At 39.7% G+C, this 72,089-nt stretch overlaps 2 protein-coding genes across 2 annotated transcripts in view; one reads left to right on the forward strand and one right to left on the reverse strand.

Annotated features, from left to right (window-relative positions):
- Positions 1-1,090: 1,090 nt before the first annotated feature.
- WDR12 (WD repeat domain 12) lies at positions 1,091-25,999 on the forward strand. The gene is made up of 14 exons (XM_070731997.1): positions 1,091-1,738; positions 6,989-7,083; positions 7,883-7,977; positions 9,321-9,427; positions 10,656-10,771; positions 11,900-12,054; positions 13,764-13,809; positions 14,517-14,608; positions 15,111-15,251; positions 15,358-15,463; positions 17,766-17,898; positions 18,605-18,677; positions 25,236-25,315; positions 25,593-25,999. Exons 1-13 carry the CDS (start codon positions 1,698-1,700, stop codon positions 25,311-25,313), a joined length of 1,278 nt encoding a protein of 425 aa, XP_070588098.1. The 5' UTR covers positions 1,091-1,697; the 3' UTR covers positions 25,314-25,315; positions 25,593-25,999.
- Positions 26,000-38,971: 12,972 nt separating this feature from the next.
- Positions 38,972-72,089, reverse strand: part of FAM117B (family with sequence similarity 117 member B) — a 51,871-nt gene continuing 18,753 nt past the window's right edge. Inside the window, exons 2-8 of the mRNA XM_070731999.1 lie at positions 64,724-64,872; positions 61,455-61,547; positions 56,407-56,520; positions 50,104-50,247; positions 49,250-49,475; positions 48,285-48,405; positions 38,972-44,866 (exon numbers count right to left, since the gene is read on the reverse strand). Coding sequence (XP_070588100.1) covers positions 44,548-44,866; positions 48,285-48,405; positions 49,250-49,475; positions 50,104-50,247; positions 56,407-56,520; positions 61,455-61,547; positions 64,724-64,872 — 1,166 coding nt within the window. The 3' untranslated portion in view covers positions 38,972-44,547. The remainder of the gene's footprint in view (positions 44,867-48,284; positions 48,406-49,249; positions 49,476-50,103; positions 50,248-56,406; positions 56,521-61,454; positions 61,548-64,723; positions 64,873-72,089) is intronic.

The following is a 72,089-nucleotide window of genomic DNA, read 5'->3' on the forward strand; positions in this document are numbered from 1 at the left end:
TATAGAGACCCAGTTTTTGTCTCAGATTAAAAATAGTACGTAAGGCAGGCGCTGAAGTCGCTGCTCGAGCGTATGATATGGTCGCGAGATGCATCATGGGAATTGTAGTGTAAGGTTGGCTGCGCATTTCATTCATCTTACTCGGTCCTAAACAGACGCCTTCTCCATTCCTTTCGTATTTATTTAGCGGAAGAAGGAGGGTGTTGCCTGGCTTAAACTTCCACGTGATTGATGCCCTGACGAGAGGGATTGACTTCTGGTAAACACGCCTAAATTGTGCGGTAAACGTACTGTGGTTCTCCAGATGGGAATTTTCGCACTCCCCGAAAGTGCTGTTTTAAGTCTAATTCTGCAGAGTTGAAGTGATAATCATCTTAACGAAATAATAAAAAGGAGTTGGGAAACTCCTCGGGTTTGTTTTTGTTGTGAGTCCCTAGGCCTAAGGAGTTAGGCGGCATAGAAATATATATATAGAAATAGAAATATATATTTTCCTCACCAAAAAATTAAGGCAGCTTTATCAAGCCTGTGCACTTCTGAGTGGGTGGATTTCAGTTCTTCTAATTCCTAGGCATTTGAGAAAATAACTTGGGAACGGCTAATTCCATTTCACTACCCGACTTAAGTTAACCGAGTACAGTATCTCCAGAATTTGGAGGGGCGGGGGCAGTAAGGCAAATGTTTGCAGAAACCAAACATGCACGCAATATGTATACTGTACTGTATATGTATGTATGTATGAATATGTATATACATTGCTCAAAAAAATAAAGGGAACACTTAAAACAACAGAGTATTCAATGAGAATATTTCATTCATTCAGATCTAGGATGTATTTGAGTGTTCCCTTTATTTTTTTGAACAATACGTATGTTTTTTCTGTCGATGTTGCATGTGTGTGTGTGTATGCCTATATGTATGTGTGTAAATATGTGTGTGTGTGTACAGTATATACTGCTCAAAAAAATCAAGGGAACACTCAAATAACACATCCTAGATCTGAATGAATGAAATATTCTCATTCATTACTTTGTTCTATACAAAGTTGAATGTGCACAACAGCATGTGAAATTGATTGTCAATCAGTGTTGTAGTAGAAAGAGAGATCTCCCCGAACATTAAAACAGTCACCATTCTGCTACTGTAGTTTTTTGCTTTTTAGGACACATTTAGTTATTCTTCGCTCCATTGGGCTACTATATTATCAGTGCTACGAGAGAATAAAATATAAAATACTGACATCGACAGAATCGCGCGCTCTCTGGAATTGTACGAGCAGGGCTTTAGTAAACTACTACCAACACAGCTGCAGAATGTCAAGAGCATTGTTCGCGTTTCTCAAAAAATAAACGCGGTGGGAGCTCAGGGTTGCAAGAATGTGAACCACCTCCACGATAACGCGGGTTTTAGAAGAGAGGAAAAAAGAAAAAGGGCACCGGGGAAGAAAACGCTCCCCAACCCAAGGATCTCTCCTTCCTCCTTGTGGAAAGAAGAAATACTGTATTAAAACGCCAAGGGTGGAGATTGACCCTTTAAGAGCAGACCTTACTAATCATTCCCGGAACTATCCATGAGCCTTGCAGGACTGGGCGCAGGGGGAACTCTCAGCCACGTGGGATCTTCGGATTTTGGAGAGGCCGGGCGTCCGTTCGCGTGTTGCGTGACCGCTGTGGAGCTCGCCAGCCGGAATCTTTGCTATGGCGCAGCTTCAGGCTCGCTTCTTCACCGGCAATACGAAGTAAGTGGGAACGGGAACGACTCCGCCGCGAAGGAGAATCGGAGCGGTAACTTTTCAAGGGTCTCGTTGCGTGGGACCAGTTTTAGTTTTGGCTCCCTCTCAGCTTTTTGCCCGAAAGTGAAGCAAAAGTTTTGCACTCTTCGACTTAGCCTTCGAATCAGAGCCGAGACGGAGAGGCAGAGGGGCATTGCCCACCCAAGCAATCCCGAGGTGACAACGGGCTGCTCTTCTTAGCCGGAGCGCATCTCGGCTTTGCAAATGGGTCGTTTTCTAACCAAGTTTTTAGTGGTAACTATGGCAGTTGGATAACTTGGCCAATTTGTTTTGGAATGGCCGTGTAGCCTCTGTTGGGGGAGCTCAGATGTACTGTAATTGGAATGATTAAAAAACCCATCATCCACGGTTTCAGGGACCGACACTATGTACAATAAACTCTCTTGGTTGCTGCTTCTTGGAATGGCAGGCAGCTTATTTGTTAACCACTGATTGCAATAGAAATATAATTGAAACAAAAACGAGATTTTGATGTCTGTTGCAGTTAGCACCCACTTGATAGTACATAACTAACTACATCAATCTGTGTGGAAAGGAGTTCCGCTGGGCAAGAATTCTTGTTTCCTGATCAAACCAAGGAAGGGAGGATAAGACTGGGGAAGTGTGCCTACACAGTTCCATACTAAATGGAATCACACCTGCCTTCTATCTTGTAGGAAACCTGTTGTATGTAGATGGTGGTGCCTGTATTGTAAAAATACTCATGGGAAATTGTATAATGGAAATTAAAAATGGTAAAAAATATTAACTCATTTTTGGATTCTGCAGGTGAGTTATGTGAATGTAACTATAAGCCCAATGAAATATAGTAAAAGTTGTATAGTTTGGTGTCCTTGTATTTTCTGTCCCTACCAAATTCAGCTTGCATGGCTAATGACAAGGAATTGTAGAAGCTTTAGTCCAAAACTAATTTGCTTGGAGAACATGATAGAGCTGTTTAGTTTTGCATGCATGCATGAAAGCTTTCTACCACTTGGATGCTCATGTCTATTGTACTTGGTTTCCCAGAATTGGTTGTGGTGTTGTAGTGCCATTATGGCGCCCTGTGAGGTAGACTAGCGTTATACAGATTGGGATTTATGTCCGGAAGTTATGGTTTTAATATAAACACTAGGGCATAAAAACGAATGTGAAGCCTGTATCATTATAAGCATTACAGTTGTACGTATTGTGTTTATCATACTGGTTCTCTTAGAGTCATATTACTGCAGTGTCAATTTTAGCCCACCGAATCTAACCACCAACTTAGTAGAAGAATTTAACTTAAAATATCTAGACAGACAGTTGTCAAGACTCTTGAACACATCTAATAAAGATGTGCTTGAACACATCTAATAAATGAATATTTCCTAACATTGCCTTTTTCTTTTCAGCCACATCAAACTCCTGACTTTGATTTGCAATCCATGCTATTTCAACATTTTATTTCAAACTAAGCACCATTACCAAGACAAATATTCATCCTTACATTGGATTATTCTGTTAAATGTTGTTCTATTGTTTCATTTCCCTCACCTGATATTGTTTTGAATTTTATTTCTTTTGTAGAATAATTAGCAAAATTTTGTGTGGTCTACAAAATTAATATTTCCAGCATTTATTCTCATCCAGCATTAAGAAAACAGATAAATAATCCCAACCTAATTGTTGTGGCACCTATTTCCAATTTGGTGAGGAATAGTTGATGAGCATTTATAGAGTAGTACTACTTTCCTGAAATTGAGACATAATTCAGAATTTCCACACTGATCAAACTGTGAGATAAGAACTAATCTTGTTTAGATTATTATTAATGCCGACTTCTGGAAATTCCCACACTTATGTTGTTTCTAAAATCAATATCTTTATAATCTCTGGAATCTTTCTAGGTATCAATTCCAGACTGATTGATTTATAGTTCCCTAAATCCTTGTTCCTAAATTTAGAAACATTTACTTTTCCCAGGCATCTAGCATTTCATTAGTATGTTAGAATTTCATACTAATATATCACCTAAGTAATAGCATCTAAGGATTTAGCTGTGAGATACTGTAGTTCTTTCATTAATATTAGCAATCTGGAGATACAAACTCATTCCAAGGTAAGAGGAATTCTATGACCAATCTCAAACTTTATTTTGGTTCTTATTCTACCTCCTAGCTTTGTTTTTGGTTGACTGCCAGTTTCTGCTTTAGAACCGTATTGTTGTTTTTTTTAAATCAAATAAATGTTTCACTAACATCCCAGAGAGGCATTCTCAGTGCAACCATTCAGAAGTGGAGATTGTTTTGTAGGATTTCTACTAGTGTTCAGCCAACTATTATAGCAAACTTTTAAAATGTTTTTAGTAGAAATTTAGATTTGTTATAAATTGTTTTTCACTTTGTTGTGAGCCGCCCCGAGTCTGCGGAGAGGGGCGGCATACAAATCTAAATAAATAAATAAACAAACTAACTAACTAACTAACTAACTAACTAACTTATGGTACTCATTCTTGCTCATCAACTAAAGCCTGGCCATTAATTGCTCATGAAGGATACCTACAAGCTTGCATTGGCTATAAATATATGCTTCATTCGGGCAGGAAGATAAATATGCTACAAAAATTGCAAATCACAAACACAGATTGTATCTGTTAACCTTTGCTTTGGCTATTTAGGGCACCACCAGTAAAAGGGCTTTCATATCTTCTGTGTTTTCTCCTCTGATCGTTTCACTTAACCCTGCTGTTCTGTTTAAGAAAAGTAACAAATCTTATGTTCCCGGGTCACCCTGACCCGGACCGAAAACTCTTCATTTGCAGTGCTTATGTTTGGTCTTTTTGAAAGCTTTTTTCACTTGGAAAGTAGTCTGAACATTTCTGCACACAATGATATGAAAATTGAAATGAAAAAAGTAAATCTTATTGGTTTATTTTGCGGATATAATGCACGCCCCCCCTGTTTTTGTGAAATTTTTTTCAATTTATGGATAGTTTTGCTAGCAAAATACATTCTATTTTACTAAAGTTGGTGTGGGATTGGTAGCTTGAACATTTCTGAACATAATGATATGAAAATTGAACTGGAAAAATTGATGCATATTGGTTTATTTTGCACATAAAGTATGCCTCAATTATTTCAATTTATATAAAAATTATGCTGTTAATTTCAAACTTACATACTTTTTTTTAGTAAAATGGATTTGTTTCATAAAATTAGTTCTCTGGCTACAATGTGGTTGATTTTCAAAAGGATATTCCAAATATTTCTAGACAAATATGTATAAACAGTGACAATAATGGCACACAGCAAGACCGAGGGGGGGTGGCCCTTTTGTGGCAAAAATAAACCAATAAGAACCATTTTTTTCAGTTCATTTATATTTTTCTTATATTCAGAAATGTTCAATTTAGTATATCAAACCTTTTGGGGGAAAATTCCTTAGGGATTTGTAGCCTTAAAAAATAGAAATTGACACGAAATTAAAAAAGGATGGGGGGAGGGGCTTTTTGATCAAAATAAAAATATAAGTCTCAATTTTTCCAGTTCAATTTTCATATCATTATGTTCATAAATGTTCAAACTAGTTTTCCAGTTGAAAAAGTTTTCAAAAAGATCAAATTCAAGTACCTAAAAAAAATATTTTTGGTCCGGTCACATACGAACAGAAACAGATTCAAAGTTATGATTTTTTTTTGCCCAGAAAACAATTAGCCACCACCCCAAAAATATTTTTTGATGATCAGCATTGTTAAATTGAGTAAATGAATGCCTAAGATTTTAAAGAATTATTTCGGATTTGGAGCATAAAAAAATAAAAAGTGAAAATGGTTGCAAGCAGCCAAGGGGGGGGGGGGGGAGGCCTTATTTCTGATGTTAAAAAACCAATAAGAATCATTTTTTTCAGTTCCTTTATATTTTTCTTATATTCAGAAATGTTCAAGCTACCAATCCCACACCAACTTTAGTAAAATAGAATGCATTTTGCAAGCAAAACTATCCATAAATTGAAAAAAATTTCACAAAAACGGGGGGGGGCGTGCATTATATCCGCAAAATAAACCAATAAGATTTACTTTTTTCATTTCAATTTTCATATCATTGTGTGCAGAAATGTTCAGACTACTTTCCAAGTGAAAAAAGCTTTCAAAAAGACCAAACATAAGCACTGCAAATGAAGAGTTTTCGGTCCGGGTCAGGGTGACCCAGGAACATAAGATTTGTAACTTTTTTTGCCCAGCAAAAACTAAGCCCCCCACCCCCCCCCCCAAAAAAATTCTCATAGAGAGAACCCCTGAAATGATGAAACTACATGAAATTTCAAGTTTCAGATATGCAGGGGAAATTTTTTACAGGGACTCAAACTTGGCTTCGGGTCACATACGACCCGAACAGAACAGGAAAAAATGGTACAGATTTTCTTGGTAAATATCCCTGTTCTCCTTGGAACCAGGTTATATTATATTCTTCTCAAGAGTTGCTGGTTACTCTAGGACAGTGATGGCAAACTTTTTTCCCCTCAGGTGCCGAAAGAGTGTGGGCGCGTACTATCGCGCATACGTAAGTGCCCACACTCATAATTTAATACCTGGGGAGGGTGAAAACAGCTTCCCCCACCTCCAGAGGCTCTCTGGAGGCTGGAAATGGCCTGTTTCCCAACTTCTGGTGTGTCCAGTGGCTCATGTTTCGCCCTCCCCAAGCTCTAAAGGCTTCCCTGAAGCCAGGAGAGTGTAAAAATGCCCAACTCCATCCCCCCCGGAGGCTCTCAGGAAGCCAAAAACACCCTCTCAGAGCCTCTGTGAGCCAAAAATCGCTGGCCGGCACAAATATGTACTTGGAGCTGAGCCAGGGCAATGGCTCGTGTGCCAGCAGATACGGCTTCGCGTGCCACCTGTGGAACCCATGCCATAGGTTTGCCATCACTGCTCTAGGAAGTAGTTGGTCAGTCACCCATCCTGGCAATGAGATAACTCAGTAGCTCTTGTAAACCGAAGCCATTCTGGAGAGCACTATTTTCATTGCTCACAGCTAAACCCACCATCATGCAGAATACAAGACTTTGAAGTTATTTTCTTCCTCCTCCTGTGGAATTCTTACAAAAATGTCTGTGAGTCCTGTTAGTTTCCTCTCTGAGCAGAGTTTTGAAAATCCAAATTATTAACCATATTTTTCCCTGAAACAACTGAAGGTCTGAGATGCCATGTTTTGTTAAAATATGATTCTTTTCTCTCTATAGATATACAGTAGATGATGTTCCCTTTTCTATCCAAGCTACCTCTGAAGTTGCTGACCTCAGTAACATTATCAACAAATTGTTGGAAGCCAAAAATGGTATGTTTATATTTGAGATATGGTGCCATTAATATTGAGTCTAACCCTTTGGGTTATTGTAAAATCAGGTATCAAAACATACAAACAGTCACATTTATTTTGGATTTATAATTATGCAGATTTAACTTATTTTGATAACTAATTGCTTACTATAGAGTTTTCAGATTCAGTATTATTTAATTAAAAAATTAGAAATAATTATAATATCTATATCTAATTTCTATATCATTCATGCATTAGATTATAATGGATTGTTTAACAGTTGATCTTTCTATGCTTTCTTTCACCAATCCAGGATATGGATATGGAATCTCCCACAGTATAGAAAAATAGATTAGACAGAGATAATGATGTCAGGCTGGGTACTCTATTCAAAATATAGTACTATTTATCCATGGTTGAATGTTCATTTGCTTGAAATAAGAGCAAACATTTTAAAAAATTCTCTCTTTCACTGGATGCTTCTCGCCACAAACAAATTTTTATCTCTGCAGCTTTGAAATAGCAACTCAGTTTTGTTCTCATGATTGTTTTTACAAAGCAATCCAGAGCAAGTAATATATTTTGTAAAGGAGTCTAGCAAAATATGTGATTGGGGGGAAAAACCCCAAGATTCTGCATTCCATTTTATGTATATTAATAATATTACTAGTGGTCTGGAAAGCAATCTTGTTAATTAAAATATGGCTATTCAAGAACAACAAAAGAAATATTATATCTTAGAGACTATCCATTTTCCAAATCTATTCTTAATATAAGTTGTAACTTATGTAACTTGATACCTGTGATTTGTTTCTAGACGACCACAAATATGTGGAATTTGACTTCCTTGTCAAAGGACAGTTCTTGCGTATGTCTCTGGTCAAACACATGGAAATGGAAAATATTTCAACAGTAAGCCATTTTAATGTTTTTTGAGGAAAGAGATGAATGTTATGAATTTTTAACATTTCTCAGTAATGCATTTTTAAAAATGCCATGCAATTTTCTTCCTAGAAGTTATACGGGAGGCTTGAATGGGTTTGCTGCCTATTTATTTATTTTTAATCTCTGCTTCATGCATTGCAGGGTTTTGTAGGGTCAACCAGGATTCACTACATTAATAACTACGTTGGTAGCCCTTTGTAATTATGACTTTAAGCTGTCAGACTTTCAAACATAAGATATAAGACTAAAACACTACAGATGGTCCTCAATTATTGACATCTCCTGACTGCTTGAGATTGTGATGGCATTCAATTAGTGGCACTTATGATTGCTCCCCAAAGTTACAGTTGTCCACAGTATCCCCACAATCATGTGGTGATGTTCCAGCCACTTGGCAACCAGCCCATATTTCAGAGTATTTCCTGGTTATGTGATTGTGACTTTCAATCTTCCCTGTTGGTTTTCCAAAACAAAGTCAATGGGGAAACCAATAGGAAGTCTAAAATTAGTTTTTGCTTTAGTAACTGGGTACTGTTCCAGTGCCTATTACCATTTTTAAGTAGACTACATGTATTTTATTTTGAAAATGGAAGATTCAGTCTCATGTGAATAGATTGAACATGCCCAGCAGCAGAGTTCCTATCTGCCCATACTTAACACCAACCGGACCTATAGAAAAGTGTCCCCCCAAATATCTGGAACATATTTGGAAGGAAGAAAAAAATAAGATCTATTCCCTTCAAAAATGGGATCCACCCAGTTCGGACCAATTCACCGGAACCAGTAGCAACCTGCTGGTGATGTCACAATGATATCACAGAACCGGTTCGGTCAGTGCTGGTCTGTGAGTGCTGCCTTTTTTTAAAAAATAATTTTCTAATTTTTTAAAAAAATATATTTTTCTGAGCATGTGTAGAAGCTGAGTTTCTGGCACTGTGCATGTAGTCGTCATATGGTTTTCGCTTTTTAAAAATTATGTTTTTTTTTTTTTTAAAAATTCCTGAGCATGTGCAGAAGCCGATTTTCCGGCACTGTGCATGCGTTCACCATCTTGTTTTTGGATTTTTTTCCCCCCTCTGGATTTTTGGGCACTGTGTCATTCTGATTCTAACTCAGTAATGTCTACTATGGAATTGACAGGTTCTAGAATTCAAATGCAATGGATGAGTGAATGGCAGTGGCATGTTGATTTGGAAATATGGTCCCTTGATTCCATTGAACTGACGAAGTGGGATTGTAGGCTTAATCTCTTACCTAGATTTTGCTTTATAGTACAGCAGTTGATTTTTCTTCCTTTCTTCTGCAAACAGGAAGATGTAGTAGAAATTGAGTATGTAGAGAAGTATACAGCACCCCAGCCTGAAGAATGCATGCTACATGATGACTGGATCAGTTCCATTGAAGCTACAGAAGAATGGCAAGAGATTTTTAAATTTGTTTTTGGCTCTTTTTGATTTCTGATTACCCATATTTCCTTGCCCCTTTCTCTCTTCTGTGTAACAATAGTTTAGGAGTGAGTAGTTTTTCCTTTGCCAAAAGTTTTAAAATAGTTTTAACACTAATTTATCTGAGGGATTGTTGCTTTTTTCAGAAATTCTTATAATCCATCTTCCTTCCCTACATTCGGGGGTTTAGGTGAGTGATGCATTCAATGAGGATTTATCCTACACTAATATAGCAAAATAAGAAAATTTATATTATTTAGAAATTTCACCACTATTTAGAAATAGTGAAATTGAGCAATGTGGTGGCCTAGTGGTAGAATTCTTGCTGCACAATCAGGAGGCTGTGAGTTTGATCCTAGATAGAAGCAGATATTTCTCTCTGGACATAGCAAATAATTGTCTGCTGCAAACTCCACGTTGGCATTAAGAAGGGCATCAGTAAATGCTTGAACTCTGTTTAGTTGCCCTGATTCCACATTGATGCAAGAGGTTACCAGGTCATTAAAAGAAAAAAAAAGCAGTGAAATTAAATGGCATCACCAATAAGGTTAAAATAGTTTTTCCATTCATAGAAGAAGTTGAGACTTTAAAAGATAGAAAGCTTACAATAAGGTCCTTCCATTCTTTTCACACAAATCCCCAAAATGACTGTACTGTTGCTTTAAATTGAATGGGTACCTCATGGCCTTTTTTGTCTCAGAACCATTGGCAAAATAAAACATAAATTCCTCCCCACCCCGATGATTTTCTTTTTTCTTAATAAATTAATGGGAGAATGAATGGGTATGGAGTGGAGTTGGTAGTAAATTTTCAGATCTGTAATAGCCAAGTTCTGGTCTGTCTTAAATTGTTTTTGGTAACAAATCACAAATATGGAATTTCTAAACAGTGCAAAAGGTGTTTGAACCTCATAAATACCTTCTCATGACATTCACATAGTAAACTGTAATGTTGCTATATGACTATAAGAATTATTCGGGACTAGCTATATTTTTCTAGTAAAAATGGGGGACTGCTGGTTGCTTTGAACTAGGCACAGTGTTTATAACTCATTACCAGTCACATTTTGGCCTTACATTTACAAAAATATGGCTTTGCATAGAATCTGAAAATTCTGTTCAGTCGGTATAATTGAAATTTTTAGAGGCAAACCTGCTGTGCAGCCCCTTCACAAATGTTCTTTACTTCTGACTTCCATAGGATCTTGACTGGTTCCTATGATCAGACTTCCCGGATTTGGTCAGTAGAAGGCAAACCTATCATGACAATAGCTGGGCATGTAGACGTGGTAAAAGATGTAGCGTGGGTTAAAAAAGGTAAGTAAAATTTATTGTAGAGCAAAATAGATTTCTTACAAAATTTTGTTATAGACTGTTCTGATGGTCACCTTGGGGGGCGGGTGTATGTGTGTGGTTGTTGTTGTTGGTTTGTTTGTTTGTTTTGGTTGCTATTTTGTTTTTCACTAAGTGATGGCTGTCTCTTTTTAACAGTTGTTAGATCGTCAGTTTTCTTTAAAATTATTTCTTTCACATATATTAAGGATTTGGGGGGGGGGTTAGGATGGAGATCAGCAGCCTCTACATCTTTCAGATATTTGATTGGGCTGTGTTACTTTTATCCTGATGTTGTTTACATGCAAGAACAATAGTGCAAAAGGCTTCAGACCTGTGCTTCCTTAAAGTCATGACGTGTCTCCTGTCCTCTCCTGTTTTGAGAGACAATTCATGAAACGGGAAAGGAGGGGAATGTTTACATTATTTAAGGCTGCTCTACATGTTATTTTAAAATGCATTAAAATGTGGCTTAATTTCCACAGCCCTAGTATAAAAGAGGATGTTTGACTGGCTTTTATCCTTCAGGTGTGCTTCTTATGTAGATGTGGATATGGCAATGTGGCTGTATCTCTAATTTACAGTGCCAGGAAGTGTTGTGTTCTTAAGTTTATGCAACATTGATCCATGTTGGCATTTCAGCAAGATGCAAAGGAATATAGTAGTTGGATTCTGTATGTTTACTGAAAAGTAAAATAAAAAACAACAGATTTTAAAGCAACATCTAGACTTCACCTTTAGCAACATAGGCAATTTTTGCCTTAAGTGGTTGTCCTTCAATTGCTAAGAGGAACTGTAAGACCTAACAGGCCGGTTAAATATTTCTCAGAATCCCATAAATTCCTATTACTTTTTCAGACAGATATATAGGATTATTGGTTCATAGAATAGTGATCAGTACTTATGGATTACCTCTGATCTTCATATTCCTTAAAATGTATGTATTATATTTCCTTTAGGTAATAGTGGAGTGTCCCATTTTAAATACCCTACACCTAATTATGGTTTTGCTGTACAGTTTTTGCTTTTATTATCTTATTACCTAATTCTTGGGGTAATTGGTTTAGGAAATACTCCATATGCAGTATTTCTCTCCTTGCCTGTATTTTTCAGACAGCTTGTCATGTTTGCTGCTCAGTGCCTCTATGGACCAGACTATCTTGCTCTGGGAATGGAACGTGGAAAGGAACAAAGTGAGGGCTCTTCATTGCTGCAGGGGACATGCAGGAAGCGTAGAATCTGTAGCTGTGGATAGTTCAAGGACCAAAGTAAGTTATATGCCTTCCTCCTCTGCTCTCGGGTTCTAAAAAGTAGATAGGTGTGTTGTACTAGCGCAGTCTTGGAACGTCCTGGAATTTCTAGCATGTGTACACTATGGAAACAGCAACGTCTTGGCTGGTTTGGGCACATTGTGAGAATGGATGATGTGCAGATTCCGAAAGATCTCCTGCATGGTGATCTAATGCAGGGAAAGCACCCCAGAGGGAGACCACAGCTGCTATATAAGGATATTATTATTATTATTATTATTATTATTATTATTATTATTATTATTATTACTATTACTATTACTATTATTAATTAGATTTGTATGCCACACCTCTCCGTAGACTCGGGGCGGCTCACAACAGTGATAAAAACAATACATAATGACAAATCTAATAATTAGAATCTAAAATAACAATAATACATTTAAAAAGTCTAAAAAGCAAGGAACCCCAATATAAAAAACATACATACAGTCATATAATGCACAAAAACTACATAGGCAGGGGGAGATGTCTCAATTCCCCCACGCTTGATGACAGAGGTGGGTTTTAAGGAGCTTACGAAAGGCAAGGAGGGTGGGGGCAATTCTAATCTCTGGAGGGAGCTGATTCCAGAGGGTTGGAGCCGCCACAGAGAAGGCTCTTCCCCTGGGTCCCACCAGACGACATTGTTTAGTCGACGGGACCCGGAGAAGACCAACTCTGTGGGACCTAACCGGCCGCTGGGATTTGTGCGGCAGAAGGCGGTCTCGCAGATATCTCTAAGAGGGGTTTAAAGGCCATGGGAATGGGCATTAACAGCTCAGAAACCTTAACCTCTGATCATTCAGGTTGGAGGCTAAAGACGCAGCATGGCCTTCTTTATTTTGAGGAAACACAGAGTTGGCCTTCTCCGGGTCCCATCGACTAAACAATGTCGTCTGGCAGGACCCAGGGGAAAAGCCTTCTCTGTGGCGGCTCCGACCATCTGGAATCAGCTCCCTCCAGAGATTAGAACTGCCCCCACCCTCCTTGCCTTTTGTAAACTCCTTAAAACCCACCTCTGTCGTCAAGCGTGGGGGAACTGAAACATCTCCCCCAGCCTATGTAGTTTTTTGTGTATGATATGACTGTATGTATGTTTTCATATATTGGGGTTTCTTGTTTTTTAGACTTTTTAAATGTATTATTGTTATTTTAGATTCTAACTATTAGATTTGTCATTATATATTATTTTTATCATTGCTGTAAGCCATCCCGAGTCTACAGAGAGGGGCTGCATACAAATCTAATAAATAATAATAATAATATTAATATGTCTTCCCTTTCTTTCATCCTTGGATTTCGAGATTCATGTGTGAATTGCATTGTTATTTATTGATAACATTAAAGTGTCTTAATCTGAGTTGGAGTTAGATTGGTGAAATAATGGGACAGCTGGGTTGGGGAAGATTGTGGCTGCAGAGATTTTACATTTTAAGACCATAAGGATCGTGGAGATGTCCACACATTCAGTGTTATTGGGATCACTGAGAGTATTTTTCTGCAACTGATGACAATTTCTGGAAGTAATTGGAGCATTAGCTTCTCTGCTGCTGCAGTATCTCACCAGGGCAGGTTGGACAAGTGGGGAGAGCTGATGAGGGGAAAACTTTCCTGGATTTAGTGCAAATCTGACTTAATCACAAGTATGTTGGTTTTTTACTCAAATATTGTGCTTTTTTTATTAGTTTTGCAGTGGTTCCTGGGATAAAATGCTGAAGATATGGTCTGCTGGTAAGGGACATATTTTAGATATAAGAATTATTTTTTTCCCACAGGTCACCCCTTCAGCATACACATACAATTGTCTACAGACAATTGTAAATATAGCATTTTAGTGCAAAATTGTATATACGGTGCTTCTTTTGACTCTTTAGCCACAAAGTATGAAACAGTCATATATATAAAGTGGCACATCTTGTAAAGCACATGATAAACCAGTTTCATGCTGAGAAGCCTGAATAAATGGAATTCATCTTTAGCTCCATCCCATTTAATCTCATTTGTACAATAAAGAAATGAAGACTAGACTTTTCATTCCACGAGGGTTGTTAGCAACGTGAATTTCATGGCTAAATGTTTTTTTAAAAATCTGGTTAGACTGTAACCAGATAGAACATTTCTGGCAAAACAAGTTGGTCCTTTTCAAGATTTGAATTATCCTCCACATTCCATAAATTTGAGGACAGAGAATAAGAAAATAGTAATAGGTAGATTAGATAGATAGATAGATGGATGGACACAGAGAGATAGAGTGCCTGCTTCATAACATCCAAAAACACATCCAGATCATTTCTCTCCTTCCATTTCCTGCAATAAGCTTTGAAAATGTGTTGAAACCCAAGAGATTAAAAATGACTCATAGGTAATTTAGGCTACTTATGCTTATTTGAGATTATGAGTGTGTGATTATTGCCCTCCCTGTTTTTGTCTTATCTCAGTGCCTGCCGACGAAGAAGATGAAGCAGAGATGGAGGACATAGTGAACAGACCAAGGAAAAAGCAAAAAACTGAACAGTTGGGACTAACAAGAGTAAGAAAGGGATGAATGGAGTCAGACTTGGGCTGACAGTCTTTCATGTGGGCAGTTGTCAAGGTTGATGTCTGATCATGATCTACCCCCCACCCCCGAGTTTTACTTCAAAATGAAATTTGCTGTAGCTGTCTATTATCTTAAGACTTCCCAAAGAGCTTTATGTCAAAAGTTCAATTTTATTCCGTCAGTAATTCACATGGCATGCTCCATTCACAATTCACTTAACTGAATTCCCAAGGAATGTAACTTACGAGTAAGACATGGCAAGGTTCTTCTCAGCTGCCCCTATGCCCCTATGTTCTGCTAATGTAACATCTCTCAAACTCTTAGAAAATTCCATGTTACTTGGCAATATTATGGAAGTTGATTGCCATTGTCTTCTGCTGGGACATTCCAGTTCACCTCCCCAATCTAGTTTTTAATTGAAAACCAGATTTTTCCATTTTTAAGAAACCTAGTGTTACCCATTTTTTAATCGGTCTTTATTCCTCTTGTCTAGACTCCCATTGCAACCCTCTCTGGTCATACAGAATCCGTGTCTTCCGTACTTTGGTCGGATACAGATGAAATCTGCAGTGCTTCCTGGGATCACACCATTAAAATCTGGGATATTGAAACTGGAAGTTTTAAATCCACTTTGGTAAATGTCACTTTAATATGACTTATCTGCATTTAATTGGTTTATTCTTATCCCCAAAAGGGGATTTCTATAAAATGCTACTTACCACATTTTTTATTGTATCTAGACGGGAAACAAAGTGTTTAATTCAATAGCCTACTCGCCACTTTGTCAGCGTATAGCCTCCGGGAGCACCGACAGACACATTAGGTTATGGGATCCTCGGAGCAAAGGTGAGTAGAAGTGAATATGTGAATATATACACATACATATACACTGTGCACATACAGAAAAGAAGGAAGGAGGGAGGGAGGAAAGAGAGAGAGAGAGAGAGAGAAAGAAAGAAGCAGTGGCCATCACAATCTCTGGAACATTTAAAATTTATATACAGTGTTCCCTTGATTTTCGCGGGTTCAAACTTCATGGAAAGTCTATACCACGGTTTTTCAAAAATATTAATTAAAAAATACTTTGCAGTTTTTCCCTATACCATGTTTTTCCCGCCCGATGACGTCATATGTCATCGCCAAACTTTCGTCCACCTTTAATAAATATTTTTTTAAATAAACTTTAATAAATAAACATGGTGAGTAATAATCTAAATGGTTGCTAAGGGAATGGGAAATTGTAATTTAGGGGTTTAAAGTGTTAAGGGAAGGCTTGTGATACTGTTAATAGCCAAAAATAGTGTATTTACTTCCGCATCTCTACTTCGCGGAAATTCGACTTTTGCGGGCGGTCTCGGAACACATCCCCCGCGAAAATTGAGGGAGCACTGTATATATATATATGATAGTTTTTTTAGTGCCTTGATTTTTCAAGTTTAAGGTCACTGAAGTAATTGACTTAGCCTTGTACAGAGTTCATGCAATAATAATAATAATAATAATAATAATAATAATAATAATAATAATTTATTAGATTTGTGTGCTGCCCCTCTCCGAAGACTTGGGGCGGCTCACAACAACATAAACAGTGTACAAATCCAATTTTTAAAAATACAATTTAAACCCCTTATAATAAAATAATCACACAATCCAATCAAACCATACACCAACCTTGACAATTGAGATGTGTGTTAATTTCCCCATGTCTGGTGGCACGGTACTTGGAATGTGTTCTCTAATAAGGCTTCCAAACCATGAATGGCTACTCACATGTCAACTGTGGAATTGAGAAGCCCTGTAATGTCTGCCTACATTGGTTGTTATTGCTTGTATAATAATGTGTCATTCTTCATATGGCAGAAAAGTAATGGCCATGTCTTGCCTTTTCGGCCCCTTCTTGCGAATACAGTGATAAAGGGGCCTACTTTATATGCAGAAGATCCTAGCATCAACAGGGTTCGGGTTGAGGTGATGGGAAAATTCTCTAGCTGATTCTCTGCAACATTTCTGTGAGTCACACAATGTTAGTGAACCTGATATGGCAGCTTCCTCTGTCTCTTCTGAAAGCCAATAGGTTTTTTTTTTCCATAGTCGCATTAGTATCATGACACTTTAATTTAACAAGCTAGTTTACATTTTGAAGGAAGTTATTCAGCTCATGAGTGGCTGAGCTCTGTTGGTCACAAATAGCACAGGTAAGGCTCTGCTAGGATTATTGCCTTATCATACTTGGTCTAGCTGAGATGTCATCTGTCCTCAATCCTGTGTTAGTTACTTGGCGGTAAGAATAATTAGGAAATAGAAGAAAGAGCTGCAACTTAGACAGCCATCTGATAAGCTCTTGTTCCACCACTATCCAGCAGGAGGCTATTCCTTCTGTTATCTTGACGTTTGCTAGGGAGCATCTTTTCTCCTCTCCCAAGGTCCTTCCCACATATCATTTACAGGTTGTCATCCAACTGGCTGAGTGCCTAGGACAGTAATGGCGAACCTATGGAACAGGTGCCATAGGTGGTACGCGGTGCCATTTCTACTGGCACGCGAGCAGTTTCCCTAGCTTAGCTCCAACATGCATGTGTGTGTTAGCCAGCTGATTTGTGGCTTGCACAGAGGCTCTGGGAGGACACTTTTGGCTTCCAGAGAGCCTCCAGGGGGATGGGGGAGGGGTTTTTTCCCTCCCCCGGCACTAGGGAAGCCTTTGAAGCCTGGAGAGGGCGAAACACGAGCCTACTGGGTCCAACAGAAGTTGGGAAACAGTCTGTTTCTGGCCCCCAGAGGGGTGGGGGAAGCTGTTTTCGCCCTCTTCGGGCATTGAATTATGGGTGTGGGCATTCACACATGCGCGACAGCACTCATGCACGCTCTTTCAGCACCTGAGGGAAAAAAGGTTCATCATCACTGGCCTAGGACAAGACTAGAATTCAGTTTCCCGTGTCCATAGTCCAGCATCACTATACCAAATTGGCTGTCAATATCTTAGCAATCTAAAATCAGAATTCTACAAAAGAATAGGCTTTGGTATTTCTGGCATTTTTTAAAAGACCATTAGAAACTTCTGTGACATGTATGCATTTATATTGGCTTCTTTTTGGTAACCATAAACCGTGCCACATTGTACCTTGTGGCTATTGAATCTGTCTTGTTTCAGATGGCTCTTTGGTGTTACTGTCTCTCACCTCACATACTGGCTGGGTGACTTCAGTGAAATGGTCTCCTACTCATGAGCAGCAACTTATCTCTGGTTCCTTAGACAACATTGTCAAACTCTGGGATACAAGGAGGTAAGTTGAAATCTGAAGTTCTCATTTGTTGTGTTTTATATATGATTTCAGATTACTATATGGCATGCAAAATAAAGAACTGCAGTTTTAAGGTGTTGAAAGTTCTTGCTTTAAATATTTTTTTAAATCTTACTTTGTTGGAAAATCTTACTTCACAGATACTTTTGGGTGGGCCAATAGATCTGAATATGAAAGTGAATTTTGCAAATTGTGCTTCCAAATTCTCTACCAGAAAGTACTTGCAGTATATAATGTTGTCAGCCACTGAGACTCCAGTGAATGTGAGATGGGCAGCATATAAATTAAATAAATAAAGTGATATAATAACTTTAACTTGTGATTACTCTAGAGCCCAACATATTTTTCAATTTGAATTTAGTACTAAAGCACTTGCAAGACTATCATACCGTGTGTGACCTTGAAAAAGCTACATGGTACATTGGGAAATTGGGGAAAAAATAGAAAAGAAAATAGTGTATCTTTAAGGACATTATCAGGAGTCAAGATTTAAGTTTTGACTCCTGATAATGTAGGATTTTTGTTTCATCTCAGATGGATGGACAATATGTGTGTTCTGGTAGATTTACATTTAAAGAAAAAGAAAATAGAGAAAAAGGACTTTGTTCCAGCAAAGAACCATCAGAGTCATACCACTTAAGTAACAACACAAAACTAAAACTGGCTTTCATAATCTATATCTCATCAGTTGCAAAGCTCCTCTTTATGATTTGGCGGCTCATGAAGACAAAGTTTTCTGTGTGGAGTGGACCGAAGCTGGGGTAAGAATTGATATTTCAAGAAGGTATAGAATCGGGATGAATACTGAGAACAGAGCTAACTCTGCGTCACATAAAATTCAATTCAATTTATTGGATTTATATGCCGCCCCTCTCCGAAAACTCGGGGCGGCTAACAACAGTCATGAACAATATACATAAACAATATACAGTAAAAATCCAATACTAAAAACTAACTTAAAACCCCTTAATGTATAAAACCAGCATACGTACAAACATACCATACATACAGTTGTATCAGCCTAGGGGGAGAAGAAGTCTTAATTCCCCCATGCCTGGCGGCAGAGGTGGGCTTTGAGTAGCTTACGAAAGGCAAGGAGGGTAGGGGCAGTTCTAATCTCTGGGGGGAGTTGGTTCCAGAGGGCCGGGGCCGCCACAGAGAAGGCTCTTCTCCTGGGTCCCGCCAAGTGGCATTGTTTCGTTGACGGGACCCGGAGAAGACCCACTCTGTGGGACCTAACTGGCCGCTGGGATTCGTGCGGCAGAAGGCGGTCTCGGAGATATTCTGGTCCGATGCCATGAAGGGCTTTAAAGGTCATAACCAACACTTTGAATTGTGACCGGAAACTGATCGGCAACCAATGCAGACTGCGGAGTGTTGGTGTGACATGGGCATATTTAGGAAAGCCCATGATTGCTCTCGCAGCTGCATTCTGCACGATCTGAAGTTTCCGAACATTTTTCAAAGGTAGCCCCATGTAGAGAGCGTTACAGTAGTCGAACCTCGAGGTGATGAGGGCATGAGTGACTGTGAGCAGTGACTCCCTGTCCAAATAGGGTCGCAACTGGTGCACCAGGCGAACCTGGGCGAATGCTCCCCTCGCCACAGCTGAAAGATGTTTCTCTAATGTGAGCTGTGGATCGAGGAGGACGCCCAAGTTGCGAACCCTCTCTGAGGGGGTCAATGTTTCTCCCCCCAGGGTAATGGACGGACAGATGGAATTGTCCTTGGGAGGCAAGACCCACAGCCACTCCGTCTTGTCTGGATTGAGTTTGAGTTTGTTGACACCCATCCAGGCCCCAACAGCCTCCAGGCACCGGCACATCACTTCCACTGTTGTCAGTTATCTTCTGTTCATGTGAACATGTAAACTTATGTGTGTACAGAGACAGGTGACAGAACAAGTATGAGACAGGCAGGAATCAGATGTGGGCACTGAAAGTCTTTAATTATGGAAATAGGTACTTCTTACTTCTCAGGAGGTTATTATAGCCACTATCCAAACTCACAAAAGGACGCTTAAAATTGATTGAAATTACTGCTGACTGTTAAAAGGTACAGAAATTAGTATTGCATATGTAAAGTCGCATGAATCTCACATGAATGCATGTGTACATATAAATGCCACAAGAGGGGAAAATACCCCTTGCAGTAAAGGGGCAGAGTCAGTTTTCTTAGGGCTAGGATTCCACTTGTTTTTAAAGTCAAGTAACGTGATACCTCAGATGGCTGGATCAGACGTTGCAATCTGTTAGGAGTTGGTGGTTGGAGAATTTAAGTCTTCAGGAGACTTAAGGCATTCCTTTTTTTTCTTAATGCCTCCAAACTAGGGAGAATAAAGACAGTGTTGTGTTAGAACGAAAAAACGTCTTAAATTCTCCAAGATTACCTGAAAGGGCTAAGATAACCTGAACCCCAGGAATCTTCTATAAACATAAGAGGCAGTTACCATAACAGCAAACTTCCTGACTCCCATCATATGACAGTGTTAGGTTGTTGGGACATAGAACATACTTAATTTATAGCACTGGTGTTAAACTCACCCCATCACGTGATGTTTTGTGATGTTTTTTCCCTTTGCAGAGCTGGAGTGGGCAAAGCCTGCATCAGGCCTACGGGCCATCAGTTTGACACCCCTGGTTTATAGGATTGTAAAGGATGGGTCAGAGCAGTGGTGGGTTCCTACCAGTGTGGTTCCATGCGCCATTCCGGTAGCAGCCCTCCGATTGTGCAATTCTGGCACGACAGCTGCGGTCTGGCTTTGCTGGTCCCTGTGTACCGCTATCTTTTCCCCCCCACGATTTTCCCTTCTCTGAGCATGCACAGAAGGAAAATTGTCCCTCTGCACGTGCACAGAAGCAAAATCGCACTGGGCATGCAAGCATGTGCGAAACATTGCAATGAGCACACAGTGCACTGGTAGGAAACTGTAAGCAACCCGTCCCTGGGTCAGAGATCAGTAATTCCTCAAATAGCAAGGTCCTATGCCAGTGATGGTAAACCTATGGCACACAGGTGGCATGCGGAGCCATACCAGAGGGCATGCAAGATGTTATTTTATGTCAGCTCCAGCACACATGGGCCCGCTAGCTAGCTAATTTTCAGCCTTGGAGAAGGCCATTTCACCCTGGAGGCTTCAGGGAAGCTTCCCTGAAGCCCCAGAGTGTGAAAAAACGGCGAACAGGCAAACCAGAGGTTTGGACAAACGGACTTCCAATTTGCCCGTTGTGCTGTTTTTTTGCATTCCGGGGCTTCAGTAAGCTTCCCTGAAGCTGCCAGAGTACGAAAAACAACATCGCAGGCAAACTGGAAGTCCGTTTTTCCAAACCTCCGGTTTGCCTATTTGCCCATTTTTTTTCACCGTCCCAGGTTTCAGTGAGGCCTGTTCGCCATCAATGTCCTATGCCATGAAAGACTTTTTAAAAATAGCAATTTTATAAAAGATTGAAATTACAACGATACCATGAAAGTCTGCACAGGTAATCTTCCACTTACAACAGCGATCATTTAAAGTTACAGTGGCATTGAAAAAAGTGACTTAGGGCACTTACAACCATTGCAGCGTCCCTGTGGTCACATGACCAAAATTCAGATGCTTGGCAACTGACTCACATTTATGATGGTTGCAGTGGCTTGGGGTCCAGATTTATTTAACAACTGTGTTACAAACTTAACACCTGCAGTGATTCACACAACAACTGTGTCAAGAAAGATAAAATGGGACACAATTGTGGTCATAAAGGCGCTAGTATCTGAAAGCCAAGTAACGAAGCTTGTGGAGCAGCAGTGTTACATGGGCAGCATCCTCTTCATCATTCACATCCTCCATGTTGGACCAGCTGCAGCTTCCCAGAGGTTTCCTGGGGCAGCCCTGTCTACAGCACCTTGCAGTAGTCATCCCGTGCAGTGATCGGGGTTTAGCTGACCAGTGCAAAGGCCTCCCTGGCCACAGCTCTCATGTGTTCCTTGAGCATAAATTGGGAGTGTAGAAAAACTCAGATTGCCTACAAGACCCAAATGGGGATACCTAACGCCTTCCAGAAAATTTCTGGGATTGGAGACTCAAATACTGAATCTGCTCAGTCTTGTTAGGGTTGAGCCTGAGTCTGTCCCTCTCCATTCCAACTCTTACACCTACTAGACACTTAAACAAGATTTTGACACCATTGTTACCAACTCCAAACCAATGGATGACTCACACACATCTAATATTAGACAGAAGGAGTAAAAGTGTTAAGACTTGAAATTCCCCACAAGTTAGGGGCTTCAGTCTCAACCCCCCCTACCCCAGTTGATTCGAACAGTGTTTCCCAACCTTGGCCACTTGAAGATATCTGGACTTCAACTCCCAGAATTCCCTGGCTGGGGAATTCTGGGAGTTGAAGTCCAAAGATCTTCAAGTGGCCAAGGTTGGGAAACACTGGATTAGAACAGTACTGGCCACCAAGAGAGAGAGAGAAGAACTGCCACACCATGCTTCCCTCTCCTAATCCTTACAGATGGTCCAGAAGGACACCATGGTCAACTAAAATCCACCGAGGGATCAGGGAGAATGAGGATGGTAGCAGCACTCCATCCCAACTCTGGATAATCACAATACACAATGCTCACAGTTGCTCATGCCCTCATCACCTCGAGGTTCGATTACTGCAATGCTCTCTACATGGGGCTACCTTTGAAAAGTGTTCGGAAACTTCAGATCGTGCAAAACGCGGCCGCGAGAGCCATCGTGGGGCTTCCTAGATTCGCCCACATTTCTGCAACACTCCACAGCCTGCACTGGCTGCCAATTGGTTTCCGGTCACAATTCAAAGTGCTGGTAATGACCTTTAAAGCCCTACATGGCATTGGGCCAGAATACATCCGGGACCGCCTTCTAGCGCACGAATCCCAGCGGCCGATAAGGTCCCACAGAGTTGGCCTTCTCCAGGTCCCATCAACCAAACAATGTCGTTTGGTGGGCCCTAGGGGAAGAGCCTTCTCTGTGGCAGCCCCGGCCCTCTGGAATCAACTCCCCCCAGAGATTAGAACGGCCCCCACCCTCCTTGTCTTTCACAAATTACTCAAGACCCACATTTGTCACCAGGCATGAGGGAGTTAGGATATTCCTTCCCGTAGGCCATTACAAGTTATGTATGGTATGTTTGTGTGTATGTTTGGTTTTTATAATAAGGGTTTTTAGTTGTTTTATTAAATTGGATTGTTACATGTTGTTTTTTATCATTGTTGTTAGCTGCCCCGAGTCTGCGGAGAGGGGCGGCATATAAATCCAATAAATAAATAAAATAAAATAAATAAAAGCAACAACAATCCCAACCTGGATGCAAGAATGAGAAGGAAATACATAATTTGGATCTGTTGAAACTCAGTTCCAGTTTACTGTCTTTTTCTTCGGCCAGTTTTTATTAACAAAGCTTCCCCTATGTTCAATTGTTTTGGTTTTGAAGAAAAATTAATTCTAAATATTTATAAGTCTCAATAGCTGGGATGAGATTGAGAAAGAGGACAGGGCCCTTGGGATCGCAAGCTCCATTGTTTGTTTATGATATCCATATCCCTCCTGGCTTGTCAAGGCCGCTAGGGAGGTGACATGCGATTGGATCCAGGCAGCAGCAGCAGCAGCCTCTCTAAGGGAAGGAGCGATTCTGTCTGCCTTGAAGGAAGCCCAGTGAACCTCCTGAAAAAGCTATTGCTGGATCAAACAGGATGAAAAACATCTATCCTGTCCTTCAATTGTCCCTTTTAAGATGTGGCTGGGCTGCAGCTCCAGATGGTCTTTTAAAAAAAAAAGATTCAACTAATTTTGTAGAAAGATCCCTTTGCAAAATTCCCAAGCAACTACTTCAACCACCCACTCTAACAAAATAAGCTTAAGCCTTTTAGTATCAGGTTTATAGGACAATTAGGTGACATTATTTTTACTTTATAGGGTGGGCTCTACTCTTCTCCCAACTTTGCATGAATTCTCATCTCTCTGGTATTAAATGGACCAAAGGTTAGCTCAGAATGTCCCGATGAAAAGAATATAATGTGATTTGTTTCATTTTTTGCTTAAATGTAATATGAATCTGGCCATTCTACGTTGCAAATCACTGTTATCATATATGCATTCATTCATTCATTCATTCATTTATTTATTTAGTAAAACTGCCCTTCTGTTTATGGTTTGACATTTAGGAATCAGACCATCATGGTTTACTTACCAAGTCTTGTTAAACAGTCACTCTTCATTTGGACACAAGTGATTGTTTAACAAGACTTGCTAAATAAACCATCATGGCTTGATTCCTTGATTGCAGTGCTCTTTCCACAAAGGTGCCCTTAAAGATACCTAGAAGCTCCAGCTGATGCAGAATGCAGCGGGGTGGATAATGATAGGCATGCTTTGGTATGCACATGGAATATATCTGCTTTGTCAGTTGCACTGGTTATTGACATGCTTCTAGATCCAATTCAAAGTGCTGGTTATGACCTATAAAGCCCTACATAACCTATCTGTCTCCCATGGTATCAGGCTGACTGGTTCGATATAAAAGAGTTGGCATGCTGAGGCCTCTCAAACAGTGTCATTTCCTGGGAACCAGGAAGTGTGCCTTCTTTACAGTCAGATTCCCCCACCTGTCTGTGTGGTTGCTATTCTGATGGCATCTGGAAAGCCTTGAACACCTGGCCTTGCTTAGGATATTGTGTGGAGGTGTGGTTAGCTAGACTCGCTGTTGGTTCTTGTTTTTTTAATTCTTATTATATATTGATCGCATTGTACTTTCTGTACAATGCTTTCTCTATTGTACACCACCCAGAGTCAATTTGGAATTGAGTGGTTCCTACGTTATGTTAATTATTTTTATTAAATTAAATTGATGCCTTTTGTTAAAAAATGGTTGATCTGGTCAACATCATGATACAAAACTGAGCTGGAGTGGCATGAACAAGAAACATAACATGACTACACAATTAGAAATATTATTGGATATAAAGATGCTTCCTTTTCAAGGGCAGGAGTAGAAACTTTCCAGGAATACACTACATTTTGAATCATGTTGGTATTTTTTTCCTCATGGCTTTCAAGATCTTACTCTGGTGATATATCAAACATGAGAATATTTTTTCTGTATTTTTCTATATTAGGGATCATGCTGTTAGGATAATATTTCCTGCTATTTGGAAATGATTGAGAAACAAAAGTCATGGTGATTTTTTATTATTGAAATAGAAGAGTTTTCATGGACTTATTTAGCTTGCATTTTTATCTTCTTTGATTAGAAAAAGTTACTTTGTAATAGTGTCTTATACTTTGATCCTCTCCCCCTCTGTTACAGTTGCTGCTGAGTGGTGGAGCAGACAACAAACTATATTGCTACAGATACCAATCAACCACTTCAGATGTTGGAGCATGAAAGTGAGTGAAAGGGCGGTTAGAGCAAAAGCTCTTCCCCTAGAATCTCCAACTACCTTGTTTACAACATATGTTGAAAATGGGTTGTTTAATAGCTATTGAAATCATGGGTTTGATCCTAAAGTTCTTGTGAGTTCAACACTGCCTTTTAAAGAGGTGTTGTTTGTCCGTTCCTTCTTTCTTTTCCCATTAGACTCTAGTAATTTTCCAGAAGAGTGTGGGAAATGACCTAGGGGTTAGCAATGGTAAACTGGTAAGCTTTCTTTTCTTCTCTCTCTAGGGAGGACATTGCTGGATCTACATCTCATAAGTGAACAGAAAGTGGCCTGCTATTTGTAGAAAGGATGTTCTGGAGCCAGTCAAATATGTATTCTTGTGGCATGCAGCAAAATTCATTGCCTTGTCTTTCTTCAGGGTTGAAATTGCTGTCCTTGTATTTAAAGCTTTTTTAATGTACATATATGAACTGTACAAAGAAAGTTAACCACTTAACATGATATTGGATTTCAGTATAGTATTTATGTCAGTTAATCTTATTTTGTGCAACTATATTTAAATGCTTCCGTTCATTATCGTTTTCAGCATCCCAAACCATTTGGGAAGAAATTGCAGATGGCTAGTGGTGTTTCTATAAAATGTATGTTTTAAGGATTTTTAATTAAATAAATACATTTAACTTTGAGAAGAGATGATAGGATGAGATCCATGGTTATTTGTGGGGAAGGGGAGAAGCCTTTGGTCTTCTTTGGCCATTGCAGCTGAGTTATGAGGAGCAATTGGAATCAGGCCATTGTCAGTCTTGCTCTTGGTTAAGACATTTCCTACTTAATAGCCCCAAATTCTTCACTAGTATATTACTATACTATCTATTTGAGGACTTCTCCAATGGATTGAATTTGAAACAAGCTCTGGAAGCACATGATCCTCCAAGAACCAATTTGAAAATTTCCTTTGACTTCATGGACATTCTCTTTAACGAAAGAAAGGACCAGGAGAGACATAGCATTGTTCCAGTATCTCAGGGATTGCCACATAAGAAGAAGGAGTCAACCTATTCTCCAAAGCACCTGAGAATAGAACAAGAAGCAATGGGTGGAAACTAAACAAGGAGAGAAGTAACTTAGAACTAAGGAAAAATTTCCTGACAGTTAGAACAATTAATCAGTGCAACAGCCTGCCTCCAGAAGTTGTGAATGCTCCAACACTGGACTTTTTAAAGAAGATGTCGAATAACCTTTTGTCTGAAGTGTGGTGTAGGGTTTCCTGTCTAAGCAGGGGGTTAAGCTAAAAGACCTCCAAGGTCCCTTCCAACTCAGTTATTCTAATCTTTGAATGTCATCCTTAAGGGATTGGAAAGTTAGCTGCAGAGGTTGGATATGACAATACAAAGTTCTGCTCATATTTCTTTCTGATAGCACCTTGTACCATCTAAATGCCTTTTCCTCTTCTGGTCAAAACTGAATAAAGTCTTGAATTTTTAAAAAACTGTTCCTTGATTACCCACGTAATGTTCACCAAAGTACCTCTTTGACACTCAAGAGCTTGTGCAGTGTTCCAGCCACCTTATTTTTCCTCATAATAAATGGCCAAGGATTGCAGCATCCTCCCAAAAGTTAGTCCAGCACCCTAATCATATTATATTAGTTCTCAAGAGTTTTCCCTGTCCAGATTTAGCATCCTAGCCTGATGTAAATACAGGTACAATCATTCCTATACTGATCATTCGAAGTTACAATGGCACTGAGCGAGAGTAATTCTCTGTTCTCTGTAACCTTTATATTTGATTTGCAATTGGATGCTTAGTCCTAGTCAGCACAATGTCTTTTTATACGTATTCTTTTTCTGTATGTAAGCTATCCGGGAGTCAAGCATGTTTCAAATTGGATATAGGAAAAATAATTTTATCCACATAGATAAAGAATGAAGTAATGATGTCAGTTTGGATATTGGTCTCAATACTGAGAAAAAGATAGTTATTACTATACATAATACTGTACCTGTGAAGAAAATGGGTGTCAGTCACTGTGCTTTCTGTCTCTGTGCTATGAGACATTCCTGCATGGCTGTTGTTTCAGGAGAATTTGTAATCCAACTCCACAAGGATCACAGCCATTTTTGCTGCATTTAGGACTAACTCCCACTTAACAAACAACTAGAGCCGCTTAATTCTCCATGCCTCCTAGGATAGGGTAGATAGATAGATAGATAGATAGATAGATAGATAGATAGATAGATAGATAGATAGATAGATAGATAGATAGATAGATAGATAGATAGATAGATGAATGGATGAGAGGGAGAGAGAGGCTAGAGAATAAAATTAGGAATAGAATAGAACTATTTATTGGCCAAGTCTGACTGGTCTCACAAAGAATTTGTCTTGGTGCATATGCTCTCAGTGTACATAAAAGATACATTCACCAAGAATCATAAGGTACAATACTTAATGATACTCCAGATATTAATATTAATAAGATATTAAGATATCTTAAAGTTAGTTGACATGATTCAATTGACGTCTCCTTCAGCAAAGAGATAGTATGTTAGAGTCATTCCTAGTCAGCTGGGTCTATTATCAAGGAATCTGTCCAGCTAAGCATATTTCTTGGTTATAGTACAAAAGTGGATATACAGTAGTACTTATCAGGATAATTCCTTTCCTACAGTGGGTGGGAAGCCTCTACACAGTTAATCCAATGTGTCTTTCATTTTCAACAGCCTATTTTTATTCCATCTGGTGACTGAAACCCGAGATTCGTCAGTAGTCACTCTTTAGACTTAAATGGAATACAGGGCTATTTTTGACCTCTCTGCAGCATTGAATGTTCTATGTACTAAGCGTGTATGTCCCAAAGGATGCATTTTTTTCAAGGGGAAAAGTAACTTCACTTCCTCTACACAATATATTGAATGGAATGGGAGCAGAAAGGAGCAGTTACAGTTGGAGATTGTGTCTAGTTTTTTTCCAATTTCTAGAGCAAAGTTTTCTGACTATTGGAGAGGAATGGTATTGTCTTGACAGATTGGAGAGGCTCACTCAGCTTGCATCTGTTGAGCATATTTCATGTTCCAAATAGTATTATGCAAAAAGTATGAAATGATATTTAGGATTTGGTATGTATAACTTCAGTCATATTTTTGCATATATGATATGATTTATCTGATCTGATTCTTTTAGAGCTACATATTTGTAATACATAATTCATCCAAGAATGAATAATTTTTTCCCATGTGCAGAATCAAAATAAGCAAAGGAATTGAAAATGTTTGGGAAGAATATTTTTAGGGAGAATAATTTTAACAGCAGTTATTCTAGCATACCATGCCAAAGTACCATCTTAAATTCTTTCCTGCTATCACAGAAGAAAGTTATAATTACATTTCCTTCTTTGCTCTCTGTCTTTTTTAAATCCCCAAATATCTCATCCACTTGGGCTAATAAAAGTTGGCTGATTCTTGAAGCTGTTTCTGTAATTCAATTAATATTATTGACTAATTAATTAGTGACCTTATTTATTCAGATGATATATTTATGATCAACCTGAAGCAATGCCTGCCGATTTCGTCCCAGCATTCCACAGACGGTATCTCCCTACTTACAGTATAGTAGCTCAACACTTGCTAAGTATGAATCACACAGGATAAGAAATGGAGTGATGTGGAATGCTACTTCAAGTGAAATTCCGTTGTGTGGTATCATCTTTAATGTGGATTTTCAAGAGCCCTGAAAAAGTCATATTTTATTGCGAGGACCTCTCTTTGCTCTTAATACGGTTGACATATTTTTATTTACAGTACATATGGTTTAATTTGCAAACTGTCGGGGATTTAATTCCTCCCTAAAATACATATCAACTTTTTTTCCTACTAAGTGTGTGTGCATCCCACTGTGTTAATGATTTCCTGTAACAAATGGGAAGCAGAACACTCAGGCAACAAAAGTTCCTGCTCACACGGCCTTCCAGAAACTTGTAACAATTTCAGTATGGTCGGCCTCTAGGGACTAGGAATATAATGTTAACAATATTTTTTGACTTAGTCCTAATTCCTGTTGACTGCCAGGGCTAATAATACTTTTCAGTTTTCTTGGCAAGGTTTTTCAGAAGTGTCTTGCCATTGCTTTCTTCCTAAGGCGGTGAGTGAGTGACTGGTCCAGGTCACCCAATTGGTTCCACACAGTAATGGGCAGCCAAAATTTTTACTGCCACACTGAGTGTGGCTTGTTTCGTGGGCGTGGCTTGCTGGTCATGTGACTGGGTAGGAGTGGCTTGCTGACCATGTGACCAGATGGGAGTGACTTGAACGATCATCATCGTTCAAGTGAACTGTTAACTCCTTGACTTACAATGTCTCTCTCTGGGGTGACAATTTGCTTCACGTTTCCCGCGCTGTCGCCCCAGGCTGGGTAGCTAGGCGAATGGGTTCCGATCAACTGCTGAGAAAAGAGGGGGGGAAATGGCCCCTCGGCAACTCCTGCTGGTGCTGGTCTCCCTGCCACTTTCCGAGGAGGAGGATGGGGGGGATAGTCAGCTGGAGCTGGGCACACAGCTTCATTTCTGCTGGTGGAACTGTGTTCCACTCTGTCCTGCCTGCTGCCCACCCCTGGTTCCACACCTAAGGCAGAACTAGAGTTTATAGCCTGGTGTCTTAATCACTACACCAAAGTGGCTCTCACGGACAAAATTATCATCATCAGTATCGCCATTGTGATCTAGTGCAGAGGTCCCCAACCTTTTTTGCACCAGGGACCGGCTTTAAGCTAGACCAGTTTTCCATGGCCCGGTGACGGGGGGGGGGGGGGGGGGGGGGGGGGGGGGGGGGGGAGAGAGCTAGCTGTCAGCGGCGCCGTAAAAGGGGCGATCAAGAGAGGAATGGGTGAATGAATGGACGGAGGGTGGGAAGGAAGGAAGGAAAGAGGGAAGGGACAGGAACAAAAGAAGGGTGCAAAGGAAGCAAGGAAAGGTGTGAAAGGGGAGAGTAAGAGAGGAAGGAGTGAAAGAAGGGAATGAGGGAGGAAGGAAGGGAGGAAGGAAAAGGAAAGCAAGAAATGGAGGGAGGAAAGGAAGGAAAGAAAGAAAGAAAGAAAGAAAGGGGGAAGGGACAGGAACAGAGGAAGGAAGCAAGGAAACTTATGAAAGGGGAGAGTAAGGGAAGAAGGTAGGAAGGAGAAAGAAAAGAAGAAATAGAGGAAGGGAAGGTAAAAGAGAGAAAGAAAAAGAGCAAGAAAGAAAGCAAGAAAGAGAAAGAAAGAAAGGCAACTTCAAAGAAAGGCTCACTGAGCATCTCTCACTCTCTCTCTCTTTCTATCCCTCTTTCTTTCTTTCTCTTCCTTTCTCTCTCTCCTCTTCCTTTATCTCCTCTCTCTCTCCCTCTCTCTTTCTCTCCCCCTCTCTCCCCCTTTCCCTCTCTCCCTCTCTTGCTATCTCTCCCCCCTCTCCCTCTCTCTTTCTCCCTCTCCCTCTCTTTCTCTCTCTCCCCCCTCTCTCTTTCTCTCTCTCTCCCCCTCTTTCTCTCTCTTCTTCTCACTTTCTCTCTCTTGTTTTCTTTCTGTCTCTTTTGCTTTCTCTCTCTCTCACTCTTTCTTGTTTTCTTTCTCACGCTCTTTCTCTCTCTTGTTCTCTCTCTTGCTATCTCTTTCTCTCCCCCCCCTTTCTCACTCTCTCTTTCTCACTTTCTCTCTATCTTGCTGTCTGTTGCTCTCACTCACTCTCGTTCTCTCTCCATTCTTCTCAGCGATGACGCGCGCACGCCCTGCCCGCCTCACCTTTGCGAGAGCACTTTCGCCCCGGGCTCTCAGCAAGGGGGTTTGGAGGAGAGGCGGGGCCGGCGAAGGTGATATTGAATGTCGGGGGAGAACGGGCGGCTGCAAGCGCTCCCTATCCCCCTGCTAGCCCACTCGGAATATTCAAAATAAGAAAAGCCTTCGCCGGCAAAGGTTTTTCTTATTTTGAATATTCCGAGTGGGCTAGCAGGGAGATAGGGAGCGCGTGCAAATACCCGTTCTCCCCCGACATTCAATATCACCTTCGCCGGCCTCCGCTGAGGAAAGCCTTTGCCGGCATTTCCTCTCGTTGTCAAGGAGGCGCAGCGGCGGGCGGAGAGAGGGAAGGAGGGGGGGGGGCAGCGGCGTCCCTCCTGGCCTTGGCGGGCCGCCCAACCCTCCCCACCTCCTGCAAACGCGGCGGGCGGCGGGGGGAGAGCGAGGAGCCGGTTCCGGCGGGCGCGGGGCTTGGCTGGCTGGCGGGGGGAGCGCCGCTGGTGATGCGGAAAGGCCGAGGGGGCCCTGGCGCCGCGGACCGGCTGAAAAGCTCCAACGGCCCGGTCCCGGTCCGCGGACCGGCGGTTGGGGACCTCTGATCTAGTGTATTGCTTTTCAACCTGTGATTCCATGGACTTTGGCGGCAGCAATGTGATAGGCCGTCCACAAAGTCTTGAAGGAATGCTATGATTTAAATATTGTTAATAAGTCTTGGTGGTCTATGGCCATGGTCCATGGCCACAAAAGGTATTTAAAGGGAGTCTGTGGTGAGAACCACTAATCTAGTGTACTACCCAAGCCTAGTTATTATTTGGTCTTAGGTGAGATGGGGAGTAATGTGATGAATATAATAAATGAAAAGATTGTAAGAACCTAGGAAATGACTTAATTCAGTAACTAGGTTGATTGTAAAACATGAACACAGCAATTATAAACTTACTTTCCCTTTATGATTTAAGTACATTTTGATGGAAAGTCAATGCAATCTTCAAAAACCTTTTACATTTATGGTGCTGCTGTGCCATAATAGAAAATTGGGGTTTAAACTATTAAAATGTTAATAGAACTGCAAGCTTTGATTTGTCTCTTGCATACCTGCAGGCCAGTGTGGGCTTAAAAAGGACATTCTTTGAATTGCATGTTCATGCTATTGCACAAATTCACATAATTTGTGAAACAAATTTATTTATTTTATTATTATTATTATTATTATTATTATTATTATTATTATTAATTTCCTGAAACCTGAAAGTCACCATCTCCTTGTTTGTAGGCCAGCATGGTCACCATTCCATCACACTGGCTCTCCTAATAGAGCTATAATTCACTGCATTTTGCTATAGTAATGTAACCTTTTTTAATGAAATAGTTTGGTAATTCTGGATTATTTTGAAAGCAGTGTACTAAATTTAAGCAATTAAAATCTTCATTTATTTGATCTTTTTTAAGAAGCTAACTGCTAATTCTACTGAGGTATTCAGATAATACAATTCTCAAGGCAGGTAATTAAATTGTGCTTAGGCAATCACTTGCTAATTCTGGCATAGGGAATTGTACCAGAAACTGTGCTAGCTATAGAACAGAATGGTAACTGCTCTGTTAGAGAACTTTGCAGATGGTGTGTGGACAAATTAAATGTGAAAGGAGTGAATTGGGTCAGGCAATCTAAACCAGAAGATGAACGAAATGAATTTCCCTTTGTTTTACAACCTGCATTGATGGCAAGATGCTCATTCTAAAACTTGAAGTGAGATGATAAACAAGGTTACTCAAATGTAAGCCTCACTGAGTAGTTCAGGGAGAATTACTGCAAAATAATGAAACTATTATATTCCACTAAGCATATCAAGTCAATTCGATTGCAATTTACCTATCTATAATTCACATTCAACAATTTTATGTTTCAGAAAAATAGTTTTAAATACTTTTAATTTTTGGTAACAATTTTCTTTTGAAAGAGTATTGGAAAAGATCTGTATGCTAAGTAAATAATTTATTTTGATGTCAGCTGATTAAATATAGACTATTTGAGCTATGCTTTCTTCTTTAAATATAACCGAGAAACTAATTTCCACAAATGTCGACATAAACACATTTATTAAATGTTTTCTATTTCTATTTTATATTTAACTGGGATGTAATGATTTGTTTTTGGGATTCATTTTATATAAATATAACAAAGACTGCTGCGGATTTGTAGAATCGTGGAATAGGAATGTTGCTACAGATGACTACTTAAGTGTTAAGCCTTTGCTTCTCTTAATCCATACTGGCATTATAATAAATCCGTTGTTTGCAGATGGTAAATAAATTAGTAAACTAGCATTAGCCTCATTTCTGTGTTTAGATACAGATATACATTTATACACATTTATGCATGCACAAACACATAATATAGTCAATGGATAGGAATCTTTTTTCTTCAGTTAATGGGTCATGTTTCCACTCCCTGAAATAGTGATGATTAGTAGTGGTTCAGGCTGGGAAGAAAGAAAAGGAAAAAAACCCTTAATTTACATAAATGTAAAACATCAGACGCTGTGTTTTCCAGGAACCATTTCCAGTGGCAACTAGAGGCTTTGCTGTCTGCACCACTGATTGCAATGATCACATGTTCCTAGCAGAAACCCTTAGTAAATAATAGACAGCATCCATCTTCTTTGAATGGTATGTAGACAGTGGTGATTCTGAAACCGGCTAATCCAAGCCATGGCTCTAAATAAGGGTTTAGTTTCATATTTTTTTCATCAACATTCATTAGATGCATAATACATAGAACTATATTTCTTTGTGCATCCACATTGTTTCTTAGACAGCAATCTGATCCTACGCAGCTTCTGTTCAGGCAATCTCACACTATTCACAAGAGCCTACAAAACTTTTGCCAGACCCATCCTAGACTACTGCTCATCTGTCTGGAACCCATACCACATCTCAGACATCAACACCCTTGAAAATGTCCAAAGACATTTCACCAGAAGAGCCCTTCACTCCTCCACTTGAAACAGAATATCCTACGAAAATAGACTAACAATCCTGGGCCTAGAAAGCCTAGAACTACGGCGCCTAAAACACGATTTCAGTATTGCCCACAAGATCATATGCTGCAATGTCCTACCGGTCAATGACTACTTCAGCTTCAACCGCAATAACACAAAAGCACGCAACAGATTCAAACTTAATACGAACCGTTCCAAAGTTGACTGTAAAAAATATGATTTCAATAATCGAGTTATCGAAGCGTGGAACTCATTACCAGATTCAATTGTGTCAACCCCAAACCCCCAACATTTCTCCCTTAGACTCTCTACGATTGACCTCTCCAGGTTCCTAAGAGGCCAGTAAGGGGCGTACATAAGTGCACTGGTGTGCCTTTCGTCCCCTGTCCAATTGTCTTTCCTTTCTCTCACTTATCATATATATTTTCTTTCTTTCATATATCCTCTCCTCTAAGTTCACTTTACCCTTATATATATTACTACATGTCTATTTTTCTTCCTATGTATTTGTGTATTGGACAAATGAATAAAAACAATAATTAAAAAAAAATATTGCACACACCACAAAAAGCTGTATGAAAATTTCAGCAATCGGGATGCAGTATGATCTCTGACCACTAACTTAAGGGCATACCACAAGAGCCAACCGCCACTGTATCCAGATTTTAATGATCTTGATAGAGAGCTTGAAAGCAGGAAGCAGAGACTTCTCCCTTCCTTCAGGAGGAACGGAGAAACATGTCTAGTCATTGTATTATTTTACAGAAAAAAACTACCGCCAAAGAATTATGCCGAGCATTGCCTGAACCCCTGGCAACCAAAGCAGCAGGCAACAATTAGACGCATGATGAATATTTCCACCATCTTTCTCAAAAGATTCATCGTTTGCAGGTGCTGCAGGAAATCTATTCAATTGTAATAGTTTGGGTTTTGTGCTTTTTTCGTTCCTGAATGGATTCTCCAATGCCAGACTAAATTTTTAAAAATCAATAAATGGGGAAGAGATTCTACAACCAGGCACACCTGAGAAAATCAGGAGCAAAACGGTCTGGCTTCTAGAGCAGGGATCTCCCACCGTGGCCACTTTAAGACTTGTGGACTTCAACTCTCAGAGTTCCTCAGCCAGCAAAACTGAGAAGTCACAAAATTAAGCAGACTTTCCTTACATGGCTTCAATGGGAAATGTTTAAACCCCCAAATCATTTGCAGCTAGTGACTTCGTAAATAAACCCACCACTCTCTTATGTCCTCCAGAATTTCATTCTCTGAATGTTCCAACTTTTCCCTACAATCATAAGTTAGACAAATTATTCTAATGAATTCTTAATGTGGCACCCAAGTTTTATTAGGAAAGCTTGCTGCCAGCTAAAGATGGTGGCTTTTCAGCAACAGGTGAAGAGAACAAAGATGAACAGTGTATGCACCATATGTATACACACATTTGGACTATAACAGGTATCTCTAACAGTGCAAACTTTAGAAATCCCCTTTTGATCAGCTGTACACCACAGCATGTGAAGTAATACCTTCTTCTAGTAAAGAAAGTTTAAGGTCCTTGAAATTAACAAGCGAGGGAAGAATACAACATATAGGGCACAGGTCTTCAAACTTGGCAACTTTAAGACTTGTGGACCTCAACTCACAGAATTCTCCAGCCAGCTATGCATAGCTAGCTGGAGAATTCTGAGAGTTGAAGTTCACAAGTCTTAAAGTTGCCAAGTTTGGGGACCTCTGATATAGGGTATATAAATTTCTCTGGCAACATCACCTGGCTAAGAGGAAGAATTTACTAGTAATTGCCATTGTGGGGTGAGTATACTAAGATTCAATAAGGAATCTAATGCATCCGACTTCTATTGGGATTGTGGATTTTTTGTTTATCCCCCCCCCGCACTAAATTATACTTATTCCTATTGTTTTAATCTTTTGACTATTGTAAATGGCTTCCTTCTAAAGCAGGATGCTCCCTCAAGTAGTCCTTTACTTATGACCATTCATTTAACGATGGTCGAATTTGTAAAGGCTTTGGACAAAGCAATTTATAATCTGTTCTCATACTTTACGATATTTGCAACCCCCCAGCAGTCACATGACTGCAATTGGAGAGCTTGGCAACCCGTTTGCATTTAGAATCAGTTGCAACATCCTGTTCAATTTGCCACTTATTGTGGAGCTGGGTTCATTTCATGACTGTGGTGATTTGTTTCATTACCACCACAAAAATTGTTGTAAAATCTGGTCTGACTCTATTTACGACTACAATGATTTATGACAGGAATTCCTGTCCCAATTGTGCTCAGAGGTTGAAGATGAAGATTTTTTAAGCAAATACGCCTATAGCCAAAACAATCTTTCTCCAGCATTCTGACTGAGGAAGCAGCAGAGAACATACCTAACCACAACATTTCAACAGTCAGAAAATCAGTTCCAGCAACCAGAGAACATTTCTGGATCCCACCCTACTGCACACAGCTCACTAAATAAACGTTAACATCCCAGCATGAAATGGCTGACACACTCGTTTTCCAAAAAATGGCTTCTTCACATTCAAAGAAATCTTGGATGTATTCCCAGTTTCTGGAAAATTCAAATTGCAGCTGTTTCAGGTTCAGACAACACAAATTACCACAAAGCTGAATTAAAATACAGCATTTAAATTGGGGTGGATTGTGGAAGTAAAATTGAGGTACTTGCATGTTAATTAACTTTTAGCTCAATGCATCTTGTCACGCAAAAACCTCCCTTAATAAAGATCCCAGAATCAGTTATCAAGTACTTTAACAAATATTAGCACAGTAATCATCTTGAATTTTAGCAGATCAATTGGTGAAGTAATGTTTTGTAATTTAATAAAGCCATTTCTGCCTTGGAAAATGTACATAAAACTGTTATTATGCAAGCACTTTTTTGGGAAAAGATAGCAAATTTGTTTTGGGGTAAAATTATTTTGGCATACTTTGCATTTCTCTCTTTGAGATTCTTTCTCCTCACTTGTATGTGTGCATGCCCACACATGTATTTACAGAATAAACATGCCCCTTTTTTTCTGCAGACAATATGCTTGAGGAAAAACTCTGGAAACTCAATTCTGAGATGTTCATACTTATTTTCAAAGTAAAAAAACCCAACCCATGGGGTTCTCCCACATATTTCGAATGTGGGGTAATCTACTTGTTTCACCAAATTTATTATTTCTTCTAGCTATATTTGTATTTTATACCATAATTTTTGTATTACTGAACAGGGCCACCATGTGTGGTAATCAACCTCATTTCTATATCCACATTTCCAACATTTTGGAGTCAAATTAGAATACATTTTGGGCAATCTTGCTGGGGGTAAATGCCATCTGTAGTACATTTTGTAAATGTTTTCATTGTAAGCAGTTGATTTTGTTAATTTATAGTTTTTGTTCCAGATTCTGTTCCATTGGTCTAGTTCCATATTATATCAAAGATTTTTTATCCAGCCGATCATATCCCCTTTGACAATTTCTTCCTCTATTTTATAGTTTATTAGAAATGTATAAGTTTTTGTTTTACCCTCTTGTAATACACTCAGCATAACAAAATTTAAAAAATGAAGTTGGCCTTAATACTTTCTGAATGCATATAGATAATGCAAACCAATACAGATACTGTACTTCACATGTTATATTTCAACTTTTCCCGTTAAAGGGTTTTTTAAAAGATGAAGTAGAGTCAGTATCTGAAGCTTCAGTAGGTTCTTTGAGTTCCATTTCAGATTTTTTTTTTCTTGGGCTAAAACATTTAACCTGGATTTCATAATGTCAGAGGTTTTGTAGGGTTTTCTCTTTAAAGTCAGTTGTGGAGGGTTTTCTATTTAAAGTGTAGTGATTTGATTTGCTTCCAGGCTGTGGTGCCTCTACTAAGAACAAGCAATTTACTGATAAACAAGATCTTGTTAGTTATCTGTAATAATAGGTATGTTATGTTGTAAACTAAATCAACTTCAAAATGCAATCCATCTCTGCAATTTTAGTCTTTCTGTTATTATATAATCATGATCACATTGGAAATCTATAACTTATTTTAGCATATGCTTTCTAATCAACATTCTAAAAGAATGACCATAGGCAGGAAAACATTTTTTCCAGATTCCTACTAGCTTGCCAATGATATTTCTTGTAGGGAAGCCAGCAAGGAGCATTGGAAATAATGACAAGACTATGGTTGACTGTGGCAGTGACACAGTGTGGCAGGCCAAAGCCTCTAACTTCACATCACTGACGCAGTGCTGAAGTGGCTACAACTTTGCCAAATTTCAATCCCATAGAATTCCTGGATTTTGGACTGCTTCTTTAAGTTAGTCCATTAGAGATATGTTGATTCAAAAACTGTTGCCACGTCAAGCACTGTTTTGCCCAATTGAAGGTTACAGACAAGAATGTTTTAGTAATATGTAGCCTGCGATGCATACAGTACATTCTGCATTCTTCATACTTCATCTTTAAAGCAAATAAATCCAAACTCATTTCAGAGGAGGCTCTTCAGAGTTTTCATGTGGTAGATAAATCCACAGTAACTGAATTTAAACATGCCTGGGATAAACATATATCCATCCTAAGATAAAATACAGAAAATAGTATAAGGGCAGACTAGATGGACCATGAGGTCTTTTTCTGCCGTCAGACTTCTATGTTTCTATCAGAGAGAGAGCATGAATTCAGCTCACCTAAGGACAGTATCCACGACAAACAATAGACTTCTACAATGTAAGTAACTTTTAAAAATCTTTAAATATTACCTTAATTAACTGAATTTTGAAATAAACAATTTTACATCAATGTTTCTGTGGGGATAAGGCAATTCAAAATTAGTTTTATGTTACGTGTTATGTTATAAACCAAACAAAGGGGAAAAAACCAGAAGAAATACAAGATTTTGTTGAAGTATTTATTGAAAGTGTACAAGTTCCATAAAGGTGAGGAAAACTTTTTTTTTGTAAAAAAATTCAATAAAATTTCTTGTTGACATATTGTACATCAATCATTAAAATAAAAACAATAGAAAAACAAATGCCCAAACACACCAGTGTGCACTGAGAAGAAAATTTAAAAAAAAATCTTACATATTCAAACATCATTGGCCTTTGCAATTATAGAACATAGCTGTAATACCTTTATCCCTAGTACTGGCTCTAGCAAGAGAAGATGAACCTGGAAGGGAAATAACACCCCATACATACCACTGGCAGTGAACTGCTGTAAGGAGGTTACTCATACAATATCTAGGCAGAACTAGAGTGTGAGGAAAGATACAACTTCATAAACATTTTATTGGCATTTGAACTAGTTGAACAAAATGAGGAAACCAGAAATCATAAAAACACTCAGGTTCACTAACTCATCTTTGAAAATTAGCAATTCATATGTGTGTGAGAGAGACAGAAAGTCAAGAGAGAAATTTGACCTTTTTGACATTTCTTTAATATTCTACGTATGACTTCAAATTAGCCACAACTGTAGTCTTGAATACAGTTTTATATCAAAGTATATACTATAAACATAAAAATCTTCAAACCTGCTGTCTAGTCAGTGGTGCAGCACATTCACATGAAAGTCAATCACAAAACTTCTGTAAAGGGTCCACTTTAGGGTCACCAATAGCTTATATAAACAGACAACCATTTCATCAGAAAGAATGCTTTTTTTCTAATAAGGAATTATGATAAGTAACACTGGTGAAAATTGAAGTAAAAAAAAGCAGCAGCATCTTATGTTGTAAGGCTTAAGCTACGGGTGTCAAACTCACAGTGTCATATTACCCTCACGTGATGTATTGCAATTTTCCCCCCTTCACAGAGCTGGGGTGGGCAAGGCCTGTGCAACACAACCGGCCTGTGGGCCATCAGTTTTGACACCTCTGCATTAAGTATATATGCAGTTAGTTACAGATAGTCCTCAACTTACAACCATTCATTTAGTGATCCTTTGGCTACAACAGCACTGAGAAAAATGTCTTATGATTGTTCTTCACACCTATGATTGATGTAGCATCTCCATGGTCATGTGTCCAGTGTATATTTATGATGGCTGCAGTGTCCTGCGGTCATGTAAGCATCTTTTGCAACCTTCTGACAAGCAGTCACTTAACAACAACAACTGCAGCAATTCATTCTTAACAACTGTGACAAGAAAGCTAATAAAATACGGCAAAACGTATGTTACCAATGGAAATTTTGGGCTTAATTGTAGTTGTGAGTAATACCTGCATTGTTCTCCAAGATCTTTGCAGGGCAGAACTTTGCTATCTGTCCCATTGAAAGTGATCCTCTGCCTTAGAGTAACAAAAAAAATCACCAAGGCAAAATTCAATGCTATCCTTAGACTTTCTCATTATTAAGATTTCCTCTTTTCCCTAAAAGCACTTCAAAAACACGAACAGAATATTACCAAAGTGTACGAAGCAGCATCAAGGGATTTTTGATCTCCACATCATTGTTTATTCTGTTGGTGATGGAAATAAACTATATACTATACTTCAGAGCAGACCTATTGATGAATTTTGACCTGCCAAGAATCCTGGGATTGTTATCTTTTATAACTGATCTGCAAAATAGTCGGAAAATATTTACAAATAATACATATTTTCTGACTATAATGCTTTATAAATGAGTATTATTAATTCTTAATAATGCATTTCCTGTTATAGGCTACACTGAACATGATTGCAAATCAGTTGAAGACATTGGATTTTTAATGTCTTCACATAACAGTTAATTTACTATGTTGTAATTTCTATTTCCAAATACAGGATACAATAATTAATTCTGTTTTTGAGAGATTTCAGGAATCTGCTCAATTTGCATGTCAGCAGTCAACTTCTAAGTGTGTAACAATATTAAACAGACCATTATTTTTCTGTCTTTTTCTGGATTTTCAACTCCAAAAACTTGCAATTCATGTAGTATATATTTTTAGTTAATTTAAACTTGCAAAGAGGCACAAGGATAAAAGAGAAGTCTATCTTTCTTTATGGATTGTTCTTGAATCTAATTTTGCCATCAGATACCTATCTTTGTTTTGGGTAATATTTTGCTTTCTTTCATTTTCCTAGTTTTTCTTCTCCCTTATCTCAATGTTGCTGCTTCTCTGAAAAAAAGATGTACTGCCCCCACCTTTTAATGAAAGTAGGGAATATTGGTGGCTCTAGGACAAAAGAGAATAAACAGCAAAGGTACATGAAGAATACCCAGTTCCACTCTTTTTAGGAATAAGAGGAATTATCCTTTCTAATTTTTTTCAAATATATAGCCCTTGTGCACTATTAACCATGAATCATCAATGGCAAAGAAATTATTTTCTTTCTCAAACCAACTCTCATAAGTTCTTTACCTGTGTTTGGAAGAGAGAGGAATGCTTCAAGCTCTCCATGTGACTTGGAAATACAATGCCTCTGACTGTGGAAAAGAGTCCAAGTTCTCTGCCTTATTTTTACAATTTCCTTGAACTTTATCATTCCTATCTCTCTTGAAATCATTAGATGCTCGCATACACAGAAGGATAACTTCCCACACAGACAGCTAATATCAGGTTTGAAGAAACATAAAAACTGCCATTCTAAACAATAACTATGCTTGCTATGAGCTAACATCTTGTGGTTACAAATCAATTGAGTCGTCTCACTGCATTAAAGTAGAAATGCTTTAATTAAGCCCTTGCTGGTTATAATTTACAAATTCTCATACTATTATAATCACAGAGGCTAAATAAATGTTGTTCTCTTAATAAAAGCGTGTCAGTTTTTTAAATGTGCATTTGAAGGCCAGCCTCAAATGTCTTGAGTCATTTACTACTAACATTTGTTCTGGCACCAGTGAGGACAATGAAAATCATTTCTAAAAGTTATCAATATATTCAAGTTGAACACAACTTACAACGATCCATGAAAACAAATTGTTGTGGTTCAAAGACCCACTTTTTTCATTATTCCTTATTGTAATTGGGCCTTTTAATATTTCTAGAAATTTTCTGAAGGATTTGACACAGTTTGTCAATCTAAGCTGCTCCTTAACATGAAACAACAGGAGTGGATTTAGATAAAGTGCAGATATCCTTTTGCACAAATATAATCCCACTCTCTTTCATAAAGCAGGAGCAATAAACATTTTGAAAATGCACATATGTGTCTAGCAGTAAAAGGAGCTTCACATTGTTAGAGCAATGCTTTTTTTTTTTTTGCAAGATACTCTTCTCTCACATAACCTACATCTGCTTTAAACTAAAATTAAAATACCATTAAGTCAAATAAGAAAAACTTAGCTCTCCCCTTATGTTTCATACAGTAAATCTAGGTGACCCACAAATTTAAGACTGTGGAATGGGTGTAAGACTATTTTGCTCTGCTAAAATATCTGAATAAAGAATAAAACAGAAATAAAGATAAAGCAATAAAATATAGGATCAAAATATAACAGCAATCAAATAAAAAGTCTTCCAGAAGGATAGTGTTGTCTGTCCAACCCCTTCATGCATTTATTTGGACCAGTGGAGAGAAAATAGACCTTGGCATATAATATCATCTCCAGTCTCACAAACCTCCATTATGTTCAGGAAAAAAGTTGAAGAGCAGCTTTATTCTGGTATATTCATGTACCATAAAAGCACATAATGCTCCTCACATGCTTTAGGAATGGACTACAACAGAATGCAGAATCACAGTAACAACATACGTGATCTTGCATGCAAGTCCAGCTTTCTTTTAGAGCTTCTATTGATATGTCAGGCTGTAGAAAGTTGGCGGAGGAGGGGGCTCTATTAAGTACAGTATCCGTTCTCCGCTCATGCATCCAGGAAATACCAGAACAGGCTTCTGTGGCAGCAAATGCAAAGAAATGTTTTGGTACCTTAAAAACTAACAGCTATATTATAACATTAACATTTCTGCATCAGAATCTATGTTATTAAATGAACAAACCACCCACCTATCTGGGTCAATCAAAGTTTTACTCAGTTGATTAATTTTAACAAGAATCAAGAGGCCAAACAATGTAGGAATTATTATTTAAAATATTGTATTATTACAAATCGAAGATCCACTTGAGATGGATGTGGTTCATTTCCAACTAACATTGCATCAAAAACATGCTGATGTTGCTATGTCTGTTTTTCTGCCAGTCTGGAATAGGTTACACTGCTATTATATTTTTGTTTACTTAAAGATACCAGAATATATTGCTTTCTAAATGTAACTTCTCTCTAACTATCCCCCAATGGCTATATCTTGTGCCATTTAATCAACTTGGTAAATATCCATATTAGCTCAGACCCCTTCACAAGCAAACAAAACAACAGAAATTTCTTATCTTCAGTTCTTTCATAAGTATAGTTCATTTTTTTTAAAGTACTAAAAATGAAATGGGCCACATCAATGAAAGCATAAAAGGATTCTTAGCTTAACACCCTAACAATATTGCTACTCCAAAAGGAGACATGTCCATTGAAATAAATTGCTTCAACAATATCATGCCCAACAAACTATTACCCTCAACAGACCCACAAAACAGTACTTTGACAAGCAAAAACCACCATGCATGCATGGCCCTTTTAAGATCATATGACTACAGGGTTTATATAGTATAGTGGCAAGACATGATAGAATCAGGTATATATGCCAAAGGCAATTCAAGATTTTAACAGTAACATAAAAAACTAAGTTGTCCCAAGAGGCACCGTTGTGACAGTTAATTGGCGTTCTGGGGAAAAAGGATGAAACATCTCCTGAAATACAACATTAGGAATAAATCATGACATGATTAGCTGAAGTGCACTAAAATGCTATTTCCAGACAAGAAATTCCACACACGTGTTTTCCCCTCTTCTTCACTCTTTTCAGCATACAGTGACAATATTGCTTTTCTTCTTTGTCTGATTGATGTTATACTAATCTGGGAAAAGGAGAAAAATCAGCTGGTCTTATGACAGAATACTGAAAAAGTTTCAATTCATTGGTCCCAGTGAAAAAGATATAGCAAGAAAAGTGCAATTATCCTGATGATGATGAAATAAAAAAAATGCACATTTGTAAATACTATCTTCATATGAATTAATGATTTCCTTTTTTCTCTCTCCTGAAAACAGATATTCTGCTAAGAAAAGTTGGGATGTCTTTTTCATTGTTCAAACTCAAAGTTTACACTGAAACACAAAGTCTCAGGGGAAAAATTGGTCCCTCCACCAGTTGTGAGGAATTGTGGAGATCTCCTTCTTTATGGTACCAAAGCAGCATGCTCAGAGTCTGCACCTGAACCATCCCAAGACAAATGCGTTTGGCTCTTTGCTTCTCCTTTTTTCCTAGATATTACAGGAGGCTGACATTCATGGCATGATGTGTAAGATACTACCTATGACCTGTTTATGGAACTGTCAGCTATTGCAATACAAAGAGTTGTCATTTAGAAAGTTTGTTGTTGCTTCCATAATATACCACACACATCCCATTAGCCACGTGCTGCTTTTATCCTTCAGTTTCTTCACTATGTCCTGACTGCTGGAGCACAGACATCTGTGATATTACTTTGCTCGTTCCACGAGAGAGGCGCTCTTGGTCTGTGTTTGCTGAAAGGGAGGCCATGGAAAGAGGTTGCAGCAGCGTGGGTGTCATACCAGTTGTGACGGTCAGATTATGAGTAGCACCTTTGAGAGTAAGATCTTGCGTGGGAAGAAGTGGCTTGAGAATGCTGACAAGGCAGAAGGCAGAGCCACTTTTAGGAATAAAGTTAACTTTATTCTTGTCAGGACAATAAAAGGCTGGAATTTCATGCAAAGGTTTTGGCCTACAAAGAGAAAAACAACATCACAGGGTATTAACATTTGGAAGCTAAAGATTAACAAGGCTGCAAGGAATTTACCAAACGTTTATGATATGTTGTATAACACAGCATAACCTTGGGAAGAAAGCCTTGTGCAGCCTAGCAGCTGTCTTGTGAAGGGCCAAACCAGGTATGATTGGTCAACATCAGGAGCAAGATGTCAGGTCAGCTAGGCTGACAGAGGATGAAGAATGTAGGAGTCAAAGAGGCATTGATGTCATTTAGAGATAGGCGATAGAAAAGGATTGAGCTGAAGCATCACTCCAATCATAAATATGGGAAGGTTGATCAAATTTTGATCACACAAGCATGAGAACGCTACAATGACTGCCTTTCCGAGGACCAGTGATAAGTTCCTTCATTCCACACTGCTGTAACTTTGAACAAATTTGAATTGTCATTGCGTTGAGGAATATTTTACCTTTTTCTAACCCTAAACAAACCAAAATTGGCTACCCCTTGATTCTAACAGGGCCAGTACCGGATATCTTGTTCTTAGCTGTCACCTTTCTATTGGGCCGCAGCCTCGTATAGAACGTGCACACAGAAAGCTCTGAATTGGCACTTTAAATCCCAAAGGCTATGGTTCCTTGGTAACTTCCAGGTATGTGGATTTAAAAATCTCCAAAATCCATAACTAACATGGCCACTGATGACAATTCTGGCGGTTATTTATGAAAATACTGGCAAATAGATTAGAAAATATTTTACCAAAAATAATTGAAGAGGATCAATATGGATTCATGAAGGGAAGGAAAATAAGTGAACCAATTAGAAATGTAATGAATGTGATGCACCATGCTACCGCTACTAAAAGGAAATTGGGAATTTTGAAATTAGATATTTATAAAGCGTTCGATAAAGTTAACCATAGTTACTTATATAAATTATGTAACAAATTAAATATGGGGGAAAAATTTTGTGAAACTATAAAAGAGATTTATAAAGGAAATGAAGCATATATAAGAGTGAATGGACAAAGAACGCAGAGTATTAAAATATTAAACGGCACCAAGCAGGGATGCCCTCTGTCTCCAAAATTATTCGTAATAGCAATAGAGATCTTAGCTAATAAGATAAGACAAGATAACACTTGGGCAGGATATAGAATAGGGGAATTAGAAATGAAAATATATTTATTTGCAGATGATGCAATTATATTGACCCAGACCCCGATGGAGATGATTAAAGGTATAATAAATATTTTACAAGAGTTTAAGCAGGAATCGGGACTGTCGGTTAATATGGAAAAATCAGAGATTATGTGTTTAAATACAGATCCGAGAGAACAGATAGAAATTAGGAAAGAATCAGGGTTGAAATTAGGACTTAAAAAAATAAAATATTTGGGAATTTGGTTATTAAAAAACCCAGTGAAAATGGAAGAGATTAATTATAGAATAACATGGAGGAAAATGTTGAAACAGATGAGGAGCTGGAAAGATAAAAAGCTAAGGAGACTCTCTAAAATAAGAGCTTTAAAAATGATGATAGCTCCCAAGATGATGTACCTATTTCAGGTGCTGTCGGGGGGGTTATCGGTATGTAAGGTTAAAGAGTGGGACAAAAAATTAAATTATTGGATTGAAGAAGATAAGAGACCAAGAATAAGAAAAAAGTGGTTAATTGCGAATGAAAAAGAGGGGGGATGGGGTGTTCCATGTTTGGAGCTGTATAGGGAAGCTTTTCAAATGGAAAGGTTAATGGAGTTGCAATTAAGTGAAAATAAATGGGCGAAATTGGAAAAACAGATAAACGGGATGAATAATAGAGAATTAATTTTTAGGAAGTGGAATAGGAGAGATATAGGAAAATTAATAGGCCCAATGAAAGGGACTATGGAAATTTGGAAAAAATGGCAAGGGAAAATAGGATTATATAAATCTAAACTGTCATCGCTTTATGTAATAAATAGAGAAAATGAAATTAACTTAAATAGGGTTATAGGAGAGTTGAAGGGAAGAGGGATAACTAAGATAGAACAGTTATACGAGAAGGATGGCAGGCCAAGTAGAAATCGCATAGAATGGTGGTTAGGTAAGGGAAGGTGGCTACAAATAAATGCAATATGTAAATATCTAAATGAAAGGGAGAATAAAGAAGTATTATGGCGGGAGGAGACAGGGTTAGAGAAAATAATAAGAGAAAAAAGTGAGGGGATAAAGGCGCAAGCAACTAATATATACAAACTGCTAGTGCAGTCAGATGGGGACACGATTGATGGATTGACTAAATGGTGGCAAAATGAGATATTAGTAGAGGTACAAGAAATGGAAAATATAGTAGAAGATATAAGGAAAATTAAAAATACAAGAATTAGGGAAATGAGAAGGAAAATATTACATAAGTGGTATTTTACTCCCGTTCAATTTGCACATTTTCAGCAGAATGTTAGGGGGAATTGTTGGCATGGTTGTCAAGATAAAGGAGTGTTTATGCATATGTTTTGGGAATGCCCAATAGTGCAGGAATTTTGGCAAAAAGTGAAAGAGGATATCAATGGAATGTTAAATATACAATGGACAATCACTAAGGAAATGGCAGTACTAGTAAAAAGTAATGCGATGGGAGAATTTAGAGAAATAAAAAAAGCAGCAATAGAAAGTGCTCAGGCAGTAATAGTTTTGGGTTGGAAGGATGCAACAAAATGGACAATGCAAAATTGGTATAGGTACATGGTGGATCATATTCAATTTGAAATTATGGAAAAAAGGATAAATTTGGATAATGAAACTGATTTGGGACAGCTGATGGGACGGTGGGACAAGGTAAGACGATATATGACGAGCAGAATCCGAGACCAAGCTACAAGAAATAAACTAGAATCACTCTATAATATGTAGACAGAGATATTGCTCTTGGGTTAAGTGGATTAAAAAAGAAATACCCCCAATTTGGTGGTGGGGAATGTGTGTATGTCGGGGTGATGGGCACAATTCACATTTCACTATGCACTGTTTTATGTTGTGTGATTTTAAATTGTTAAAAAATCAATAAATAAAATATTAAAAAAAAAAAAGATGACAATTCTGGCGGTTGATATATACATATCTGGAAGTTGCCAAACACAGGTTTAGGTTTTCAGCAGATATCAAAAAAGGGGTAATGTTCAAAATACATTTTTGTCAATACATTTCTGCAAAATGCATATGAATAAGAAGGGGAAATGATCCTTGCTTTCTCAAAAGTGGTCTAGGAACTGCTTTAAATAATTATAACTTCCTCTTCAAAAATAAACACAAAGCTAAATATATAGATATGTTCACTTTCACTCCAAAAAGTAAGAAACATTAAGCATAAAGCTATACCATCAAAGTTTAGAAACCAGGCATCTAATGAGATATTATGATTCAAAAAAATATGAAGTAACATAGCAACTTACAAGCTTTCCTCAAACACTTTGACTTTCTCACACCCCTCAGGAGGTTCACGTTTGAACATATAGCTATTGTTGGGTTTTGGTGATGTAGCATATTTGGGCAGAGGAGAATTGTTTCCATTTTCTGTAATGAGCAAAGGGCCAGTTACATATACATGTACGTGTACATACATACATACATACATACATACATACATACATACATACATCATAATAATGCATTATAATATTGTTTGCATTTCTCATATTCCTTTATTAACTATATTAAAAGGCAACCAAAAACCTGATCACCTGGCATAAAACAATTTCTTACTGTCTACATGATTTTTGCTTTAAAGATAAGCAATGTGTCTCCAGATGCTTTGGATGATCACCTAAATAATTCTTGATGATTAGCCAAGTTCAGATTGTTGAAAAGCACAGACCTACTAGTTGACCTATGTAGGCATTTTGCTCATCAACATGTAACAGATAAACTAATTACCTCTGGCAGCATTTAATCTTATAGCTAAGCAGAAGCATAGCTATCCAAAAGGCAGATACTGACTCATTTGCTTTAAAAATGTGATTAAATTACAATTTTCTATAACCCCTCCATCTCATTACCTCAGCTTCTTGAGTCTACTTAGATATATATTTGCATGTTAATTAAAAAACAAATCAAAACAACCAACACCCTATATGAATTAACATGCATCCATTAAGTACAAAAAAAGAAAATATAGAAATAAACTGGTGGCCAATAGAAGAATGATTACCCAAAACTCTCCAACTAAAACAATACAATTTTCCCATTTGGGAAAAATGGAGAAAAAAACTATTCCCCCATCTCTCCCCCATCCTTGCCTGAACCGACAAAAGATTCTGTGAATTTTGGCCTATAACTCAAATACCAAGTTCCTTAACTGAAGGGTTAATCCTAGAGGTTGCCCTCTAAGGAAAGCATTGGAATACTTTTCAGGAAATACCTTTATCTCTGGGGTCCATAAGCAGGTCATCTGCAGAGCAAGGGCTCTCCTCACTGCCCTCATTGGAGATAGCAAGGAAGGAGCTTGGGGAAATAGACTGAGATCGGCTGCTGTTGTTACTGCCTTTCTCTGCTCCACCTGGAGTCTGTGTGTCAATGCTGCGAGTACTGCTACTACGCTGGACTAAAGGAGGTGGTGCTCTATGCCCATCTGGGATATCTTGTGGCTGTTGAGCAAAAACATATTGCATACATCTTTATAAACCACAAACTATTAATCTTATCTGTTGACTTTAATAAAATGAAAAATTGAAGACAATTTTATCGCTTTGCCAATTAATCTCTTCAACTGAAAATCAGTTATTCTTCAGGTTCCCAAGTTAAAAAAGAAACCAAACTAAATGTAAGAAAGATTGGGAATCTCATAAAGAAGCCCTTCAGAGCTTTGGAGTTCCAATTCCTGCACAAACAAGGTTCAATGTAAGTGTGTTAACTAGAAATAAAGACCTAATTCTGGTTTACGATTATGTTATTACTGACATTAATGCAGTTCCCAAGTTTGAAGAAAAACTATAATTTCAGAGAAATCTAGATTAAAGGGTAAAGCCAATATTAAGCAGGGGTAGTGATAAGAAACTGGTATGCAGGCATGATGTTCACTCCTGGCTTTGTTTATAGATGCTGAATGTCATAATTCCAAATATTATATTTTCTCTAGACAAATCTCAATGTAACAGTTCCAAGATGATAACTTATCTTCCATACATCATATGCTAATGTATACAGAGATGTGTTTATGCATTACAGAATCAGCTCTCCATATCTGAAGGCCTGTTTGAGTACAAATATACTCACAATAAGTTGTTCCTCTTTCTCTCCTGTCTCTTTTATGATTATTTCAATCTCCTGATTCAGCCCTTCTATGCTATTACGGAAACGGGATCCGCTTGATTTAGCTATTGGTATCACAGGAACCAGCATGCTCTTTGGGACTGGAGCCTATAAAACCCAACAGAAGTAAAAGAAAATCAGAGTTATGTCATATAATTTAGAACAGAAAATCAAATCATCTATAAGATTTTATTAAAATGACAAAATGCATCTGGTTATTTGGAGAATTTTAGATATGTACTATTTTATTACTGCACATTTTTGTATTTATAATCTTTGTTCCTTGAATCTTGCATAGAAGTATGGATACATAAAATTATACATCATTCAATTGATCTACTGTATTCAAGCTACCATTCTGATGCAGATGCATAACAGGAAGAACCCAAACAATGAAACGTTAGTTTTTAAAATCAGTGCACAGTTGTTTTTCTGAATGTTTTTATAGTATTTTTAGAAAAAGAATCAGAACTAAAAATGTGAAGAGGAAGTGATAATACCTCTCAGGTTAATACTAAAAGTTTTGGAATAGATAAATTGCAAACATAACATTTAGTTCTTCATAATTTCAGTTTAGTTTTTCAATTTAGTTTCAGTTTCATGAAATCAAAATGCTTGATGAAAATGCTCTGCTTCTCCATCAGCATTGATAGTTTCAGTTCTTTTGTGATGAAGATTCAAGATACACAATATCATAATGAAGTGCATTTTAAAGAATTAAGGTAAAATGATTGATGAATTGATTGATTGATTGATTGATTGGACTTTTATGCCGCCCCTCTCTGAGGACTTGGGGTGGCTCACAACATAAAACAATGTATCACACCCTAAATCCAATTAATTAAATATAAAATCCAAAAAATCTAAAAAACCCAAAACCCATAAAAAACAGTCATTGCACCCACCCTGTGGATCTCCAGATTTTCCCCTCTCAATCCCCACCCTTCAGGTCAGGATTGGTGCAGGAAAGCACCCCATATTGCCATGGAATGGCTGGCCTCCCCCTGAGCTTGGGAAGAAGCTGCCGACTCGCACGGACGAAGCCACGCCCCCCCCCCGGGAATTCTGTTTTTTATTGCTCATGTTGTTTTATTGTATGTTGGAAGAAAAATAAAAGAAAAATTTTATAATACCCCCCCCCCCCCAAAACCCAATCCATTCATTCCCATTTGATCAACTTTCTCTCAACACATTCATCGGCAAGGGGGCAAGGATCTAATGGCCCCAAGCCTGGCGGCACAAATGACTCTTAAGGCTCTTGCAGAAGGCAAGGACAGTGGGGGCAGTACCAATCTGCCTTCTTCGGAGAGGGGCGGCATACAAATCTAATAAATTCAATTCAATCTCCAGGTGGAGCTGATTCCAGAGGGCTGGGCCCCCCACAGAGAAGGCTCTTCCCCTACGCCCCACCAACTGACATTGTCTAGTTGATGGGACCTGGAGAAGGCCAACTCTTTGGGACCTGACCAGTCGCTAGGATTTGTGTAGCAGAAGGCAGTCCCGTAGGTATTCACAAGGTATTTAGCCTTGAGTACAGAGTTTTGCTTTGGAATTTCAATCCAATTTTATATATTTCTCTCAAACGTGTAAATATCTGCTGGAGGCTCAAAAGAAGCAATGATCACTAAGTTACCAGTTATCAAGACTCAAAATAGAATTGTACTTTTATTTAACCATTATAAGAGACCAGAAGCAGTATTACAATTGCAATTGTAGGGACTTTGAAGATGGAAACTCACATGGAAAAACAACTTTCAAAATATCTCTAAATTCAGGAGGTTCCAATCATGGTGCTCAGATAGTAACTGATTTAAAGAAATTTTTTAAAAAGATGGAAGGAATATTCAGAAATAATGTATAACGTATATGTCAACATCCCAGATACTTTAGAAAAGTATGGTGGGCCAAAAGGGTGCATGAACACACGAAAGCATGCATGCTTGTGCCCACATCCATAATGCAATGCCCTCCTCCCACGCATGAGCACAACCCCCATGCCGCCCCATGCATGCACACAACCCCCCTTCTATGCTGCCTCATTGCACATGTGCACAGGCCTCACTGAAGCCTCCGGACTTCAAGTAGGCCCATTGGTAAACCAGAAGTTTGTTTCCAAACCTCTGATTGGAGCATTTTTTGCCATCCCCAGGGTTCAGGAGGATTTCCTGAAGCCTGGGGAGAGCAAAAACAGCCAAAATGGTGCCCAAAGATCAGTTGGACAGCGTGCACATGCACGCAGGAGCTGACATACGGCAACGTCTCGGCTGCCATCAGATATGGCTCCGCATGCCATCTGTGGCACGCATGCCATAGGTTCACCATCACTGCTTTAGAAGATATCCCCTATTTACAAGAATGTCTAATATTAGAACATGAAGCTATACCAGCACTCCAAGCACTCCAGTCCTTACCAAGTCAGAGGGCTAGAGCAGTGTTTCCCAACCTTGGTACCTTGAAGATATCTGGACTTCAACTCCCAGCATTCGCTGGCTGGGGAATTCTGGGAGTTGAAGTCCAGGTATCTTCAAGTTGCCAAGGTTGGGAAACACTGGGCTAGAGGAACTGATGGAATGCTCACAGAAATATGACAAGCAACTGAAGAAGAATCAATGAAAATTCTAACTAAGCTATGCTAGCAAATCTGAAGAGCATCAGGATGGCCAAAAAACTGGAAGTAATCAATCTGCATTCCAGCACTAAAAAGGAGACTTAACAGTGTGTAAACTATTGTACAATATCCTTAATTTCACACACTTGCAAAATAATCATCCAATATAAATTTGAGTACCACATGGAAAGGGAGATACCAGTTGTTCAAGCAGGCTTTTGAAAAGGTCAAGGAACAAGAGACATTCCTGCTGAAATATACTAGATAATTGAGAAGCCAAAGAACATAAAAATATGTCATTATGTGCTTCATTGATTATAGAAAGCTCTTTAAATGTGTTGATCATTTTAAGCTAAGGAAGACCCTTAGAAAAAACAGTATTTCAGAATATCTCATTGCCTTATGTGAAAAACCTATGGATCCCGAAACTAGGACCTGTTCAGATAATAAACCCAATTGGGTTTTCGAGTGCATGCACTAGAAAAGTATTGGCGAACCTATGGCACAGGTGGCACACAAAGCCTTATCTGCTGGCACATGAGCAGTTGCCGTAGCTCAGCTCCAACGTGCATATGTGTGTTGGCCAACTGATCTTTGACTTGAACAGAAATTTGGGGGAGTTGACAAAAATTCCAAAGAGAGACCTTTTTGAATTGTGGACATAATCCACGAGTCAGAACAAGATTTTTGCCAGGCCGGGAAAAACCAGGCCAGGTGACCTCCAATGGGAAGATTAGGTGGTCTACCATCTAATAGGTTAAATGATCTAGACAGGTGGTTATCTCGTTGGGGTCTGTTATTGCCTCTTTCCCTGGCTCCCTGAACTGACTGAGGGTGGAATTCTGGTGTATACTGACCTGTGAACCTCGGTGTTGGGTAGATGGTCTCTGAGTGTTGAAAGGAATGACAAAAGGACTGGTTGGATTTTGAGGCTTTTTTTTATGGTCGGGCCCAGAACTTTTCTTTTGTCAGAAGTTTTGCTGGAGGGGCCCTATGGCCAACTGCCATTTCTATCACACGCATGCCTGCCAGGGGTGAAGCCAGTGGAGACGTCTGACTACGGTGGAGGCTGCAGTGAACCTTGCAGAGAACCTAGAGGCTTGAAGCGTGGCATCTGCGACAAATTGGGCTGAGGCAAAGAGTTTATTGAGGTCTTGTTGGCCTCTGATGTCGTCATGTGGAATTCTGTGCTGAATTTGTTGAAGCCAGATCAGCATGGCCTGGGCAAAAAAGGAAGCGGGCAAGGCCGCCTTAATTGCCCAGGCATCAGATTGGTGACTCTTCTTCAACATCTGCTCTAGGCGGCGGTCTTCCGCCTTCATGACATCTTCGGCCTCTCCTGGCATGGCAGCAGCTGAGTGTAAGGACTTGATTGGTTTGTCCACCTTGGCTAAGACAATGAGTTCCTCATATGATGGGACCACCTTAAAAGAATTTGTTGTCCTTCCCCACCTGTCATCCCCACCTGACACTCTCCCTTGCCGTCTGAGATCAGCAGGCCAGATTCGGGGAGCTGAATGTGCTGCTGGCGCCTGGAGGAGTAGAACGTGAGAAATGGGCTCTCTCTCTCCTTCTCCCGAGTAGCAGTGCTGCATCCAGCTCACCAAATCTGGCCTGCTGATTTCAGGGGCAGCGGCTCTGACTCAATCCTCACTGGCAGTGCTGTGGGCAAGAACCGGCCATGCTGATCCCACTTCATGGCTGCGCAGACAGCCGACACTGGCCATTGCTTGGAACTCCAGTGCCAGTCTGCTCCCAGTGCAGGTTGGCAGGCTAGGACTGACAAGGGTTTTTTTGTGGCTGCTCTTTTTGTGGCGGCTACTAGAAGAAGCACGCAAGCGAAGATTTGCGGGAGCAGCCTCCACGAGGCCATTCCACATGGATGGCAGATGTGTATGGGGCATGTTCTCCCCTGCCTCGCCTCCTCACCTCAGGAAGCAATGAAAAAACTGCCATGATTGCTGGAAGCAGTGGCCAGAATGGCATGGGTAAAGCAGCTGATTGATGCTCTGACACCAGTCCCCCTGCCACAGGCCAAGAATTAAGGGCCTCCTGCACCCCCAAAATAATAAGGCAAAGGCCATATTTCAGGGATGAAAAGACAATAAGACCTTTTAGGTAGGTAGTCCTCAATTTACGATTATTTGTTTAACATTAATTCAAAGATATGAGGGTGCTGAAAAAATGACTTGCAACCAGTCCTTGCACTTACATTAATCACAGCATCCCTGAGGTCATACGATCAAAATTCAGGCACTTAGCTATGGCATGCAGTTATAATGGTGCAGTGTCCTGGAGTAATGTAAGCATTATTTGCAATCATTTCAGAGGACCAAAGATAAACAAAATCTATGGAGGAAGCTGGATTTGCTTAATGACCATGTGATATTTTTAAACAATTGTGGTGACTTCATGACCATAGCAAAGAAGGGCATAAAAATGGACATGACTCATTTAACAACAACACTGCTTAATGACAGTTTTAATCCCAGCTCTGATTGCAAATTGAAGACTACCAGACCATTTGAACAACTTATCACAAGAAAATCAATCAACTGCTCAGAATTTAAATATATCTCCTAACCAAACATCAATCACACAATCAATTGGCCAAACTGGCACACAAGACATTTATAAACTAAGGAGAACAGGACAAGAAAATCCTGTTGCTGATGTTACTTAGTCTAGTAATGAAACGTTCAGAAGATAAATTGAAAAAGCTTGGAGAGCAAACCACTGCCAAAATCTAAAACATTATTTCCAAGACTGCCTGTATACAAAACAGGAAACTATAATATATCATAGACAGAACTTGGGAAAACAGGCTGGCTTGGCCAAAGAGAGTGTCAAAATTGTATTGTCTCTTCTACTTTAATCCAACTATATGCTGGATATACTTTAATGGAAATTGGATCAAAAGAAGATGAGTGTGGTTTTAAAATTGAAGAAAAAACCTCAAGAAGCACTATGCTTATGATACTATTATAGCTAAAATGCAAAGTGTTTTCAAACTCTGGTAATAAAAGTCATCAATGAAGAGTAAATAATGGGACTTAATCAAAGAAAACCAAACTAATGACAGCAACCATATAACTGACAACAAACATATCAAAGTGATAAACAGTTTCTGCCTTTTAGAATCAACTATCAATAATACAAGAAAAAAATCCAAAAATATACTCAGATTTGGTAAAGAACCCAGAAGATCTAAGAAAAGATATTAAATTTAATTTGCATTACAATTGTTCCTCCAATGCTACTCACTGTGATTCACCTTGTAGGTACAAATGATACCACTGTAAAATAGCACTTTTTATTCCCCAAAATAATTCACCTGATATCTTTGTTAAGTGCAGCAAGAGCAACCAACAGTTCATTTCCTAATAAAAATCATTCATTTGTGCAAAAAAGACTCATTTTCTCTAAGTGTATCCAAAGCTAGACTTCAACCACTCTCAAGTATCTAAAGTAAAATATTTTAGAGAGGCCGTTTAACTATTTTCAAATTCAAATCAGTTGAAGTGGAAACAATATTCTCTAGTATGGTCTCTTCCTCCTGTGTTAGCAGCTTTCAGACATTCTTTTTGGCAAGTCAGTAGTGCCCGAAATACATTGAACTTTACCTTGGCAACAATTTTTACATTTAGTACTCATCTTACCTGGCACTGGTTAATAGCTGCATGATTACCATGGAATGGAGACTGTCTTTCTTTATCACGATGGTGCCTGCTGCTGTGTTTGCTTCTTTGGAGTTGCTGGCGTAACTTGGCAATCTAAAAAGGACAAATGTTTTGTATTTCTTTTTAACTCAACAACAAAAATGTTGAATTTTTGAATCAAACTTTACTGTAAGGGCTCCTGGTAACATTATTGTATAAGATGCTTATATAGAATAACATTCTCACTTGTTACCAGCAAAGTAGAAAATAAATTTTAAAAATTAAATAAACTTTTTTGAGTTTTACATTTTATTTTATAAAAGTATTTTAAAAAGTCAACAAATAAAGCATTTCCTCAAATGCTGAACCACCACTGCAGCTCTAGCATTTCTGCATCAGACACAACGACAACTCCCCAAAGAAAGTATGAATGAAACCTGGAGAACCAATGCAAGCACACCTTCTTCAGTCTGAGAAACCAGAGGAAGGATCACATTCAAAAGCATCAGCAAACTGTGAACATGGTCCTTCTGGGATATGGAACCCATGTAGAATTTCAGTTTTGTGGAATTTAATAATAATAATGATAATAATGATAATGATAATAATGATAATAATGATAATAATAATAATAATAATAATAATAATAATAATAATAATAATTTATTAGATTTGTATGCCGCCCCTCTCCGAAGACTCGGGGCGGCCCACAACAATAATAAAAACAATGTTACAGTGGAACAAATCTAATATTAAAAGATAAAAAAACATATAAAACCCCATCATTTAAAACCAAACAACACATACATACCAAACATAAAATATAAAAGCTTGGAGAAGGTGTCTCAGTTCCCCCATGCCTGACGGTATAAGTGAGTCTTGAGTAGTTTACGAAAGACAAGGAGGGTGGGGGCAGTTCTAATCTCCAGGGGGAGTTGATTCCAGAGGGCCGGGGCCGCCACAGAGAAGGCTCTTCCCCTGGGGCCCGCCAGACGACATTGTTTAGTTGACGGGACCCGGGGAAGGCCAACTCTGTGGGACCTTATCAGTCGCTGGGATTCGTGCGGTAGCAGGTGGTTCCGGAGGTATGCTGGTCCAATGCCATGTAGGGCTTTAAAGGTCATAACTAACACTTTGAATTGTGACCAGAAACTGATCGGCAGCCAGTGCAGGCCACGGAGTGTTGTAGAAATGTGAGAGAATATGGAAAGCCCCACGATAGCTCTCACGGCTGCATTCTGCACCATCTGAAGTTTCCAAACACTTTTCAAGGGTAGCCCCATGTAGAGAGCGTTGCAGTAATCGAACCTCAAGGTGATGAGGGCATGAGTGACTGTGAGCAATGACTCCCTGTCCAAATAGGGCCGCAACTGGTGCACCAGGCAAACGCCCTCCTCGCCACAGCTGAAAGATGGTGTTCCAATGTTAGCTATGGATCGAGGAGGACACCCAAGTTGCGAACCCTCTCTGAGGGGGTCAATAATTCCCCCCCCCCCGGGTTATGGACGGACAGATGGAATTGTCCTTGGGAGGCAAGACCCACAGCCACTCTGTCTTGTCTGGGTTGAGTTTGAGCTTTTTGATACCCATCCAGACCCCAACAGCCTTCAGGCACCGGCACATCACTTCCACTGCTTCGTTGACTGGACATGGGGTGGAGATGTATAGCTGGGTATCATCGGCATACTGATGATACCTCACCCCATGCCCTTGGATGATCTCACCCAGCGGTTTCATGTAGATATTAAATAGCAGGGGGGAGAGGACCGACCCCTGAGGCACCCCACAAGGTAGAGACCTAGAGGTCGACCTCTGACCCCCCACTAACACCGACTGCAACCGACTGGAGAGGTAGGAAAACCACTGGAGAACAGTGCCCCCCACCCCCAACCCCTCCAGCCGGCGCAGAAGGATACCATGGTCGATGGTATCGAAAGCCGCTGAGAGGTCAAGAAGCACCAGGAGAGAGGACAGGCCCCTGTCCCAGGCCTGCCAGAGATCATCCATCAACGCAACCAAAGCAGTTTCCGTGCTATAGCCAGGCCTGAATCCAGACTGCTGAGGGCCTAATCGGCTTCTTCCAAGGACCGCTGGAGTTGGAGCGCCACCACCTTCTCAACAACCTTCCCCATAAAGGGAAGGTTGGAGACTGGATGGTAGTTATTAAACATGGCTGGGTCCAGGGAAGGCTTCTTGAGGAGGGGGCGCACAAGTGCCTCCCTATAAGGAGCCGGAAAGGACCCCCTCCCCAAGGAGGTATTGACAATCTCCTGGACCCAGCTCCGTGTCACCTCTCGGCTGGCCGAAACCAACCAAGGGGGACACGGATCCAGTAAACAGGTGGCGGAACTCACAGCTCCAATGGCCTTGTCCACTTCATCAGGTGTCACCAAGTCAAACTCCTCCCAGACAGATGGACAAAGACGTTTAGCCCCAGTCACCTCTACTGACTCGCCGTCAGCCGATACTGCTATACAATTGGAGTCGAGGTCCACCCGGATCCGAGCGACTTTATCAGTGAAAAACGAGTTAAATTCCTCGGCACTGCTCTGCAAGGGCTCCCCAACTCCTCCCTGATTTAGAAGGGAGTGGGTCACTCTAAATAGAGTGGCCGGGCAGGATTCCGCTGATGCAATCAAGGCGGCATGATACGTGCATCTTGGAGCCTTGAGCGCCACTTTGTAAGTTTTACTGTGAGCTCTTACAAGTATTCGATCGGATTCGGACTTACTCTTTCTCCATCGCTTCTCTAAACAACTCTTCTGGTGTTTCAACTCCCGGAGCTCCTCGTTGAACCATGGAGCTCTACGGGGTCTAGTGCCACAGAGGTCGCAATGGCACAATTCGGTCAAGAGCCTCCGCTGCAGCCTTCTTCCAGGCCTCAGCAAGACACTTCGCCGAGCTGTGGACGAGTGAATCTGGTAAAACCCCAAGCGCCCTCTGAAAGCACACTGGGTCCATCAGGTGTCTGGGGCGGAACCTCCTAATCAGTTCCGCCTCCCTGCAGGGGAGGATTGGAACCAGGAAATCAAGCCGCAGTAGGAAATGGTCTGACCATGACAAAGGCAATGCTTCTAAGCCTCTTAGTCTCAGACCATTACTCAATTGCTCCGAGAGGAATACCATGTCGGGTGTGTGTGCCACCTTGTGAATTGGACCCTGAACTAATTGAGTCAGGTCCATGGTTGTCATGGTGGCCTTGAACTCCTTTGCTAGTCCAGAGGAACTGCCGAGTGACGGCAGATTGAAGTTCACCAGGACAATAAATTCGGGGAACTCCACCGCCAACCCGGCCACCTCCTCGAGCAGCACAGGCAGGGCTGTTGTCATGCAGCTGGGAGGCAGGTACGTGAGTAACAAGCCCACCTAAACCCCTAAGTCCAACTTCACAAGGAGGGACCCACAACCCGCAATCTCAGGGGCAACGAGTCTACGCAGGCTAAGGTTCTCCTTGGCTACAATAGCTACTCCTCCCCCCCTTCCCTGGGGTCGAGGCTGATGCCATACCTGAAACCCGGCTGGGCATATTTATGAGAGGAACTCCTCCCTCTGGGCCCAGCCAGGTTTCAGTCACACATGCCAGATCGGCCTCCTCATCCAGGATCAAATCCCGGATGAGGAGAGTTTTGTTTACTACCGATCTGGCATTGAGCAGCAGCAGCTTGAGCCCAGGGCCTGGATTACACTTGTTACCAGGACCTCGGGTAGAGATCACGGGACCAGAACAAGGGATCGCTTTTAAGCAGCACTCTCTTTTTCCTCCAGAATGGCTAGCCCCATGACTCCCGCCATATCTACCTCTCCCCAGCAGGACCGGAATATTCTAGCCCTCTGACTTGGATCCAACGCATATTGCAGTAGCAGTAGCCTACTCTGGGTGAAACTCTGATACTATTGATGATTTGGGAGAATGATTTTTCCTGATTACCGCTTAGATCATCATTGCTTTTGAGCTGGAAGACTGCAGGGAAAAGTAATCACTGCTTTCAGTTTTATGTATAGAATTCACCCTATTGAAGAAATTCCTTTTCAATGAAAGTTCAAATTTTATAATGCAGAAAAAGTATATTTCTTGTTGTTCTAAACTGTGATTTGATGGGCATGTATACTATATTTTTCGGAATATAAGACGTACTGGAGGATAAGATGCACCTTAGTTTTGGGGGAGGAAAACAAGGAAAAAAGGCCTCTGCCTCCCAGCAATTTGCCAAACAGCAAACAGCACAGATGATATATGCGGTTTGCTGTGTATTTCTGTACATGTATACTTGACCCACAGAAAATGTAAAAATGTATATTAATGCCGGAAAGTTTTCTTAAGTATAATCATACTAACTCCTCCCAATTATTTAAATAGATCTACTCCAAACATGACTAAGTCAGGGTTTAACTCAGCTGCCTTATCTTAATACTAAACAGGACACTGTTACATTTCAGACTATACTTGTACAGACTGTTAAAATTGATGTGGCTTTTTGGAAGTATAGTTATTCTCTACTATTTAAAAGAAGTTACAATAACACTGGACTTGTTCAGATCAAGCATTTATTTTAAAAATCTTCTTCATTTTGTTAAGGCGTCTAGAGCAATAAAGCAGTCTTTGAAAGATAAGTCTAATAATTTGGACATTCTACAGATATCTATAGTTATTGACTTACCTTCCTGCATCCAGTTTCAGCAACTGACTACCACAAGAAAATAAAATTCTGCCTCTCCCTCCCAGCAATTTGCTTCTTGCAGCTATAGTTTCACTTTCATTTTAGCAAATGGCCAGCTGGATTGCCTCACTCAGTTGAGGGTTGGGAAACTGATAATAAGTTGCTTGGCTTAACAAGATCTGTGCTGTTCGTTGCAAGGAGGTAAATTGCTAGGAGGCAGAGGCCAAGGGGTGTGTGGGTGGGGCTACATTCGGTATATAACACGCCCCCAAGTTTTCACCCTCTTTTGGGGGGTAAAAAGGTGTGTCTTATTCTCCAAAAATATGGTAATTGGTAATTATTATACGAAACTATTATCAAGATGGTACAAAAACAGCATGCTTTTTTCACCTCTTTGAGTTGGTCTGTGCTGCCCCAAGATGCTGAGCGCTTATGAGATCCCTTTTTCTTTTCCAAGTATTCTTCAGCCCAAGCACTCTCAGTCTTAAGAAAAAAGACAAAGGTAGTAGATTTAGGATATTGATTATTAATTAGGCTATTTAAATATTAGCATATTAAAATAAATTTTCTAAAGTTATTGACCAGGTTTTATTCTGTAATTTCCCTCAGTATTCATAGAAAGCCAGTTTGACATAGTGATTAAGGTATCAAGCTAAATTGGACTTTGCTCACTCTTAATCCTAGGAACAAGGCAAAGGCAAGTCACTTTCAAAAATGTGGTCAAGCAAACTGCATGCAATCACCAGGAAACATGCATACATACAAACAAAAAAGCATAAATATCTGGGGAGGGGGGGAATTCATTTTATAATACATATGCATATTTGTAGGATAACTATTCATCACTTCACCCATAGTTAATGATTTGGTCATCACAGTATCATGGAATATTCTGTCTAATGTTTTATTGAAGATTAATTTCACCATCATATTAAGTAACCAATTAAAAAATAAGAGTAACCTCATAAGAACCTGTTTTTGACAAATGTATCTTACTTCTAACAATCACGCTTTTTTTCAAGATATGTACAAACTGATCTTCCTGATCTACTCTAGAATCTTCTCCAGAATTGATGTCACACTGATTGATCTATATTCTCTGAGTCTCCATGTTCTCTTGTATTGCTATTATTTCTCAAATATGTATAAAAGTTCCAGTATATACAAAGGCAATCAGTAAATTTCTCCTACAATTTAGTATGTCATTTTGGTCCAGAGACTGTAAAAGAAGTCAAGAAATAAATATAATATACCGTATATACTCGAGTATAAGTCGCCCCTTTATAAGCTGAAGCACCCACTTTTGCCACAAAATTTATTGACTTGAGTATAAGTTGAGGGTGGAAAATGCAGTGGCTACTGGTAACTTATAAAAATGGAAACCAATAAAATTACATCAATTGAGGCATCGGTAGATTAAATGTTTTAGAATATTTATTTCAAAGAAAACCAGTAAACTAGCTCTGTAAGTTTAAAAGAGGGTAAACAGGTATATGTTTCCCCAAGGCAGGTATAGGCAAAAAAAAAATACTTACCTCAATCCCCCGCTGCTCCCGCTGGTTTGGGTTAGGGTACCTTGCCTCTCCTTGCCTCAAAGAAATATAATTTCCCTATCTTTTTACTATTACTAAACATCCAAAATATACTATTTAATTCTATGTACCATATTTTTTGGTGTATAAGACACACCGGTGTATAAGAAGCACCTAGATTTTAGAGGAGGAAAACAAGGAAAAAAATATTCTGAACCAAATGGTGTAGTATTATATTGTTTAATAAAATACCAGTGTAACAGAATACCTTTTACAACCATGCGTACTTTTTAAAACCATGTACACTTTTTTCAAACTTCAAACTGGACAGCTTCAAGACTTGTGGACTTCAACTCCCAGAATTCCTCCACCAGTCAGGCTAGTTCAGAAATGGGAGTGAAGTCCACAAGCCTTAAACTTGCCAGGTTTGAAGACCCTTGCACTCCTAACCTCTAACTTAGGGGTCTTCAAACTTGACAGGTTTAAAATTTGTGGACTTCAATTCCCAGAATTCCTCCACCAGTCATGCTAGCTGAGAAATGGGAATTGAAGTCCACAAGCCTTAAACTTGCCAGGTTTGAAGACCCTTGCACTCCTAAACCCTAACTCAAACAAACAAACAAACAAAACAAACAAGGACAATTCATTTTGTTAGTTGTTTCTTTAGTTACAGAAATAGCTAGTGATGGAATCATTTACAATTACAGTTTCCTGCTGAGGTTGCCTTAATATTACTACTATACCATGAGGTTTTCAAAGACCCCTCTCTTGACCACTCCAATTTTTACAATTGAAGTGCATGGAAATATACGGCGATGAAGATAAACCTGAAATATTCCTTAAAAGGAGTGTTTTTAGATCAGGGATCCCCAACGTTGTCAACTTTTAAGACTTGTGGACTACAACTCCCAGAGTTCCACAGCCACCTTTGCTGGCTGAGGAACTCTGGGAGTTGAAGTCCACAAGTCATAAAGTGGCCAACGTTGGAGATCCCTGGACCAGATGAACTACAGTACAGAGTCCCTTCCAACTCTGTCTGTGTCTGTGAATCTGCCTGTCTGTGTGTGTATGTGTGTGTGTCCGCGCTCTCGCGCCCCTCTCTTCATGTGCATATAAACTGACCCAGCCTCCGCTCCACGCTTTGTTTGGGGTGCCCCTTCGGAGGATCCGAGCAGCTTCTCCTCCCTGCAAGGGCTGAGGTCAAAACTGGGTTCCTAGGGTTGATAAGGAAAAGGGCGGGCTCCCAGGACCTGCCAGACTTTTCCCCTCAGCCGAGGAGCCCTCCCGGCAGGCCAAAAAGCTCCTTGGCCAATGCCCGGCACCCCGCCCATCCCCGCGGCTCCGCCCTGCACTGGCAGCAAAGCGGAGCATTGCATTTTGGGTGACGGATAGATCTTGTTGCACACCCCATTTTTGGAATCGAGTAGGGAAAACTTTTTGGACTGCAGCACTGGCCAGAACTGCCTGCTGCCTGAAACACAATGCTCTGTTTTGGTCTCTGCATGCTCTGTTTTTGGAATCGGGGAGGGGATTGCGGCACTGCTGGCTGAAAACGCTTTCCTTCCTAGGCCAAGTGGCGACTCACTGTGCCTTATGCCTCCTGCACAGCATCCACTTCGCCAATTGAGTCCCCACCTTCCCCTGGCGACAAGTGGAAGTAAGGATCCCTGCCGCCTGGAACCACCCAAAAATGAGATGTGCAGAGGCTGAAAACCTCTGAAGGGTGGGAGCTGGCGGGGGGAGGGGCCCCCCCTACATTCGGAATATAAGACACAACCAGTTTTTGACCCTCTTTTTTTGGGAGTAAAAAAGTATGTCTTATACTCTGAAAAATACGGTATACAGTATTGCCTATTTTGCTTATCACTATTTTAATTAGAACAGTTTCATAGTTTTAATCTTTAAAATAATATATAATTTTAATACTGGCATTTAGATTTTGCATATTCATAACTGCATTTCCTTTTCATCTATCTTCCTTTTTCAATTACAACAGAATGTATATTTTATAATCTGCATGATTAAATCAAAGAAGCATTTATTTAATAAAGTTTTATCTAGACAGCTTCAAGGAACAATTACTATAGTATTTTTTTCTTTTGCATTAATATATGCAAGCGGTCTTACCTGTGTGGCTTTATCCCTCATACAAGGTGTGACTTGCCCATGATTATCACGAGGCCATTGCCCAGCAAGATACGGAGCAGCAAGTATGTCAAGTGAAGGGGTACGGCGGGAAATACTAGAAGGGCTTGATGATGGTGGCCGTGGTTTATCTATTGGAGACATACATGATTCCATCAGCAAAAATAATACACATTACAGCCAAACTATATTAAATTGGTTATATCTTATGTTACTTTGTTAAATAATGTCTTTACAATACTAGCATATATTTTTTTCCTTACAATTTTTCAGGTATCTTATGCATAAACAGCATACAGATTACTAAAGTGTAGACTATACACAAATGCATAAAGTGCACAATGTTTTCCTAATATGGACGATAGGGAGTGCATATCTGAGTACAGAACTACCGTTAATCTACTATGCAATGACCTTGGGCAGCTGCCAAGACCACAGCACCCTAGCAGAGCTCATTGCTAATGCTTACAAATCCTTTATTTTTTCCTAGTTCAGTACTCCAAGCATAGTTAAGTAAATAAAGCTGCCCTCTCAATTTTCTACATTAATCCTGACATAAGTCTCCAAGAGGCATTATGAGAAATTAATTCACTGCCTAATGGCCATAGTCTATTAGGTAAATTTTGTAAGGTTCCAAAAGCATTTTCCTAAGAATTACTCAAATCTGGAATTGTCTTGACTTTATTATTTTTATTTAACATATATACTCCCATGCATTTTTGAACTCCAAGCCAAATGAATAATCATATATTATTTATTACAATGCAGAAAATTTTTAGTAAGCATTTATTTATATTTATACAGATATAAATTGCTAGGAGATCATAATTTAGAGAATATAACTACAGTAACAATCAGGAGGCGGATACACTTTCTCAAAAATGCAATTTAAAATTATTTATATAGCATTTCAATTTGTACTAAATATTTGTTCATCTTTTCAGAGATAATTTTCTACCTAAACTAAGAAACAGAATGACCACCTACTGCTTTGGTTTTAAAATTAAAGAAGAAAACATCATTTTATCAAAGTATGCATAGCCAGGGCCGCCGATAGACGGGTACTACAGGGAGCCCCGTACCGGGCCCGGTGATCACAGGGGCCCCGCATTAACAGCGTCAATCAGAGCTTCCCTTCGGTAAAAGAAAAATAACCCAGATGAATGGACGTGAGGGAAACTCGAGGCGCCTTCCCAAAGTTAAAGAAGGGAGGTTTGTTGTCATGTGGGGCTGGTCTTCAGAACCCGGTTGTAACATACCAGCGTTTCCCAACCGGAAGGAAGGCAGGAAGAAGGAGAGCTTCATTCTTCGCACCTTTTTCCCGCCTTCCTTCTTTGGGGCCCAGCAGGAGAGCGCTGAAAACCGCAGCATTGAGCTCAAGCAGAAGCCGGGGGACAGCTGCGAGCGGGAGCCCCAGGACGGAAGTACCGGCAGCGCCCCGCCCAGCTGGAACTTTCCTGGCGTCGCCGTCGGCAAGTGTCCTTTGTGGCCCGGTGGGAGGGCACTGGCGGTAGGAGGGGGGGCTGCAGCGGCCGCAGGCAGTCGAGAGGAGATGGCGGCGGCGAGAGAGAGCTCCAGGCGGCCCGCTGCAGATCCGAAGCGAGGCATCCGAAGAGGGCCTCGGCTTAAGGCAGGCTGGGGGGGGGGTAGCCGACTCACTTTCCCGCTTGCGTTTTGGACTCTTTCGGGGCAACCCTGGCTTGATTATTGAGCGCGCTCTCTCTCTCTCTCAGCTGACTGCAAGCGGGAGCCCTGACGTGCGGTTGGACGTGCTGTTGGACGTCGTACATACTGGCGCTGCGGGCCTGGCATATACGGTGTCCAGCAGCACGTCCAGCTGCCGCCGTCAGGGCTCCCGCTTGCAGTCAGCTGAGAGAGAGAGAAAGAAAGATAGACGTATAAGAGAGGCAGAGAGAGAAAGAGAGACATAGCAAGAGAGGCAGAGAAAGAGAGACAGAGCAAGAAAGAAAGACAGCAAGAGAGGCAGAGAAAGAGAGACATAGCAAGAGAGGCAGAGAGAGAGAAAAAGAAAGAGAGACATAGTAAGAGAAAAAGGGAGACTTAGCAAAGAGAGGCAGAGAAAGAGAGACAGAGCAAGAAAGAAAGACAGCAAGAGAGGCAGAGAAAGAGAGACATAGCAAGAGGCAGAGAGAGAGAAAAAGAGAGACAGAGCAAGAGAAAAAGAGAGACATATAAGAGAGGCAGAGAGAGAGAGAGAGACATAGCAAGAGAGGCAGAGAGAGAGAAAAAGAGAGACATAGCAAGAGAAAAAGAGAGACTTAGCAAGAGAGGCAGAGAGAGAGAGAGAAAGAGAGAGAGAGAGAAAGAGAGACATAGCAAGAGAGGCAGAGAGAGAGAAAAAGAGAGACACAGCAAGAGAAAAAGAGAGGCATATAAGAGAGGCAGAGAGAGAGAGAAAGAGAGACATAGCAAGAGAAAAAGAGAGACTTAGCAAGAGAGGCAGAGAGAGAGAGAGAAAGAGAGAGAGAGAGAAAGAGAGACATAGCAAGAGAGGCAGAGAGAGAGAAAAAGAGAGACATAGCAAGAGAAAAAGAGAGACTTAGCAAGAGAGGCAGAGAGAGAGAGACAGCAAGAAAGAAAGACAGCAAGAGAGGCAGAGAAAGAGAGAAAGAGAGAGAGAAAGAGAGACAGCAAGAGAGGCAGAGAGAGAGAAAAAGAAAGAGAGACATAGCAAGAGAGGCAGAGAGACTTAGCAAGAGAGGCAGAGAGAGAGAGAAAGAGAGACAGAGAGAGAGAAAGAGAGACAGAGAAAGAAAGAGAGATAGCAAGAGAGGCAAAGAGAAAGAAAGAGACATATAGCAAGACAGTGAAAGAGAGAGAGAAAAAAGCAAGAAAGATAGAAAGGGAGACAGAGAGAGAGAGAGCAAAGGAGAGAGAAAGACAGAGGAAGGGAAGGAGGGAGGGAGAGAGAAAGAGAGCAAAAAAGAGAGGAAGAAAGAAAGAAAGATGGAGAGAGAGAAAGAAGGGAAGGAAGGAAAAGAGAGAAAGAGGGAGAAATAGAGCGAAAGGGAGGAAGAGAGAGGGGTTTTTTGTCCAAACTTTTCTTTAGCCCACCCCCTCCCTTTCAATGTTCCCCAGGATTTTGAAAATATGAATAATGTGCCGCGGCTCAAAAAAGGTTGGGAAACACTGACTTATACAACGATAGAATCCCTGTATTATCAGAGGGTCTCCAACCTTGGCGACTTTAAGACTTGCGGACTTCAACTCCCAGAGTTCCCCAGGCAGCTTTGCTGGCTGAGGAACTCTAGGAGTTGAAGTCCGCAAGTCTTAAATTCGCCAAGATTGGAGACCTCCTGCTCTATCTACACTGCTCAAAAAAATAAAGGAAACACTTAAACAACACAATATAACTCCAAGTAAATCAAACTTCTGTAAAATCAAACTGTTCACTTAGGAAGCAACGCTGATTGACAACTTGGAGTTTATATTGTGTTGTTTAAGTGTTCCTTTCACTTTTTTTTGAGCAGTGTACTTTGAAATTAACTTGTATACCACGGGCTCGTTCAGACCTGTGTTCACCGATGGGCGTAAAAACTAGATCGAAAAGGATATTGAGATGTGAAGCAATATGAAATTGTATTTGGTTTTTTTTTTAACAGCTCCTATTTTAATACCACTGATAACTACACAACCCCCTGGATAATTAGAATAGAATAACAGTGGGAAGGCACCTTGGAGGTCTTCTAGTCCAGTGATTTTCAACCTTTTTTGAGCCGCGGCACATTTTTTACATTTACAAAATCCTGGGGTACACCACCAACCAAAAGGACACAAAATGACACTCTAAGACACTCTCCTCTCTTTTTCCATCCCTGTCTCCTCCCCCTCTTGTGTGTGTGTGTGTGTGTGTGTGTGTGTGTGTGTGTATACATACTCTTGAACCATTTCCAAAAACAGGTGAGGGCTGGGGGGTTTTCTCTCTTATTTTTTGGGTGCTTTTTATCATATGTTTTAAATCAAGAGTCACTTCTCTCTCTCTCTCTCTCTCTTGTTTCTCTCTCTTTCCTCTCATTCTCTGTCTCAATCATTTCCTCATTTCTCTTTTTTCCTCCCCTCTTTGCTAATTTCTCTCTCTCTCTCTCTCCCTTCCTCTCCTTTTTTTCTCTCTCTCTTGCTTTCTCTCTCTCTCTCTTGCTTTCTCTCTCTTTCTCTCTCTCTTGCTTTCTCTCTCTCACTCTTTCTTTCTCGCTCTTTTTCTCTCTTTTCTCTTTCTTGCTTTCTTTCTCTCTTTCTCTCACTCTTTCTTTCTCTCTCTCTCTCTCTTTCTCTCTCTCTCTCAGGAAAAAGTTGTGAGACAGAACCTGAGCTTCCTTCTTCGCGGCACACCTGACCGTGTCTCGTGGCACACTAGTGTGCCACGGCACACTGGTTGAAAAACACTGTTCTAGTCTAACCCCCTGCTTAGACAGGAATCCTACACTACTTCAGACAGATGATTTTTTTTTAAGAAAGTAGTTATTATATAAACATTAAAAAAATAAGATAGTACATAATCTATCATTTTACAATATACTTATTTGTTTGTTTAAATTTTGTATTTGCATTTTATAAGACAAGCAACAAAACAACACAACATAACAAACACCACCATCCCGTCCCTTTTGAACTGTTATCCTCACAGTTCCTTCTTTATATAGTTATACGGCCTGTAACATCAGCGGTTATTATATGATTATTCTATAGTTCCAGTAAAACTAAGGTCAAGTTGTTGCTATCATAATCTTATGAATAAAGTTAATTCTGGGAACATCGGGTTTTATTTACAGCTATTTTCAGATGATTATCTAACATCTTCTTAAAAACTTTTTAAAAAGTAGTTTTAAAATGGCGGGGGGGGGGGGGGGCAGACACTTAGGCTGTATGGGGCCCCAAAATTCCTGATGGCAGCCCTGTGCATAGCAAGCAAGTATAGATGCTTCTCGTTTAATAAAGGATGCTTTTGATGACATTTGTGGCTAAATTGCCATTCTTTAAGAATAGTATAATGTTTTCACTTCTTTTTTCTTGGCTTAAAACAGCATACAGCTGACCATGCTGGAATTTTATCTGGTTTCTCCAGATAAAATCAGCACATTTTCCATTGTTCTCTATGTACAGTATAGTGAAAGCAAGGCATGACTGTATTGGGAACTGGGTCCACTGAAGAGGGATATCTTCATCTGATAAATTAAGAGAAATTCTTGGAATAATAATATCATTTTTGAACACACCAATGTTTATCTCTGCTACAATGAGATTCTTGGGGGAGTGGGGGTGGGGTGTTTTTCCAAGATATTCCACATTCCACTACAAAGGCCTTGGGAGATTGAAATTCCTCATTAAAATGATACAATGAGATTCTATCTTTAATTCCAGTTTGTGTTGTGACAATCCAGAGTTCAAATTAATCAAGGAACTCTGTTGGAGAATAAGTGTTTATTTTTTCACTGACAGCATTGGAAAAAACACAGTATTTTTTCATCATTCCAGGGAAGTGTTTCATGCACATCAAATTTATTTTTCTAATCATTTCATTTAGGGGAATGAAGATATTTGTATTTCTGCAAAGATTGTTGAATGTTAGGTGAAATTTGCACATTATATTTTACACTTCTATTTCACCCATTTTGTCTGACTTTGTTTTCTGCAGTATTCAATAAGAATTCAGAATACCTTCCTTTTGTTTCACCCAACCACATGTTGCTTTTGAACTGAAACTTCACAAAACATCTCCAAAAATATGGTTTTTTTGATATATGAATTATCAACATTAATGTAATTTCCTCTTTTCACAACTAACTGAAGCTGATAGAAATCACCACACAAATGGTTAAAATTCCCCCAAAGGCCTAATTCTTGTTCCATATTAACATAAAATCTTTAAAACACACCCTCCTAATCATTGGGCTCTCATCTCAGGAAATAAGCATGTGGAAGCATGTGCAATAGTGGAGTTTTTAAAAAAATAAAAATACAAAAGTATACACTGTCCCACCACCAGGCATCAAAGTTTGTGCACTACTAGATGATGCTACAGCAAGAACATCTCACCAGCACCCACCACCACTCCTAGCTTTAGCAAGGATCAGATTGTTAACAAATATATTTCCCTTTTACCCCGTTCATCAATAAAAATTGTCCCAAGAATGCTTTTTCAAGAGCAGACCTGGGCAAGGGGCGGCCCGCTGTCTGTGACCGGTCCACGGAAGTCAGGGTCCACTCTAGTGTCAGGGTGAAAGAGCTCACCGTGTCTGATGAATAATGAGGAAAGCAGGAACCAGAGGAGTCCCGGCAGACACAGTGAGCTCTTTCATCCTCGCACTGGAGCGGACCCCGACCTCCTACCGAAAGCGGCCGAGCACAGAAACCACGCAAACACTCCAGCGCAGTAACTGTGGTGCACTGTGTTGCCATAAAGCAAACAATTAGGGGTCTGTAGAGTGGGTCTGGGTGTTTAGGTCAGGGTAGAACTGACTTGATTATATTAGTCCGGCCCTCTAAAACCATCCCAATTTCTCATGCAGCGCCATGGAAAAATTAATTGCCCAGCCCTGTTCAAGAGGCAACTAGACTTTTTGTTTTTCTTTGAAGACATTTCATTTCTCATCCAAAAAGCTTCTTCAGCTTTTTGTATTCGTTTCAAACAATGCAAATGAAGAGCTGACTGCAAGGAGTATAAACCTTTCCATTCCCCATCATCCAGTCAGAGCTGAAGAAGCTTCTTGGATGAGAAGAGAATCACCTTCAAAGAAAAAAAAAACAGGAAGTCCATTTGCCTCTCGAAAAAGCATCTTTGGGACAACCAGGACATGGATGACTGAGAATCTCCATAGACATTAATGAAAACTATTGAAAATAGATTGCATTGCAAGTAGTTACACCCAGTGAAGGGCTACCAAAATTTTTACTACCACACTGTGGGTGTGGCTTATGCAAGATGCCATGCGTTTTCTTTCATCTTTCAGTACAAATTGGGTGCTCTGGGGTGGAGCTCCATTTTCGCTACCTCACTGCGTCCTTCCCCCGTCCTGGAAGCAGCCCACCCCTGGTTACAACCATAGTATATTGTTGTTTGCTTAATGTTCAAAAGGCGCTCATTATGTAGTACACATTCCTGCTGTCGTATTGCATGCAGTTCACACAATAATTCCAGAATACCAAATCTGAATTAATTGTATCATTTGTTGGTTTTAGCAAATTATATTCTTCATTCTTTTTTTTCTTTTTTTAAAATCTCTTTATTAATTTTTATTATGTCATTCCCATCACATATTATTTTGAATTACAGATTATACATATTCTCAGTTAACATTCTGACAGTAAGTTTTGACCGGTTTCCTTTCAT

Source organism: Erythrolamprus reginae, chromosome 1 (genome assembly GCF_031021105.1).
Source record: "Erythrolamprus reginae isolate rEryReg1 chromosome 1, rEryReg1.hap1, whole genome shotgun sequence".
Taxonomy (NCBI): Eukaryota; Metazoa; Chordata; class Lepidosauria; order Squamata; family Dipsadidae; genus Erythrolamprus; species Erythrolamprus reginae.

Bases quoted from the DNA above. Each gene is read 5' to 3' on its own strand.
- WDR12 (XM_070731997.1), top strand. From the start codon at position 1,698: ATGGCGCAGCTTCAGGCTCGCTTCTTCACCGGCAATACGAA. The intron at 9,428-10,655 runs GCAAGAGATTTT...TGACTTCCATAG, and splicing joins ATTGAAGCTACAGAAGAATG to GATCTTGACTGGTTCCTATG. The intron at 17,899-18,604 runs GTAAGTTGAAAT...ATATCTCATCAG, and splicing joins AAACTCTGGGATACAAGGAG to TTGCAAAGCTCCTCTTTATG.